This window comes from Cupressus sempervirens, chromosome 2 (genome assembly GCF_028749045.1).
Source record: "Cupressus sempervirens isolate cs-2001-9-10 chromosome 2, ASM2874904v1, whole genome shotgun sequence".
Lineage (NCBI taxonomy): Eukaryota > Viridiplantae > Streptophyta > Pinopsida > Cupressales > Cupressaceae > Cupressus > Cupressus sempervirens.
The window spans coordinates 47205168-47277256 of record NC_143119.1 but is presented as its reverse complement, the minus strand read 5'-3'; the positions used below and the strand labels follow the sequence as shown (position 1 = coordinate 47277256).

Here is a 72089-nt window from a genome sequence, read left to right as displayed (position 1 = left end):
AGGGAGATTGTTGAAAACAGATTGTTATAATTATAATAATGTATTTCAATTATTGTTTTGTCATTGATGTCAAACTTACTATTTATTGGTAAGATAATTGCTTAGATGATTTGAGTACTATCATTTGTTTGATTGATGAAGAGGATTTGATCAAATGATGTAACAATAGCTCCTAGAGGCAAGGTTGGGTTATGATATGGAAAAGGAGTACAAGGATCAGTTAAGATAGTGATATTACAATGCATTGATAATCTACTTAAGGTTGCAAAGGATGGATACACTGATTAAGTTCAGAAGAACAAGTTAAATGAAGTATGTCTACCAAGCTTAACAATCTACACAGTAGGTGCCGAGAAAATTTAGTATAAGTCGAGTAAAAAAATCAATTGAAGTAGAACAAAGTCAATTTTAGTGTAAGTTGAGTGATACAGTGTATGCCGAGTAAAGTTTAGTTTATAGCGAGTACCAGTAAACTTTAGTTCGTGCCAAGTGTTTTGATAGTGGATGTCAAGTAATGTTGTATGTATCAAGCATCAGAAGCAAGTTGATGCCAAGTGTCTGCATTATGAGAGAGATCGTGAATTCGATGAATCTGAGTCGACAAGTTTGATTTCTTGGATTGTATGAACCGTGTGAAAGATAAACTTGATGAGCTGGTGGCACAAAATTCAAGATGAATCATTTTGAGGCAAATTCAAAGAGGATTGAAGGAGAAGTTACTAAAGGGAATGAAATGAAACGATGGATAGATTTATTGAATCCTACCTAGTCCAACCTAACCCTAAAATGGACGATGGAGGATGAATGGCAAAAGATCTTAATTTTCTATTGATAGAGATGGCTGGTCAGAAGCAAAGGTTGTCATGTGCGAGAACCTAAGAAAGACAAGGAGTCTTAGGTATTCCTTCATTCAGTGACCTAAGAGAAGAGATTGCATTGGCAAGCAAGGCAAGAAGGCTTAAGGGTATGGATGTTTGAAGGGTGAACAAGTTGTCAAAGCTTAAGTGTGTGAAAGCCTTATTGTTACTTTCTAATCATTGTACCAGTCTAGGGTAAATCCTTTGAATTAAGGTTGACCTAATAGTCATTTGTAAATCATTTAACTGGATGACATTCAAAGTGAATGATCTAAAGTCCTCTAACAAGGCTCACTCCTAACAAAGTGATTGAAATCCTTTAACCAAGTCACATTTAAAAGTGTGCATTGTAACCTTTAACAAGGTTGGCCTTTCACAAAGCATCACTTCAAAAGAGTGAGAATGAGTAACATGTTACTGGTGGTTTTTCCCAAATTGGGTTACCACGTTAAATCACTGTGTCAAATGTGTTATTGAATCTATTATGTTTCATGCTTACATTTCTGCAAAATTAATTTAATAGTAACCTACAAGTTTAAGTGATTGTATGATCTAATCGATGTGTGCATGATGAAAATGTTTTATGGATATGGGTTCACTAAGTTGTGAAAAGTTTTTATTGTACATATAGACCTTGGATAACTGATTCACTCCCCCCCCCCCCACAATTACTCTAAAAAATTCCAACAGGTAACTCATATGAGAAAATTACATTGTGTTAGTGTAGTTTTTTATTTTTCCTATTTTGATAGGTTTTTCCTACACTTTTAATAATCTCACTTAGGTTAATAAAGCATGTCTTATTAGGTGAATGGTTGTGAGGTGTCACCTTCCTACATGTGAGCATCCATTAGCTATCTTGGGAAGATACTTTGCTATCTTTGGTCCAATAGATGGTTGCTCCTCATTGGTTGGTGTTGCCACCTCCTCCCTCTTCCTAGCCTATATAAGCATGCTACCTGGCTTGTATTTGCATCTCTTGTTTTTGCATCCTCTTAATGCTATTTTGCTTCCAGCATTTGCATTACTCTCTTGGAGACTAACTCTATGATGCTATTTTGATTTTTTATCATTTGCATTCATAGTTTAGATATTTACTCTTTGCACTAGTTTTTTGGGTTATTAATCTTTTCAGATTCTAACACATTGTGCCCAAGTGCCTTCTTATGCATGGATAGATGAAATGCATTGTGAACTTTACTCCTAGTTTATAATTTATGCTCTAGGCAACCTAATGCAGAGCAAAGTGGATAAGCATTCACATGTCATATTCATTGGTTTGCAACTTATTGAATCAACTCCTAGGGTGATTCTACTATCAACAATCACTCAAGAGTTCTCTCCTAGACCTCTTACGGGTCAAAACCTTCCTACACTCCCTCAACCACCATACTCCTCATCTTGACAACATTCATCATTTGGTCACACCTAAGGTGTTGATCACATTCTCTTTGACCACAAACTCTTTAGTCTCCAAGTGACCCCAAGGCTCAAGCCTCCTTGCACTAGGCGTCCACACTCTATAACTATCGCAAACTTCTCACCAACACAAATAACATTTCCTCTTATCCATATCAAACTTTATCTCCTTGACTAGTCACAACCTTACTTGTTGATCACACCACCTTTATTTATTATCTTCAAAGACTACATCTACTTGCATACACCTACCCTTAATTTATGAAAACATACACCTTGATTCAATGTAGTGTCATTCTCCATCCTACTGACCTTATCCATCTTCTTCAACTCTAATTCTTCCAATTTTAGGTCATTCTCCATACCTTTTCCTAATGCCTATCAACATGTCCAATCTATGATAACAATGTTTAATGCCTTTTCATGACACTTAAATATTTCTCTAAAAAATCATCTAACTACCCTCTCTTGAGCACACAACCATGTCTCGCCATGTGAGAATCTTCTAAACCTTTTACACTCCTTAGCATATAACTTACAATACCCTTAACATGTATGGACAAAGACTAGATTAATTTGCCTTATTACTATCATGTCATCAAAGAGACAACTTATTGCCACCTTTCCTTGGTTAAACCACGTACCAAATCGTTGCATGCATTTATGCCCACTTTGAAATAGTTAATATGCATGGTGCCACTCTTCTACCAAATTTGCGGTCATATAAACGCGAAATATGGAAGAAACTACACTTTTATGGTTCTTGAGATACCCCTATTAGAGGGTTTCAAAAGTTGGATTTTAAGAAACAATATCTTTGTAGATATTCAACCAAGAAATGTGCTAAAAGAACTAAAACACAACCAATTCAATGCTCTTAACATGCTCAAACAAAAGATCTTCAAAGAGCTGACATTTGGACTAGGAACAAACTCTCTACGTTTATTGTGAAAGTGTCAAAACCGATCAAACGTAGAAATATGCAGAAAACGTGTGCCTTATTGTTATTAAAAACTCATAACATCAAACCATGCCATCCATTCTCAGTCTTTTACACATATATAAACTCTTGTCAGTTCTTGAAACTAACAACCCACTCCTAACTACCCCAAGAACCGACCAAACGTCCCTTCATAACCGACTGTTACAACATCAGACGGACTGTTTCACTAAAGACATGGATTCGCAATGTTGTCAACTCGACAACTATATACTAATACTCCCCCGTTACACTTTTAAGATGGTCTTTTAATGACCTTCTAACACATTTCTACCTATTAACATAGCAAACCCCTTGAGTCCATTACATTAGCCTTTGTAGGCCTTATTGTCCAATGTTGAGTCAATTGACCCAATGACATTGAATTGGCTCTAATGGCCCAAATACATCTTTATATTGTGCTTAGATAAACATTTAATGATTATCAACTCATGAAACTCACATAGTGACCCATCTAGGCCTAATGACACATCTTCACAATTTGAAACCCATAGACACATTTGAAATGGTACTACTGGCCACAATTACATCCTAAAATAACCTTATAGGTCTTATTACAAAAGAAAATGACCACACATGGCCTTATTGGTCTTAAAATGATCAAGGTCTTCTATGTGACCCCTTCGATTTCCCTTAAGTCTTGGTGCTCCTGCACCAAACCTCTCCAACACTTTGAATAACTTTGTAAGGTCTATAGAATCTAGGTTTGAAACCCTCCTCATCCTTTAAGGTGGACTTTTCTTTACAATTGTAATCACAAATATTTCATCTTGTCTTCCCCACTTAAAACTAAATTCAACTTTGTGTTGATCAACATACAATTTTGTTATGCTCCTTTGCGATGCCTCGTGTTGCTGGCTTTGCCCCTACTCACACATTAGGGCGTGCATCGCCAGATTTTCAAAAACTTGATGTCCCTAATGTGCGCGCTCCTCAGCTACTTCACCCTCTTCTATCCCTGATCAAGTTTGCTATTGTGTCGACCTCGGGGAATGGTAGGGTTTTCCCGCCTCCTGCCGGCACTCCTTCAGCGACTCTTCTAGGTGTTGTTGGGTCTTCTAGGTTGGCTTCTCTTGCACCTTCAAGGGGTAGGGCTGCCTCTTATGCCTACATGGCCACCTTTGAAGCAGGTCTTCATGGTGCAACTCGTGTTGGTTCTGGGCCTCCTCATCCCCACGAAACTATCCCTGTAAGTGTCTCCAAACTGGTAAAGGTCCTTTTAGACAATGAAACGGTTGATGATATTCTCAATACGGCAGAGGAGTTCTCTTCCCTCACTGTCATCTTTCGTTTTCAAGGTTTTTGGCCCTCTCTAGTTGATCTCCATGCTTGGATCTCCAAGCTATGGGAACCAATTTTAGACCATGGTGTCCAAATATTTCCAAATGCTAGAGGATTTTTCATTGTAAAGTTTGAAAGTGCTAAGGACAAGGAGACCATTTTGTGTCATAACATTTTTTCATGGCAAGACAAATACCCACTTATGGCCAAACTGTGGCATATGGATTTCGATCCACTCACTGAATCCTTTAATAAGGTTCCTATCTGGGTTCAGCTCCCGAACCTCCCGATGCATCTATGGATAGACTCTATTTTGGAAACTATCAGGGACTCTCTCAGAGATTTTTTATATGTGGACTCAGCCACTTCTGATGCTCTCCATTCGACGTATGCTCGAATTCTTGTTGAGATGGATGTCTCAAAGGGCCTCCCAAAAGAGATTCGTTTGGACTCTTTGCAGGGCTCCTAGATCCAAATGTTGGATTACGAAGGTATTCCCTTCCACTGCAAAAAATCTCATAAGACAGGTCACATTGTTGCTCATTGTTCTATTGTGAAGACTAAACCAAGGCTTACACCTTCCTAGTGGTTTGGGGTATCCCCTAAGCACTACATGGTGTTTAAGTCCTTGGATGTGTTCTTGGATGGTACCTCGGAGACTACGAATGTTTCTAGCTCACCCCATGTTGTTGACATCCCAGAGCCTGTGGTTGTTGAGGACGTCAGGTCCTCTCCCCCTGTTGACGGTTCAGTGCCAGTGGTTGCTGAGGAAGGTTGATCTTCAGGTCTAGCCCCTAGTCCCTCTCTTGCCCCTGTCCCTGTCTTGGCTGATCTTCATGCTCCTATGGGAGGCCATCCCTCCATGGATTCTCCTGGGGAGTCTGTTGCTACTCCTGCTCCTCCTGGCTTCCACTCTTCAGTTTCTTCTAGGGATTGGATTAGTGAGGCAGCTAAAGTGGAGGATGGTTGGATTGTGATGAAGAGAAGAAAACTAAGCCCTCTGCTCCTCCTTTAGAAATGAATCTTTGGTCGAGCAAGGGAGACTCTAAATCAAAAGGCGTATCATGAGTTCCCTTGTTGTGCCTAGTTTTTTGGAGGCAAATCCTTTCGTTCAGATCTTTGCTTCCTGGTTGGTTATTTTGTTTTGGCTAGTGATAGGCTTTTTTGTCACCATTGTTACCCCTTTATGGGGGGTGACTAGCTCCTTTTTGGTCTGTTGTAATTTTGTCTTTGTGCTTATTGAATATCTAAAGTTATGTACAAGGTTTCAAGCACCCTTCAAAACCTATTTTCATTGATCAAAAACATACAATTTTGTTAATTTTGTGCTTATTGCAAGTTTTGTCTCAAGGATTTTATTATGTCCCAACTTTATTATAGTAAATCCTTTGCCTTAGATAGTTTGTTAACTCCCAAAAGCAAATTTATGAAATAACAAACCACATAACCATATAAGGCCATAAATGGTAACATCCTAATAGGTATGTGATAGGTGGTATTATCATCGTACTCACCAAGGTACAACCATCTAATCCTAGCTCTCTTCCACCCACCTATTTACCATCTCTGTCTATTTGTTTGTTTGTGGGTGGGTGTTAGTGCTAGGGATGAGCTCAATCTCTCTCATCCTACCAAAAGATGCTCAAGGATATGTATCTCTGTAACTAATGACATTCTTGGACAACCTATGCAACTTGAAGATCATCTAAAAAAAAATCAACTACCCATGTTCCCATATAAGTAGCACAAATGACAAAGTAATTGTGCAAATTCAATCTATCCTATATGCTGCCACATAAATGCAATCCTTGCCTTGTACCTTGCATACTCTATAATGAAGTCCATGGAGATCAATTCTCATTTATGATTCAAAATGGTAAGGAATGAAGTAGACGAGCTAAACAAATGTGATCATCTTTATTCTTTAGGTATGTAGCACACACTCTAATATACATAACGACTTCATTTTTTAACCTTTTCCACATAAACCTCTCCTACATCAACCTGTATGCCTTGAAGTCCTAGTGAGCAACCACAATTGCATCATGGAAAGTCTTTAATATCTACACCTTTATGATTGAATTAAGCCCCAAGTAAAGTTTGTCCTTGTAGATAAGCAACCCATTACTCGTAATGTAATTGGCATCATGTGCATTGCCCTCCATAATTCATATTGCCCATGGAACTTTAAAATATTCTACTAAAATCAACTATGTTCAATCACCATATATCTCCGCCAAAGAACATAAACTTGGTGAAAGCCCTCAATATCTTTAAGTTATGAAGAAGGCACCAAATAAAATTTATCCTTAGAGATAACCAATTCATTGACCATAGTGTGCCTCTCTTTATGTGTATTGCCCTAAGATTCATGTTTCTTGTGGATCCATAACATATTCTACTAAAATCAACTCCCTTCAATCATCAGATATCTCTACTAAAGAACATTAAATGTGGCCTTGAGAGTGATTAGTGACTACATTCTTATTTCCCTTGACATGGCCCATGTCAAAATCATATACATGTAGCTTACCAACAAACTTTTCTTGCCCATCAATAAGTTTCTTTTGGTTCATGAAATATTTTATCCTTATTATGACTCACGTTGATGACACATTTGCCCCTACTAAATATACTCTAAATCTAGCCAATATATGCACAATGGCCAACATCTTTGTATCATAAATGGAGTATAGCACTTTCCAACTCTCTATCTGAGTCTCAATAGTTATGGAATGTTTCTCTTGCATCAACCCTACACATTCCCCCTCCTAATTTTCTCTTGTTTGGAGAAGTACGAAATACCTAAAATTGGCAAGAAGACATCACCTTCAAAGTGTAAAAAACACTATTGTGTTTCTTCAGACCACACTTCTCTGCCATTGAAAAGTTACTTTCTTCATCAATTGGAGCAAGTACAGATGTAATTTTTTGATAAATCTATTGTGAAAACTATATAGCCCTAAGGTCATGCAACAATATCCTAGATATTTTTGAACTCTTGAAACACCAAATCTTTGAACTTGTGTAGATTCAAGCATCAATTCCTAATAACAGTGCACGAGCGCGTGCGCACACACACATGAATTTGCAATTTTTCCTTGTTTGCGGCATTTACAATATCTTACAAGTTAGACCAACAAAACATCAACCAATAAGAAAACATCATCAGACTTCACTCTCATGTCTAGCTTGCATTTGCTTGTACATTAATACTAAAATATAAAATTCTAGTAGATAATATCTACATAGCAATTAAACTATTGTAATTTTGCCTACACGGGGAGTTAGTCGTAGCATTTATAGTCATTAGATCATCATATCAACCCATTAATTCAAATCAGGTGCAAATTACAGCTTAAAATGACATTAGATTTGATTGGTCCAACATAGAATGACGAGTAAATAAACAAAATTTTATCGAACTCCACTTGTGTTGACCCTGTATTTCTATCACAAGTTAATATTAGACTATAGAATCATAATAATCAATTGTCTATGTTGTTTTCTTAGAATCGTTGCAAATGTTATAACATTGCCATAATGTTTAGTATGTACTTTCCAATAGCAATCATCTCTCTAATATAGGATTGTTAGAGTAAATGGTTCCTTCTCATTTCACTCTTTTATTGAGTTTACTTAGGTGAACTCATAAATTAAGAAGAATTATATATTTTGAATATTATTATTAAGAGGATATTGTTGAGTCATCCCTTTGACTTCAACTACTCTTAAAATACCACGTGATTAATTCCAATTTGGGCATCACCATTCTAGATTGGAGGTGGATGGTAGGTGCTTGAGTCATAAAGACTCTACTTCCTCCAAGTTGAGACACTTGTCTCAATCTTGTCCAAGTTTCCTCTTAACTCATGCCTATATAAACATGCTAGCTCTTTGTATTTCATCTCTCAAATATATATCAAATATATCATACAAAATATTAAAAAATATTGATGTTATTATCCCTCTGAGTATTTACATTAAAAATTGGTCTCATATTGTTATTATGTCAATGTCATTTCATGTTGTTTAATCTAACCCTTTCAATAGATTTTGGATTTATATTTGTTTTCACAATTTCTAACAAGAATGGATAGACATACTTTCACAAGACATGCCTATTCATTAGAATTTAATTAATATAATGAGAAATAAATATCTCATATATTTAATACATTAATATATATATTATATCTCACACTTTTATATATAATATATATATTTGCACTATAGTTTATCCAACTAAAGCTACCAATCATTAACACTCCCTCTTAGCTAGGGAGGATAAACAAGGTTCATACAAAATGTGAATAACATATTACCTCAACATAAAAAATGGTTTTTGAAATGTCAACTCATTTGACTTTCGAGTTTATTGAATGCCAACTCATTTGACTTTCTAATTTCTTGAATATCAACCCATTTGATATTTGAATGTAACTCCTTTGACATTTGAATGTCAACTCATTCAACATTTGAATGAAGTTATTATAAGATCGTCACCTTACAAAAACTTTTACAAATACAACTGATAATCATTTGGAAGTCGTCACTTCCTCATGATGTATACAGGGGATAGGCCCATTTAGTTGTGAACAATATTCATAAATCACAATCCTCTTTAACTGTTTACAATTTATTGATCATTAGAGAATCCTTCTCAAGTTTGATCATTAGCGAATCTAGTCCATTTGAGTCAATACGTCTAAAATCACTAAAGTTTGATGAAACCATATCCTCTCTATCTACTCCCTCTCCTTCAAGGTTGCCTCTTAATGAAATGGCAATCTCCCTCTGAACCTCAATCTCCCTTTTCCTTAATGTTTATCATAGTATCTTGCTGATGCAACATTAATTAAAATTTTGATGAAGGTACTTGTACATACAATGCCCAACCCATCAACATCCACTCATTGGTTCAATATTTCAAACTAAATGGCTCACGCATCCAAACGATAGTAACTAACTCCACAAAGATTGGTCGCACTAAGTATAGACTAATATATTGACCCAAAGAAAGATACTAGGTGGCATTAAGATGATGAATCATTATTCTCTACACAACACGTCTTTACTTGCTAGTCTTCAACATCAACATGTTCCATTTGTCTCGGTGGGAATCGACGATAACTTCCAAGAGTCTGACAACAATTTCTTGAGCTAAATTAGAAGCAACTAATCTCTTGTTCCTCTGGCTGAGACACTTCTTGTGTGGTGTACACTAGTCTCCTTCTTCACTCCTTTTCTTATGTATTTATTGTTGATGTATCTTTTGATTTCTCCACAATATATAAAGCATAAGCGGGCAGATCATTCTTGCATCAGTAACAGTCTCTAAATTAACATGCAATACTCCCTCGTAAAAATCTAACGTCTAATAAAGATTTAGACTGGGCAACAAATATATCACACAAAAGAATCAATATGCATGACTATTTGTAAGTGCTCAATATTTTGAGTTTTAAAGCCAATGAGAACAATACAGAACAAATGTCATTTAAAAGATGCATTAGATCACGATAACTAAAATGAAGAAGTTAAAGAGTTAATTCTATTTACAGATCAGAGAGCTGATTGTTTTCTCATGGTGTGTTAAAGGAGAAGGAATTCTTATAAGAGAATATATACAAACACAATGAACGTGCTTTCTTGACAAGCCGCATAGCCCATGGGTTCTACCATATTCAATCAGATTATCTTAAGACAAAGGAGTGGATATCAATTGTCTTGATATAGGCATTTCTATGATGACTCCTTCAAAAGGATGATCTAACTTAGGCTTTAAAATTCAGTCTTTACTTGAAGTACATGTACAGTCAACTAGGCTCTGATACCATGTTGTTTTCTTAAGATCGCTGCAAATGTAATAGCATTGCCATAATGTTCGGTATGTGCTTTCCAAATGACAGTCATTTCTCTAATATAGGATAAACTATGGATAGACATATCCCTTCATTAAAATTTAATTAATATAATGACAAATAAATATCTCATACACTATAGTTTATCCAACTAAAGCTATCAATCATTAACAATCTACGTAGAAATTAACCTTTGTAATTTGCAGCCATGCCCGGTCAGTTGTAGCATTTACAATATTGCTGAGAGATAATTCTATTTGTTCTTTTACTAGCCATATTCCATGTGATAGCTTACTTTAAGAGGTAACCCTGTGGGAAGCCCAATGCTCAGTGAACATTCGGTTAAAACATCCAGAGCCAAACGTTATATGTAGATATTGTTAATAATTATAACTCCACTAGTTAACACAGCTGTACTTAGCCTCTTGTTGAGTCTATGAAACAAAACTTTTTTAAGCTATTAAAGCCACTTTTCTGCAAATGTTTGTTACAGATGATAAAAGTGAATGATAGCACAGCAACTATGCATACAAGAGAACAGTGTCAGCAGACCTACACATATTCACTCTCCACCACTAGCTCCAAGTTCATTTCAGGCCACATTTCTCATATTGTTCATTTTACCATATTACCATTGAAGGGCCAATAACATCTTTACGGGCAGACCCTACAATACTTGCTCATCCAGGAATATGTAACCTCCTCCAATGAAAAAATGGATGGGCAAACAAAAAAGAATTAAACTGAACAGTTTAACATAAAGCTTCTTTTTGAGATGTGGGTATTACCCTTCAAAAGAGGGAACTAATAAATATCGCTCTAGAAATGGCTAAAGGTAATCGGGTTCCAGTAAGGGAAATTTCTCATTAGATCATCACATCGGCCCATCAATTCAAATCAGGTCTGGATTACAAGATTAGAATGGCATTAGATTTTGTTGGTCCAACTTAGAACAGTAAATAAACAAAATTCTATCAGACTCCACTTGTGTTGAACCTGCATTTCTATCACGTTAACATAAAACTATAGAATCATAATCAATTGCCTACATAAAACTATTGTAAATTGCAGGCACGCCCGGTCAGTTGTAGCATTTATAATATTGCTGAGAGATAATTGTGTTTGTTCTTTTGCTGGCCATTTTCCAGATGATAGCTTACTAGTAACTTTCTGCACTAAGAACTTTGATTGTGTGTACATATTGCCTCATTGATAATTATTATCAACTTTAAAAGGTAACCCTGTGGAGAACCCAAAGCTCGGTGAACATTCAGTTAAAACTTCCAGAGCCAACCAATCTGAAGATATCATTAATCATTAAAACTTCCACTAGTTAACACAGCTGTACTTAAGACTGTTGTTGAGTCTATGAAACAAAACTTGTTTGAGCTATTAAGCCAATTTTATGCAAATGTTGTTACAGATGATAATAAAAGTGAATGATAGCACAACAGCTGCGCATACAAGAGAGAAGTGTCACAACACCTACACATGACCACTCCCCACCACTAGCTCCAAGTTCTTTCCGGACCACCTTTCTCATATTGTCCATATTATCGCTGAAGGGCCAATAACATCATATGACCAACAGATCCTCCACTACTTGCTCATCCAGGAATATGTAACCTCCTATAATAAAGAAATGAATGGGCAAATAAAAAAAGGAGTTACACTAAAAAGTTAATATAGGGCTTCTTTCTGATATGGAGGACATTACCCTTCAAAAAAGAGAACTAATATATATCCCTCTAGAACTGGCTAAGATAATCGGGCACCAGTAAGGGAAATTTCCACCAATACGATTACAAAATTAAATCCTAGAACTCTGATAATTAATCTTGAAAAATGGAACTGGGGGCATTTGCCAACAGCCATTAGAATTTTATTAATAGTACATTGATAATAAAACAGAATAGCAGACAAGCAAATTTGCAAAAGCAATAATTCCTTGCCTGTAAAAAATTAAAAATTTATGAAAGAATGTGTAAATTTAAAAATAATTGTTGCCGCTCTGATTCCTGCAAAAATGAAAGCAAACATGAATCAGTTGAAAACCTTTCTCAAATGCCTTTTCATTGTATCAGAGGAAGGAAAAGTCTACTCAACAATTTATTCTGGTAGCAAAAATAAAACTTATAAAGGCAATGGACAAAGACTTTGGATGTAATTGAATCAAATACCGGATAGACATTATCACAAACATAATAACTTTATTAGCATATGCAACATATGCACAAGGCAAAGCATTGGTCTAACCAGCACTGAATTTTCACAAAATATATTAACAATATGGCACTGTTCAATTTTAGGTCAAACTGTCATACTAGTTAATGGAATTTCAGCCTTACCTTTCCTAAAATTAGATTTATAAGGGAATCTATATATATATATATATATATATTGAAATTCAATTCAGATATGTATATTATAGAAATTGCAAAATTTTATTAAAAAGTTAATATTTTATTTAAAAGTTTTCAACTAGCATAGATATTTTGAATATATATATCTAAAAAAGAGCACGACATATCAATCTTGAGCCATTTTTAAATATTTAATTAATTGACAGTTCTTATATTTAACTTCAAAATTATTTATTTTTCTTTACATTGTTTACTTTAATTTTTATTTCAAGAGTTTTTTTTTTCACAAAATAGATATTTTATAAAAAAAAAATTTCCTTTTTTGTTGGCTGTATTTAGTTTTTATGTACATGGTCACAATATGACACTCCATGTCATGCAGCCACTGTAAAACATTTCTTGGCATAATTAAAATACGAGAACTTATATAGACATAGCCTATACCTTTAATATTGCTTTGGTATCCCATTGATACCGACCTATGTAATTATGTGAAGCCATATATCATTTAATATGTTGAGAATTTGAAATATATTAACATCTTGTGGGTTTTTCTGTACATTGTTTACTTTTATTTCAAGAGTTATTTTTTTCACTAAATAGATATTTTATAATTTTTATTTGTTCCTTTTTGTTGGGTGTATTTAGTTTTTACGTACATGGTCACGATATGACACTCCATGCCATGCAACCACTGTAAAACATTTCTTGGCATAATTATAAATACGAGAACTTATATAGACATAGCCTATACCTTTATTATTGCTTTGGTATCCCATTGATACCGAGCTATGTAATTATGTGAAGCCATATATCATTTAATATGTTGAGAATTTGAAATATATTAATATCTTGTGGGTTTTGATATTTACTAGAGCCCCACTTAAACAGTGTCAATTTCCATTCATGTAAGAAAACCTCTCCCCATCAATTAATTCATCCTGCCACATCATTTATTTGTTTTTGTCTCATGCCTACTTTTAAACAATATTTCCAATAAGTTAAAATCAGTTGAGGGAAAAGATGGATGACAAAATAAGTGGAGCTTGCCATGTTCCAATCTCTTTCAAAACGAACACCCTACATCCCTTAAGTGTCATAGACTCTGGCATCCTAATCAGATAGTTTTATTTCTATGTTACCAGATCCTCTTGCAAACCAACCAGATCGACTTCCAATTCTAACCAGGTCTGTAATTCAGTCCTGTCTGCCTATGGATTTGAACAGGATCCTTGGGTATGATGTTGGATTCATTTGAAGCGAATGCAGGCAAACCCAAGATGAATCCAGGGGAAACTAAATGAAAACATGGCAAACTCATCTGTCCATGAGACCTTTTTCGATTTCACTTTGATCTAGGTGCCCTAAAACAGATTTTAAATCCTAAAAAGTCATTCTAAAACATATCAAACATAAAAACAAGTTCACGTTGATTCAATTCAATTGCAAAAAGCAAATATCATTCCAACAGGCTGAATATTCATCTGCTTGTTGAATCAAGAAAGAGAGTTGATGATTGATCGTTGTAAGACTATACCATGTTGCATTGCAATTCCTTGTACTTACAAGTGTCCATTGGCTGCAAAAAAGATCATTGAAGGATATTTTAGCAAAGGTGTACATTTTTTAACTCCATTTTTTTGAAATCAAAAATGAAGCAAATTCTGTTTTGTTTTGTCAAGTTTCCTTCATTCTTCTCTGAATGCATCAAAAGAGCTAGGTTTTATATATCTAATTTTTGTTTTGAATGTGTTCTTTATAAAACTTCTTGCCACAAGAATCACAATGGCAGAATGTTCTAGCTCCACAACTTGACATAAATTCAAAATTTTCAATCCAATTTCTCCTCTACAGAAGTATGTTGATAAGATACAACCGTATCCAGCTGCTGAGAGTTGTATATGAATTTTCCATGGATTTGATGTTGGATATTCAAGTTCATATGGTCAGGTGAAATTTTATTCGTGTGTTACCCGGTTTTTGAGCTTTCTGGTTAACGATTCGTGTATACATGTTAGTGTTCCCAAGCTATAATTTGCCCTCAGTCACACCCTCATTTTGATCAAACTTGACAAAGAAAGTCGATCACTTACATTGGCTCAATAATGCCCTAAAACAGATTTTAAATCCTAAAAAGTGATTCTAAAACATATCAAACACAAACAAGTTCACGTTGATTCAATTCAATTGCAAAAAGCAAATATCATTCCAACAAGCTGAATATTCATCTGCTTGTTGAATCAAGAAAGAGAGTTGATGATTGATCGTTGTAAGACTATACCATGTTGCATTGCAATTCCTTGTACTTACAAGTGTCCACTGGCTGCAAAAAAGACCATTGAAGGATATTTTAGCAAAGGTGTACATTTTTTAACTACATTTTTTTTAAAACAAAAATGAAGCAAATTCTGTTTTGTTTTGTCAGGTTTCCTTCATTCTTCTCTGAATGCATCAAAAGAGCTAGGTTTTATATATCTAATTTTTGTTTTGAATGTGTTCTTCATAAAACTTCTTGCCACAAGAATCACAATGGCAGAATGTTCTAGCTCCACAACTTGACATAAATTCAAAATTTTCAATCCAATTTCTCCTCTACAGAAGTATGTTGATAAGATACAACCGGATCCAGCTGTTGAGAGTTGTATATGAACTTGCCATGGATTTGATGTTGGATATTCAAGTTCATATGGTCAGGTGAAATTATATTCGTGTGTTACCCGGTTTTTGAGCTTTCTAGTTCACGATTCGTTTATACATGTTAGTGTTCCCAAGCTATAATTGCCCTCAGTCACACCCTCATTTTGATCAAACTTGACAAAGAAAGTCGATCACTTACATTGGCTCAATAATCAGTCTGCGAATTCAACGTGAATTCAAACTTACCTTACACCTTGTGAAGTTCACAGAGACATTGACTTACCTAACTATGCCAAATAAGTGCCATGTCTTTCCCCATGTCCCTTATTGCTAGCATGAAGGAGGCTTTCTCAAACTGTCTTACTTCACTGTTTTGAAAAGGAACTTTGCAAAGTCCCCGACCTTAACGACCACATCTAATTGAACTAAGGTTTGTCTTTGAAGACTTTGTAGTCGATGAGTCAGGTTAGGTTAGGAACTACCGAACTGGTTCGAAACTTCAAGATGGTCACCGAACTCCCAACTAGGAGTGGTTCACAACTTTCAATGAACCATATTTTCATAAAACTGGCACACATGGGCCATCAAATATTTCCTTGCACTGCAGAGGACACCTATCAAACTGGTGTGAATTCAAATGTGCTACTGCCGCCAAATTGAACCAGAATATAATGTCTCCTTTAATAAGGTGGTGTTGTTGGAGTTAGAGAACAAAGCTCACAGCATCCGAGAATTGGTGAAAGAAAAGGGCACATGCAAGAAATCCAGGTTAGATTATAAAACTTTTCCTTCTTTTGTGGCAGGTTGAAGTGTAATTCTGGTTTTTCCCAGCATATAATCTGAAGTGAAAGAACAAAATTTACCCTCCATGAGTTTTCCTATAAGCTTATGTTCATTCTCTGCATTCTTCCACCTGGACGACTTGAATATTAGAAATCGACATAGTTTGTTCTTTGTACCTGTTGTCCAGAACCCTCACACACATTATTCCTGCAATAGTAGATGATGGTTTAGGTAGAATTTTTAATACAAATATGAACCAGGAATAAGTCGAAGAAATCCTCAACAAGTTAAGGGGAAACTTTGACTTACCCATTGTACAAAAAATTGTTGATCGCAATCTTAGTTCGCTATCTGGAATTGGTCTGCGCCTGCATGAGTCATTGCCAACCTATGTCCGACAAAATTCGAGCTTTTGATGGCACGGCTGTTGTCAAAATTGATTTTGAAGTTGTAGCTTGTGCCCTAAGATTACCAAAACGGGAAGTGTTTGTGAATACATCAGTCGATGAAGCCTGGGAATATTTCCAGGACAAAGAAGATTAACCTTTAAATAGAATTGCTAAAACTTTGTTCAACAAGAAATGCAAAGGCCAATCTCAACTCCCCTAAATTGTTCAAAATGAGCTTTTTGCAATTGAAATTGAAGACGCAATTGTTTTACTACATCATCTTGTTGGTAACCAGCCAGCTGAGGAATTTATGGGTCGGATGTATCAATTCCTCACAATTATGTGTAGAGATGGCCAATATATTGATTGGGGAGAAATGATCAGTCAACAATTGCATGAGCAATTAACTCATTTCAAGTGGGCTAGTTCCTTCCACATGTGCTCTTTACTAACTTATGTGATGGAAAGAACACAAGCTACTTGGCTAGGTCTCAGGACCCTAGATTCTCAGACTCAAAACCTGTTTATGTTTGAAGCTTTCCCTCAAATTGCAGAAATGGGTCGGGATGGGTGAATTTTATGATGCCAATGATTCTTTCTTGTGGATAGTGATTAAGAAGATAGCAGGGTCACTGGAAAAGAGGATATCTTCCGCACTTATTGACCTTATCTTGTGTTATGGTAGCTTTTTCATCCAATTTGATAGTTTTTCCTATCTCAAGATTGGAGGATCCAACCAAAAGTTAAAACCCTACAAGTTATGCGGGTATGTCTTTGATTATTTCATACTCCTAGAGATCTGTAGACAGATTAAAAGAGTCAATGCTAAATATGTTACTAAGGTGAAAAAGAATGGATATTCTTTCCCGGTATCCCTGTTTCTTTTTACTTGTAAGAGTTTTGATGTTGCTGCCACCACAGAAAAACTTCTAAGTATAAATCTCAATCTATACCCCCAAGGGTTTCCCTTTTATGGTAAAGTTATGTGCATGATAATTTTCATAGGAGTAAATCTTACCTGCATCAACCTCATATTGAGAATTATTGAGCAGACTCTTCGAATATAAGAGAAGTGCAGAAAAGAGATCTTATAAGGATGACCTTGCAACAGGTCAAAAAATTTGAGTTATCTCTCCCTATACCTGATGAATTAGTTGATGATGGTTCGGATTTGATTGATGAAACATATCAGAATGTTTTATATTTGCCACACAGTTGCTGACCTGGCATAGTACAGATTATATGGAGGTGGAGAAGAGAACTGCCAATTTGATTGAAAAAACCAAAATATGGATTGAAAAGGAAGTCAAAGAATGCACTGAGTCTTCAGCTCCCAAGTGTTCTAAAAGTTCTAAAGAAAATGTATCACAAGAATCCTACCAGCATTCCTATCACCCCAGTGTCCACACTTTCAAGAGGAACTTCCCAGTCAAGCAGTGACGATGAAGAACCATAAAAGCAGGCAAAGTTGAAATCGAAGTGTTCAGTAAGCACCTAATCCTCCTTGAAGAGAGCTATTTATGAAAAGATTTCTATTGTATCCTCCCCTTCTATTACTAAATTGCCTTGTACTAACAGAGATACTCAAGAAAATGATACCCTCGTCTTCCACTAAATTGGTAGAGATTGACATTTCCAATTCTATTTTCCATAATGTTGAATTTGATGTCCTCAGTGGCCCTCATATCACTCAATTTAATACACCCCCCACCTCGCCCCCCCCCTCCCCCACCCCCACCAGGCAATGTCATCATGAATGCTCTGGATTCCACTGTGTCTAGCTCTTCCCACTTGGTCAAGGAGACTACTGAAAAGAAAAAGAGGTATATATCCATGTTGCCAAATTATTGCAGGGAACTCATAAACCAAAAAAAGCCAAAAGGATGTCCAGAGTGGTAATAGATCCTGTTACCGATTAAAGGTTCTTGGCGATCACCAATCCCATTAGCAAAAAGAATGAACATGAGTTCACAATGAGAGATTTTACCTTAACCAGAATTGTTATGGGTCTGTCCACTTCAGAAGGAGACATCTATTATGTCATTTGTCAATGCCCTAGTCTCTTTTATTCAAACCATTCACATGCCAATCCATGTTACTTTAGCAACGGATAAAACAAGCTCAGAGTGTTACTTTAGCAACGGATAAATGGGTGAAAAAACTAGCAATTATTGCGATATCTTTTATCCAAGAAGGCATGAAGACATACTCTCTAATAACTGAGAAAATGGAGAAGTCGAGAAACTATTTGTAGGCTCTAATGAGAGAAAATGATAATTTGCTAGTGGTTTTACTTCAGCTCTAGGAAATTGCAAGTATGTCTCATGCAACTGCAATAAGGTAAGGGATAATAAGAAAACCAGTTGATTCTGAGTTTATAACTTGTGGATGTGCTAAAGATCCCATGCTTTGGATATGCTGTAACTTGTAATAACACTTGTAGATTTTTATGTGTGTTTCAAGTTACCTTCTCAAAGCATATGTATATGGCTTTAAGAGGCATGTCTTCATAAAGACATGTCTCTTTAACTTGCATTAGTTATCAATAACATTTGCTTATCGTCATGTTTAAGTGTACGATAATAACATACGTGTGTGTGTGTGTATCTCAAGTATCCAATATGTGTATACATTAAATGAATTAAGTATATATCTCATATATATACACAAAGTATTTAAGATACTCTTGCAGAAACATCTTCTCGTCCATCATTACCAAAAACAAGTTCTTCATGAAGAACGCACTGCTTTATTTGAGGTTTCAAGGAGATTCTTTGAATGAGTCTAGATCTTTTAACTCGCCTTGTCAAAGAGCACTTGAGGCAGCTAATCATCAACAACCGATAATTTGATGAGCATCACTACTTCACGATTGCACTCTTCATACTTGTCCTAATCTTTTCTTGTCATCCTGGGTCAAGACATGGCACCTTGAACAATTTGATCAAGGCACCGATCCTCAAATATTGTAAGGATTTGATGTTTCCATTTCTTATAATTACAGCCATTGAACTTTCAGTTGCTCTCCAACATGACATTCATCAAATACACCATCCCTCCAACTTTAAGATGCACAAAAAAGAGGTAAAACATGTTTACCGTACTGGGTAAAGAAATCAATGCATATAGACAATGGATCAGAATAGCAGAACTTCTTATATTATTCGCATACACCAAAGATATTACATTATGCTTATGATGATTACAATGATTACCCGGAAGGGGTATACATACATCCCGAAGAACCTTCCCGAAGGTGTTCGTTGGCCACATACAACATGTCGGCTACATAATAAGAACCTTCTCCATACCAACGAGAACCTTCCTGGTACAACCTTCCCAATACCGACGAGAACCTTCCCGATACCAATGAGAACCTTCCTAATACCGACAACAAAACTCAAAACAACTAAATTACATTTATTCATAAAAATAGCATAGACATAGACATCATGAACTAGAAGGCTGTGTCTCAGACTGTGAAGACCGGCTACGTCAAAGCTGATACACTTGTTCTGTCCAGACCTTCAAATCAGCTCTGATCTGAGAGTTCTCCTCCACAACTTCTTTCAGCATCAATGCTACCTCCTGGCACTCGGCTTCTTTCTGATCATGAGCCCTCTTTGCGGAGTCCTTCTCCTGTAGTGCTACTGCCAATCGTTGTTCGGCTACTGCAAATTGTTGTTCTGCCTGTTGCTTCCCTCGTGCACTTTCCTGCTAACAGGGCTGTCCGCTCTGCTTCTCAAGCAATCTGCTTGGTGGCAAGTTGGTCGGCCATCTCCTCCCGAGCCTTCTCAGCGTTCTCCTGAGTTTCCTGCCCAGCCTCTGCCCGTCTTCTCTCTGAGCACCAACTCCGCCAAGGACTTGCTTCGCTCTATGATGTCAGCAAGGCATGAACGAACGTCCTTATCCTTCTCCTTGGCTAGTGGTAGAGGTCCTGTCACCTGCACCCCTCCATCTACTTCCTCTGTTGCTGCTGCACTTTGATCCTCTACCCCCGGTGATGCTGGTACCTCGACTACCTCGTTGTTTGACCAAATAGCCTCCAACTGGAGGTCCTCTCTCATGGGAGACAAGATGGAGGGACCTCTGGCAACTGGGGCAAGTAGTCATCGCCTCAGGTACTCACTCCCCCGACTTGCTAAGCTCATCCGTTCCACTATTGGCACCTAAGGTTCTGCTTCTGGTATGCCCAAATTCATTGTTTGCAGTGTGGCTTCATTGTAATTGATGGGCTCCCCCTCAATGAATGCACGGGCAAGTGTCACATCCAGTGGCCCGTCTCCTTCCTTTATCTCAGTGAATTCTTTTGGGAATTCATCTGCGCTACGCCCTTCCTCAATTGTCAATACGTTGCAACTTTGAAACAGTTCATAGTCCTCTATCTGCCAGTGGTAAAGACCGTTCACTGAATCCAAATCGTCGTCTCCTTCCAACCAAAGGACTCCCTCCTAATCTGGTTCCATACACTACCTCCCTTCATCCTCTTCTTCTTTGGAATTTGATGACAAGGCTTCTTCCTCGACCATTTGGGTGTGTAAAGCAATGATGTATTTCCGCCCTTTGCTTTCAAGCGATAGAGTGTTCTTCCAGTCGTGTTTAACTTTGGCTTGTATCAGCCACCCCCAGCCCAAAACAGCATCGTACCCTTTCCTCTTCAACGAGATCACGACGAAATCAAGCAGGAATGGCTATGTTCCAATCGTTACTGGTTGTGCTATCAGGACTCCCAATGGTTTGATTCCGTGTTGGTCGGCCATTAGCAGCTGGAATGTAGGTGGCCACAATGTTGGCTGTCCCAATCTTTTCCAAGTATCCTCTGGTAACAAATTGACACCGGATCCTTCGTCCACAACCGTGTCTGTCAACGCAGTCCCGAGAATTCCCATTTCAACAACTGTCGAATGCCGTCCAGATGATAGGGCTAACAGCATCGGATCTTCTGCACTTGCGCCACCTTCTTTCTCCCTTGTTTTGCTAGCAGCTTAGCAGTTGGAGCAATGTTCATGAGTGTCGTACGGAGTTGAGGCATAGTGAGCAACAGATCATTTATTTTGATGGGTACCTCGGTTTGTAATATTTTTCATACAATGTTCTGTTCTGCGCAATTTCATGCAGAGGTATCAATAGTGTCCTTCAGGTGTGCTTTCTCTGCCTGCGTTGCCTTCTGAATATCTACCCGCGCTTCCTCCAGTCTCTTCTTTTCTTCCATCAAGTCGGGGTACACTTTCGCTTGCTTCCGTGTGATGGCCAAAACCTCCTCTTCGTCCGTCTTGATGGTGATCAAATTAACTCTCGACTTTGGGCACTTAGCATGCATCTTCATGATTGTTAGGTCCGCACCACCTACATAATAATTTCGGTGTGTTTGCCATTGTACAATCACAGGCAAAGTGGCCCCACAAATTACATGTGCGGCATTGAACTATGGGCCGGTCGTTTGCATCGTTCTGGATTCGACTCCTGCTGCCATTATTGTTGTTGCTGTCATCGTTGTTTTGACCTCACCGATTATTTTTGTATCCTCCCAACGTGGCACCTTCCGTACTGGTGTTCTCGCTCCCTCCTAACGCGGAAGCCTCCTGTGTCAGGAACACTCACTGAGGACCTCGTGTTTTCAGATTGAACGAGCATTCCTTTGTGGAATGTCCCATGATTTGGCAAATCTCGCAAAATTGGTCCTTCAAACAGGATCCCTTTGTATGGCCTTCTTTCTTGCATTCGATACACCATAGCTCATTTCCCTTGGTCTCCTTCTGCATGTTCTTGAATTCTTTCATCATCCAAATCATATCCTTTTAGAGGATGCGGACCTTCTTGCTGTCCTTTTCGTCATCACTGCTCTCCTCTTCTGAAGATGCGTCGTCATCTGAATCAGACGAACTACTCTTCTTCTTTGTCTTCTGCTCACTTTCCAAGTTCATTGCCCAGTTGTGCGCTTTAGTGTATGACAATGGCGGCACGATCTTCATCTTCTTTTGCAACTTCGAGTGTAAGCCTTCAATGAACCATCTTTTCTACAACCCATCAGCCAACTTATTCTCCATTTTATTGATCAAGTCCTTCAACTTCTTGGCATAGACTCGAACTGTTTCATTCTTTCCCTGTTTTGTGTTGTATATCTCCACTACGATTTCGTTGTTGTCGCGAAGCAGTTGAAATTCGGTAGTAAACTCCTTAAGGTTGTCTCAAGTGGTTAATTTCTGGGGATCTGCATCGGCGAACCAATCAATCACAACACCCCGTAGGGTGGCCGAAAACTGCCAGACCCATTTGTTTGTATTCGTTATGTCATTTGCCCTCCAAATCATTTCGCATGTTTTACAATGTCGGATCAGATCGGCTACTCCATCACACCATCAAATTTAGGCAACTTCTCCTTTGGTCCTGCCATTATTACTGGATGTTGTGTAGGGGTGTTGTTTGGTACTGCAACACCGGCGTTCTGTATTCCGGCACCAACGCTTTGTATCCCGACGCCAACACTTTGTACTCTAGCACCAACACTTTGTATCCCAACACCAACGCTTTCTATCCCGATACCAATGCTTTGTATCCCGTCACCAACGCTTTGTACTCTAGCAGCTGTGCTTTTTGGTGAAGAAGGGTCTTTGTTAAGCGAATCTGTCCGTTCTGGAAGTGTATCGCGGACGAAGAGTTCACTCCATGCTCCTGCTCCCTTAACACTCTGAGTCGTGCGAGTTGATTCTCTTCCGTCTAGATTCTCCTCCCTCGGCAAATACAAATTCAAAAACTCCTCCCTTGCTTCTTCCACCAACTCCACCTGCTGGCGAGTCTCCTCCAACAATTCCTTTGCGCTTCTATGTCCATCGACAATCTTCTGGAACCTCCTCCGTTCAACTTGCTGTGCCAAAATTAGATTTCCTTGTGCTGTGCATATTTCGTCCTTTTCCTTCAGCGTGTTCTTACTCTTGTCAGCTAATTCAGCATTAGTCGTCATTCTCCTACCTTTCCAAGTCCATCGGGCAACAGCACCAAATGTTTACCGTATTGGGTAAAGAAATCAATGCATACAAACAATTGATCAAAATAGCAGAACTTCTTATATTATTCGCATACACCAAAGATATTACATTATGCTTATGATGATTACAATGATTAACCGGAGGGGGTATACATACATCTGGAAGAACCTTCCCAAAGGTGTCCATCGGCCACGTACAACATGTCGGCTACATAATAAGAACCTTCCCGATACCGACAAGAACCTTCCCGATACAACCTTCCCAATACCGACGAGAACCTTCCTGATACCAATGAGAACCTTCCCGATACCGACGAGAACCTTCCCAATACCCGATACCAACGACATACATCCTAACAAAACCTTCCTGATACCGATGACATACATCCTGACACAAACCTTCCTGATACCGACGACATACATCCTGACACACACCCTGTCGGCTATACAATGTTTACCGATGACAAAATAGCTGCACGGAACTCTAGGCATATATTTGAAAAAATTGCTAGCATGAATCCCAAGACCCATTCAGATATAACCCATTCACCACCATCGAACAAAAAAATCTTGCATATAATTTGCGATCTGCAAACACTCAGGTAAGGAAACCCTTTGCATGTAGTGAAAATGGGAAGACAATCCTTTGGAAGGTGGACAAAGAAAAATTTGAGATGAGAGAAGTGACTTCTGCAAATATGGCACTCAAATGCAAACATGAGCTTTGCAAAAGATGAAAAACATGAGCTCGCAATTTTGCTAGTAAACCCTTGATTCTTGCAAAGTGAATTAACCTATGATTTTTTATTTCAAACAAAACAACTTAAAGATTTGAAAAAATCATTTAGGATTAACATGAACTTTTGTGAAACATTTGCAAAAAAAATTAAAAAATCCAGCTCTAATACCATGAAAGGGTAATTACTTGACGTATTAACAATGGAGATGAAAGCTCCACTCAAGTTATCACAAGAATGAAGTTTCTAAATGTAATGATCATGAACTTAAGCTACAAATAGAAACTAACTAAAACACAAAGTGACCATTGAATAAGAAATGTGCTAATATCACTCTTCATATTCATGCTTTGATTCATCCATTCTTCAAATATTATGAAAGAAAAAAGATTTACAGTCAAGAAAGGAGTTTGCTAGAATTAGATAAGGTGGTGCCACTGTTAACTATTAATAGGCTGCAGCTAAGTTGAGCAGATCTCTATGGCAACAGAGCTTGCATGAGTAGTGTGAAAAGAAACAATAAGAAGCAGCGTTTGTCACCCATTTTCAAGCTTCCAAATGATATTTTATGAAGGCTTTAAACAAGGCAGCCATGCAGTACTCTCAGAAAATACATTTTACAAAACAAAATTGAACATGTTTTATCTCATGGAAATTATGAGGATAATTACATTATATTTTAAATCAATAGTGAAAACTAAATATTGGTAATATATTCCTAAAGTAACTAATAATCATGATAATTATTGGTGAAGTAATTTTAATTTCTCTGATAATATATAATATTTAGGTGAATCATTAGTTAGATTATCACAAGTTCAAGTGAGACAAGCCCACAGGCATCTGATGGCACCCTGGCCAAATCCCCTGACATACTAGATCTCATGGAAATTATGAGGATAATTATATTATATTTTAAATCAATAGTGAAAACTAAATATTGGTAATATATTCCTAAAGTAAATAATAAACATGATAATTATTGGTGAAGTAATTTTAATTTCTCTGATAATATATAATATTTAGGTGAATCATTAGTTAGAAACTTAGATTATCACAAGTTCAAGTGAGACAAGCCCACAGGCATCTGACGGCACCCTGGCCAAATCCCCTGACATACTAGACCTGGATCCAGGCATGCCCCCTGAACAATCAGCAATAGTAATGTATTATCTTATATTACTACCTGCCTCACTAGTTCTGATGCATAAAGTTGTGGAAAAGGGAAAATCAGAAATAATTGAAGTTGTTTGAAAACTGCAGTTGTCTGTTTACAAAATTTCAGCTGCAATTTCTCGTCAAATTTCTTAATGTTGCTAGTTTATAAAAATAATTAGTGAACTTTCATTTTAAAGGCATAGCTACAACTGGCAAGCAGCCAGACAATTATTTAGAGATATTTTAGGCTACAAATGATGCAATATTTATAATATTAATCAGTGTCAATAAACCATAAAACTATTAATCGGCAAATAAACCCATAAGAGTAATTGAAAGAAATAACAACAGAGGCAACATAAAATGTATGAGAAATATCAATACCAATGCCAAGGAAATTGTTAAAAATTCATGAGGATCTTTTCCATTGGGACACCCTCAGCTACCAGAAGAGATGTAACATCCTGCAGTGAGGAAACATCAATAACTGTGTCAGAAATACTGCAGATTCTAATCACTTAATGCACCCAATTTTTAAGTACTTCAGTTCCCAGTTTGATGAATTGAGCTATCATATTTTGTATCACTGATGGCATCATCAAGTGGGGCCATAACTGTTGTGGAAGCATCCACATTTTAAAATAGTTAATATTTCGCAAGCATCACTTCTTGAACATATTTACTAATGTTGAGAAACATTGGTAGTGAATGGAAGGCTCAACTATTAAAGAACTTCACTGATCTGAAAGCCATCAGTGAGCAAAGTTATTACCAAGTATTTTTTTTCTTGCATGGATCTAACCAAGATGACAACTACAATTAAACAATTACAAGTTATTGATGACTACATACAATGCTGACCACTAGCCATGATGACTTGTAGGAAATTTATAAAATATCAGACATCTTGCCCTCCTCCAAATGAGTACATGCCTTGAGGAGGCAATATCAACTTCCCTCCCATATCAATGTCAGATTATGGTCATTGGGCAAATCACTTGTGATTGTGCATAGTTGATTGGTTCAAACCTAAGGAAGTTATGTGGAAAACACTCTAATACCTGGAACTAGCGTGTGTTATAAACCAAAGAAAAACAGAAGAACAGCTGCAGTCCATGGAAAGAGAACAAAACATCCTCATTCTGTAAGCAAGAACATAGAGTTGATAATATAAATGTAATGCTATATATTAATGCAAAATCTAAGCAGAGTATTTATCACAACTTGTGAATGGAGCTATGAGCTGTATGCTGCTGTAGTGAAATGTCAAGACATATGCAATGCAAAATTATACAGGTGCCAAAGATGCTCATTCTGTATCAACCTCTCCACATCAATGTCTGCCTCAATTTCTATAATAATGCCATCCCCATGTTACATTGTTATTGGAAATTCAATCAAATAAAATCATGAAGATACTGACTTCTTACTGACTTCTTCCTTTTGAGAACTTGCTGCTATAAATTTTATCCCAAAAACCAATAGGTCATTTGGCTTATATACAAGATTCCTGTTAGATAGATTATAATGCTTAGTAAAGCATAGATATGCTCAGGATATTGTCTAGTAAAATTGTCATAATAATGTTAAGCAATGTTAATTTCAAAGCCTGTACATTATTACTGTGACATTTGCAACTAGAGCTTTTAGCCAACAATTAATTCCACACCCTGCTAGGAAATGTTTTAAAGAAGAAATATCAATCCAAAGTACTAACAGATTTGTCCAGGTTCCTGGACAGAGAACAAAACTCATGATCTCAGTTTGATAAAGATGTCATAAACTCTCATGTTCTCTTGGACCCACAATGATCGTTGATTGATTTTAATTTTAGTTTTATGTTTCGAGTTTTTAAGCAATTTTGGTTACATTTTTCAATCAGTCTTTGAATCCTAGTTAGCGGTAGTTCTTTTGTTTTAGTTTTTAATTTTCTTTAAGTTATAGATTGCTTTTCAATTTTTTGCTTTCCTTAATATCCACATTCTTTATATAGGTTGTCTTAATATATTGTTCTAATGCAAACACTAGTTCAACAATAATATAGCATTGAATAATATATTAATTTTTTTGGTTTCTTTTGGTTAAGTGGTTTGCTTTCTAGTCATTATTTTTCTTTTTGTATGTAGTAACTTATTTTCTTCTCATTGTGTTAGTTTTGTCTGTCTTCTTTCCTTCTTAGTAGTAGAAGTATCAGTTTATTTTTTGGATTTCCGTTGTTTCTTTATATTTTTCGTTGAATTGCTTTATTTCTTACTCAGTTTTGTTTCATTTCCTGTGCTTTGGCATTCTCTTTGCTTTCTCCTTGTGCTTGTATTTATTTAATTAATTTCCAACCTTTTGCATGTATTAAATTATTTTTTTGTCCTTTATTTCTCTTTAGGAAGTCCTCTTAAAGTGTTGCAAACGGTTCACTATTTAGTTTTAGCATATGAAGCCTAACCTATTTCATGCTTGTTAGTAATTCTTTTTACTTCCTTGATCATTCTTCCCTCTTCCTTCATTTTCTTCTTCTTCAATTTCTATGTAGTTTGATCTTGATCCTTGTGACAACCCTCCCTCCTCCTTTAAACTCTTTAAAGTCTCCATAAATCTGCAACTGTCCAACTTTCATTTCCATGAGCTTTCTGCCATCCTGATGATGGATCACAAAGTGTGTGATCCGAACGTTGATGCAGAAAATATTATACATAATCAAAACCAGACGCAGCAAAATTAACAAAAATAGTGACAATATTTTTTGATGAAATAAGGGTGCGAAAAGGGTCACACACCCAACAGGTTAAAAAACAACAAAATACTTGAGCAGATAAACGATATCAAAATACTATACACAAACAAAACTAACAGGAACAGCAGCAGCACCTAGGTCATCTTTAAGTCGTGCAGGCCCGCTACAGTGTTTCAACTAGTTTGATTTCTCGTTCCATACATTCAATTTGTTCTCTTCACTGTCCTTATCCACATAGGTTTTCTTCAACTTCCTTTTTGTTTTGTCTTTTTTCTTCAACTTTCTTATTCTGCTTTTAGTTTCTTCTTTGATGTGGTCCTCATGGACTCTTCTCTAGAAGGGCTTCCGATACTCCTTGATGGCCTTGCCTCTTTCTGCAATCTTCGACAGTTGACAATGACCCTGAGCAAGACCAAGGTGATGGTCTTTAATTGCCTTAAGAGCTCTCACCTCTACATCCTATTCCAAGGCAAGGTGATTGAGATTGCTTCCTCATACACTTATTTGGGGGTTAGGTTCTCAAATCCTTGCTTCAGCTTGAGACGCGGTTCAGCCTTGCATCAACAACGGCTATGGTTCTATGGTCGTCTGTAATGATCCCATCTTTTGGCCTTCACGTTCTCCAAAGTCTAAGTGGAGGTTAAGAAGAAATTAAATTAAGTTCTTATAAAGTCATTCAATTAAAAATTAAAGGTGACTTTGTATTTAATTAATTTAATTATTAATTACAAGGGAGTAGCTTCTAGGGTATGTATTAATTATTGGAAGGACGGAAGCCTCTCGTGATTTAATTAATTATTGCCAGGGAGGAATTTCTAGAGTACGCATTAATTATTGGAAGGAGGAAGCTTCTAGCTCTTGCAATTAATTAATGTTTTAGTTCCTTCCAGAAGGATGAAGGAAAGGATAAATAGGGCTGAAAGTCTCATTGTTGATCATCAGATGATTATGACTTGCATTTGATAAGAGCTTGGATGTGTGAATCACACTCCGTTCTTTTGGCAATAGAGGACGTTCACTCTCTGTTATAACATTCTAGACGTCATTCCCTTTGGGTTTGGCCTTTGGAATACATCTCTTTGTAATTGATTGCAACATTCTCAGCATTAATATAATTTCAGCCTTGGTTCAGCTTTGGGCATTCCTGGGTGTCCATTACAGTGGTATCAGAGCTATTAATCCTACCATCTTGTGGGGTTCTTATAGGGAATTTGGAATAGCGAGATAAAGGGAAAAGAGTTTGACAAAATGTATACCAATCCAGATCAAGAAAGTGTAATGTTCAGGGTACTAAATACATTACAAGAGCATAACAGGCGAATGGACAGACAAATGGATATGATGTTGCAGCTTATGGCTAGACAGATGGGCATCAATATTGACAATCTATATGTTGCTCCAGTGCAGAAAGAAGTTGTTTCCTCAAGTGGGATCGAGAGTCGAGACACATATAGAGCCACCTAGCTATGATGCTGGTGATATGGAGTCCATCGATGTGGGATTAGAAGAATGCAAGGATACTATCATATCAGCAGCCACTTCTATGTCAGTTGAACCATCCAACGAGGAGTTTGGCAGTATGCATGCGGTTGTAGATGTGTGCTCTGATGATAGTACACTTGTTATTGCTAATGAGGTGAGCAATATAGTGACAGAGTCATATTATACTATCGATCAACAAAGTGTTAATGGTCACTCTTGGGATAGTACTATGTTCAACATGGATGCAACATTGTCTTATGACAATCTGATGTTTGAGGCTGATGTTGATCATTCACCTGAGTGGAGTTGGGCTCAGTTTTCACCATCTACAAAGATTCAGTTTTGTGTTGCAGCAGTTGGGAGGAAGAGGTTTCATAGATCTTCTATGGAGCTGTCTTCTGGTGACATCCAAACTTATACTTCATCAGCACAAGTTTTGGGAGCTAACTTGCAGGACATGTGCTTGGTCTTAATGATGTTCATTTGCAGTTTGTTTAATGTCCATATGGATATCACATATTACTTCAATTGGGATCCAAGTGGAGGTTGGAGTTCATTATGTTACTTAATTGCTTGGGGACAAGCAATTTCAAGGAGGGCGGATTTGTAATGATCCCATCTTTTGGCCTTCACGTTCTCCAAAGTCTAAGTGGAGGATAAGAAGAAATTAAATTAATTTCTTATAAAGTCATTCAATTAAAAATTAAAGGTGACTTTGTATTTAATTAATTTAATTATTAATTACAAGGGAGTAGCTTCTAGGGTATGTATTAATTATTGGAAGGACGGAAGCCTCTCGTGATTTAATTAATTATTGCCAAGGAGGAATTTCTAGGGTACGCATTAGTTATTGGAAGGAGAAAGCTTCTAGCTCTTGCAATTAATTGATTGTTTAGTTCCTTCCAGAAGGATGAAGAAAAGGATAAATAGGGCTGAAAGTCTCATTGTTGATCATCGTATGATTATGGCTTGCATTTGATAAGAGCTTGGATGTGTGAATCACACTCCCTTCTTTTGGCAATAGAGGATGTTCATTCTCTGTTGTAACATTCTAGACGTCATTCCCTTAGGGTTTGGCCTTTGGAATACATCTCTTTGTAATTGATTGCAGCATTCTCAGCATTAATATAATTTCAGCCTTGGTTCAGCTTTGGGCATTCCTGGGTGTCCATTACATCGTCGTTGAGAGACAATGTTTCAAACATCATTTCCAAGACATGTGCTCTAGTATGAATCTTTTGGACACACTGATTAGGCTAAATGCTTTGTGGTTCAATGGTTCGGTGGTCGTCCTTACTTGAGTCAGACAAGGCCTCTGAGGAGCGGGTCTAGACTCTCCTCCTCAAGTGGATAATCCAGTGTAGTCAGCCTACCCCTCATAGTATTGTTATGGCTGAGTTTGACGCTCATCCTTTTGGACTTGGTACTATTTTTGACCTAGTTCAGTACTTACTTTGCTTGCGGGGCTTCGCAAACTCCCTTGAGGGACGCCACAAATATTCCTACTTGTAACTTGGCCTATTGTTCTTCAAAGGCTATTGCGCACTCATACCCCACTGCTTGAGCTCATTGTCAGTACAAACAAGCCTCATCTTTTTTGGGTTCTATTGGAATTAATATTTGTTAAATCTTGATAACTTAATCATATTAATGTTCTGATTTTTCAGATCAGACAGATCTAAATGCATGTCATTTCCTTTATATATGGTCTGATGATAATTACATCTCCCTTAGAACAGATCGGCAATTTGTGAGGCATATTTATATGCCTTTTGTTGACTACTGTAGATAACTAAGTATTAACTATTAGTTAATGAGCACGGGCGTCGATTTTTGGAGTAGTTTGTTTCATGGAGGGCCGACCTAGAAGGGGCTGTGTCTATTTGAAAAGGCAAGACTCTGGGGTAATATATAAGTGGGAGCAAAATTGTGGATAGAATACATGCACTACAATCTTAAGTCTACTTTTCTAGCAATCTACTCCTTGGCTATTTAGTGCAGAAATAAAATATAATCTCCAGAATTTATTGCAGACTTCCAAAACTATAAAATTCAGAATTTGCATAAAACTTACATGGTATCAAAGCTCTGGTAGTCGAACCTTGGCTCTGCAAATTGATAATCAGATTTAAAACATATCTAAGCAACATGCTTCTACCTGTAATGGCCAGTGCAATCAAACCCAAAGACAAGTTTGATGGAAAAGACCACTTCATTGCATGAAAATTCAAAATTATGATGGCTCTTGATGTTACATCCCAATTTTTGACCTAGCTTGAAATATAGCCGTTGAGGTTCACATGAAGTTAGTTGGCAGTATAATTTGATATAATCTAGCGAGATGGTAAGATAGTTGGTCGTTATGATTTCAAGTGCAGATGACATGTTAGTTGATCGTTAATCGTGAATTCATGAAATTAGGATGAGAGGTTAACTGTTATGATTATATAATTTATAATTTAATTATGGAGAAAATTCTTGCAAGGAGCATGCCGAAGGGGTGGAAGCATTGTCAGAAAAAAATTGGGCAGGGTGTCACCATCACTGGGCAGACAGATAGAGGACCTAGCGACTTGGAACAGAATACATCTGTGGAATTATAAAACTAATTGGATCAAAGGAAACAGGAAAGCCATGAAAATCGTATTAGATGGAGTTAAAAATGAAATAGCACCTATGCTAATGAAACATCAGACGGCATTCAATGTGATGGGTGCATTAATAAATGCATATGAGGTTAATAATGCAACTAGAACCCTTTTACTAAAAAGGCAACTAAATCATATAAAAATAAGGGAGAATCTATAAATTCATACTTCCTAAGGGTGGCTAGTCTAAGAGATGAACTTACATGCATTGGGTACATAATTGATGATGAAGAACTAACATTAATGGCAATAGATGGATTACCAGATTCATGGAAAATATTCTCACAAGGAGTAAGTGCTAGAGACAAAATAGACTTAAAGGAGATTACCTTCAAGAAGAATCTAGGCAACTCAAGAAAGGAGGAAAATTGAAAACTGAAGATGAAGAACTTCATGTTCTCAACACAAATTCTTACAAAGGTAAGAAAAAGCACTTCAAGAAGAAGGCTCATCAAAGAAATGACAAACCTAAGAGAGATTTATCCAAAGTAAAACACTTTAAATGTGAGAAATTTGAACACCATAAAGAAAATTGCCCAGAGAATACAAAGCAGCAAATAAATTGTACAAACATTACTAAGAAAGAGGAAAATTATGATCCTAAGAAATGTGTATTGTATTGAGCATTATCAAATGAAGTATCAAGCAAAGCATGGGTAATTGATAGTGGATCATCTCGACACATTACAGGATACAAAGAAGTACTAAACTTAATATCAAAAGAAGTTAATGACGAAGTTACCATAGGTGATAATTCCACTCATTCTGTCAAAGGAATTGGGAATTGCACCTTGAAACTAAAGTCAAGAATTTCTCTTCATCTCAAAAGAGTACTCTATGTACCAAAATCAAAAGGAATCTAATCTTTGTTACAGCACTTGAAGATGATGGACATAAGGTTTCATTCATGGACAGTAAAGTAATGACCCAATCTAAGAACTCTTCATTTAAAAAATCAGAGTTAATTAGCCAAAGAAAGGGATACTTGTATGAATTATATATAGAACCTATTCAAGCCTTAATCCATGAAGTTGTTGATGTAAACGAAGTGTGGTGTAGAAGGTTAGGGCACCTAAACTTCAAAGCCTTATCGACTATGGAGAAGAAGGTTATTGGTTTACCTAAATTAAATTAAGATCATTCTAGCATATGCAAAGGATGTTCACTAGGTAAAAACACCAAAAGTCCATTTCAAATGAGCACTAGAAAATCTAGCAGTGTTTTAGAACTAGTCCACTCAGATTTATATGGACCTATATCTATTCCTTCTCTTAGAGGATTTTTGTTCTATATACTTTTTGTAGATGATTTCTCTAGGAAAGCATGGATTTACTTCTTAAAATGTGAAGAACCGGAAGAAATCCTTAAGAGATTTAAAGAATTATAAACTTTAACTGAAAACCTATCAAGACATAAAATTAAAACTCTTAGGTCTGATAATGGAGGGAAATATACTTCAGACTTGTTTAAAGATTTCCCTAAAGAAGCAGGAATTAAGAGAGAGCATATTGTTTCTTATAATCCTCAGCAAAATGGGTTGGGGGTAGCAGAAAGAAAGAATAGGACAGTTATAGAAGCAGCAAGAGCTATGATACTTGATCAAAACTTGGAATTATATCTTTGGGGAGAAGCCTCATGTACTATTTTCTATATTCAAAACTGAAGTCCTCACCCCCACCTTAGAGATAAAACTCCTGAAGAAGTCTTTTCTAAGGTTAAACCAAATATAAGTCATCTTAGCATATTTGGGTGCCCTGTATACATACATGTTCCAAAAGAAAAAAGAACTAAGTTAGAACCTTCTGGAAGGAAAGGCATTTTTGTTGAGTATAGTGAAACCTCAAAAGCATATAGAATTTACATACCTGGTCAGAAAAACATTGAACTTAGTAGAAATGTTATCTTTGAAAAAGAGTGTGCATTCAATAGAGCCCTAAGTTCTAAAGACCCCTCTCATATACTTAGTTATGAAGAAAATCATGATCCAAAGTTTCAAAAGGAGAACATTGAAGAAATTGATTCAAAACCTTAATCTTGAGGAAACTCAAAATCCTAAGAAAAGACCACTTTGGGCTATTAAGACTGTGGAGGAAGCACAAGACTTCATTGCACCATCTGGAACCTTTAGAGAGCAAAAGACCCAAAAGATTTTCTAGCTATGCAGCAAACATGAGTGACTTATCTAAATCAAAACCAACAAATGTTTCAAATGTTATCAAATATACAACTTGGAAGGATGCCATGACAGAAGAATACCAATCCATTATTAAGAATGATGTTTGGGAAATTGTTCCAAGGCCTGAGGGAAAATCTATTGTCTCTTCTAAGTGGATATTTAAGATCAAGCATGCTGCTAATGGTAGCATTGAAAAATATAAAGCCAGATTCGTAGCCCAAGGATTCTCTCAGAAGGAGGGAATTGTTTATGAAGAAACCAGTTGCCAGATACACCTTTGTAAGAGCAATCCTATCTATTGCGACATCGAAGGGATGGAAACATTGGAAAGTACATCAAATAGATGTGAAAACAACATTTTCGAATGGAAAGATTACATAAGAGGTATATTTGGTTAACCTGAAGGATTTGAAACTCGTAATCCTAAAATCTTTGTTTGCAGACTCAAGAAAGCTCTCTATGGGCTTAAACAGGCTCCCAGGGCATGGTATGAAAGAATCAATACATATCTCACCAATTTAGGATTCTCTAAGAATGAAGCTGATCCAAATATCTATTATAAAAAGAATAAAGATGATATGATAATTTTGATACTATATGTTGATGACTTAGATGATCATCTTATAGATCAATGCAAGAAAGATCTAATTAGAGAATTTGATATGAAATATTTAAGAATCCTTCATTACTTCCTAGGACTGGAAGTAAGTCAGAACTCTAAAAACATCATACTTAATCAAGGAAAGTATACATTAGACATTTGGAACTGCAAATCTATGTCTTCTCCAATGAAGACTAATCTACACAAACATAAGAAAGCAGCAACAGAATCACCCTCCATAGATTTGACTCTTTACAAATAGATGATTGGGTCTCTTATGTACTTGATGAATACAAAACCTGATATTTGCTATGTTGTTAATGCCTTAAGTTAGTTTATGTGTGAGCCAAAGGAGACTCACTTGGTTAAAGTCAAACACATTATGAGATACTTACAAGGCACTCTTAACCTTGGGCTTAAGTATAAGAAAGTTGACTTAAACTTACATGGATTCACAGACTCGGATTGGGGTGGAAGTGTTACTGATAGGAAAAGCAATTGAGGATGTTGTTTCAATTTAGGCTCAACAATGATATCATGGATATGCAAAAAAGAAGTCATCAGTAGCACAAAGTTCTATTGAAGTTGAATACATTGTAGCTGCAATGGCTTCTCAGGAAGCAGTTTGGCTTAGAAAGTTACTTGTGGCATTATTTGATCAACCCATGAATCCCACTATCATTCACTGTGATAGTCAGAGTTCTATCAAGCTATCTGTGAATCCAATTTTTCATGACATATCCAAGCATATTGAAATTCCTTACCATTATGTAAGAAATATGGTAGACAAGAAAACTGTCAAGTTAGAATACATTTGCATTGCAAATCAGACAGGAGATATTCTTACCAAACCTCTCCCTCGAGTGAGGATAGATCACTTCAGAAAAAGACTTGGTATGGCTGAATTATAATACATTTGTATTCTTTAATTATTAATGAAATAATTGTGTAAAAATTATTATTGTCAAGCTATTGATTGTTACGGGCTTCGCCATTTGTATTCATTATCTAAAAGGTGATGATCTCTACGATAATGAACACTTGTATAAAAGACATTATGAGACATGACGATCTTTGAGATAATGTACTAAACGGTAGAGAACTACTGTCAAATCTGAATGAGTTCAAGATCACATTGTGATGTATACTTTCTATGCCTATGAGTCACAACTTGGATAAAGGAAGAATTTAATCATTCTCCGAATTTTATCCTGTGTACTGGCAAATCTTAACTCAAGATCATATTGTGATGTAAGCTTGTCAGTACCTATGAGTCACAACTTGGATAAAGGAAGAATTTAATCACTCTCTGAATTTTATCCTATGTATGCAATATTATTATCACAAGACTAGGTGATAATTCATATTACAAGTTTAGTAATATGACAAAGTATCATGTGTACAATGATACTGCATGCTTGAAAGATACAAGTAGATATAGAGTATCAATCTATGCTCAGTCATCATAATTGATGGTGCTAAATATGTGTCTCTCATTTATATTATCGAGTTAAGAGTGTTAAATCTGGATAACTTGATCATATTCATGTTCTGATTTTTCAGATCAGACACATCCAAATGCATGTCATTTCCTTTATATATGGTCTCATGATAATTACATCTTCCTTAGAACAGATCAGCGATTTGCTAGGCATATTTATATGCCTTCTATTGACTATTGTAGCTAACTGAGAATTAACTATTAGTTAATGAGCAAGGGCGCTGATTTTTGGAGGAGTAGTTTGTTTCATGGAGGGCTGACCTAGAAGGGTTGTGTCTATTTAAAAAGGCAAGACTCTTGGGTAATATATAAGTAGGAGCAAGATTGTGGATAGAAGACATACAATACAATCTTAAGTCTACTTTTCTAGCAATCTAATCCTTGGCTATTTAGTGCAGAAATAAAATATAATCTCTAGAATTTATTGCAGACTTCCAGAACTATAACATTCAGCCCAGATTTATAGTAGATCAATTTGTAGCAAGGTAATAATACTACATCAGTGTTATTTCTAGTACTCTCAGGATGCCCATCTCATTTTTTGCCTTCCTGGCCAGAGCTGAACATGCATGTTAGGACAAACATCTACAAATACTATACTCATACCACTTCGACTTGTCCCTCTGTAGGACTTCATCCTAGGATGGCATTCTATGAAGAGCATTCCTTGAGCTACAGGATGGGGTCATTGAGCGCCCCTTGTGCCTTTCTTATTATTGGTCTCATGCTCTTTGTATCTCTCTTGGATCTTTCAGAGTGGATGTCCATCAACTTCTCTTCCAAATCGACCACCATTTGGCTAGAGAGGATAGGCTCTGCCAGCTTTGCAATTTGCAGGAAGGTGAGACGAAAACTCACTTCATTTTTCGCTGCCCCATATACTACAAGATCAGAGGGAGATTCTACTGCTTACTTAGAGAGACTCAATCTCTTTTGGCCTTCTTCATGTATAAAGATCAAAGGTGTCTTTCGCTCTATCATCGAGAGACATGGAGGCTTCGAGATCACACCCTTCAGCAAATTCTCCCCTTGAGATCCCACTCCGACTAGCTCATCGCCTCCTTTATAGTGGTTCCCCCATGCGTGGTACCAAGCAAATGATGGATCCTCCTTTGGGGTCTCTCAGGGTTGTGAAGCCATGTAGATCCTCCACTCGGCAATGACTTTCTTCTTCTTCTAAAACTTCCAAGGATTCTCAAAGACGTCTTGCGACCATCATTATATATTTACCAATTTCATTTTTGCATTTACTAAATTCTCTAGCTTCATAGCATTTTTATTGCTGCTCTCTTGTGTGGAAGGTAGTTTTGGTTGCATGTAATCCTTGAGCAGTTATTGAATTCATCAACAATGCTTGCCTTGTATGAATGCCTTGAAATCTACAATTCCCTTCAAACTTTTGAAGAGTTTTGACTAATAGCTTTGAAATAATGCATACTAGTGCAATAAGGACCTAACAATTGAGTTGAAAGGCCCAAAAACCTATAAATCCATATAAGGTGCAATAGGGTGAAATTATTAAAAACTAAATGAATGGATAAATGGAATAATATTGCATTAACAATGAACAACGAACTCTTACATAGAGTTTACAGATTTTAATTATAGCATGAACAAAAAAGCAAGGTTGTCTAAACAAAGACTTCTAAATACATAACTGAATAAGGAAACTAAATTAGAAAGCCTAAATGACCATTAGCTAGAACTAGCAAAATATAGTGAGAGACTAAAAATATTAAAAATAATCTAATACCCTCCCTTAATGGCCCTTTTGTCAACTACCCAGAAGACAATGCATGTCTTATAGTCACAAATACTTCATTACATATTGTTGTTGTTGAGACCCCTCCTTATATCTACAAAATGTTAACAACCAAGACTAGCCAAAAGATAGAGAAGGTGGTCCTGTTTCTTTGAATGATTTTCTAGTGTGAGAGTAGACCCTGCCACAAACTCTTCCACAGACCCTACTAGAATTGGCAAAACAACTGACCAGAAATCATCACAAAAACACCCAACCTAATGTTGGATAACTAAACTATCCTTTCCTAGAAATAGAGATACACACTAAGAACAGTTGTGGAACCCTCCAAACTATTGCAAATGAGCAAAATGTCCCAAAACATACTACAAAATACTAGGATTTGAAGTGTACAAAGCATCGTACGAAAGAAGAGAAGGTGGTCCCCTTCTTCTTGATAATTTATTAGTGTGAGAGTAGAGCCTACCTCAAACTCTTCCAACAACTCTCCTGAAATTGACAAAAACACTAACTAGATCACAAGAACACCCAACCTAATGTTGGGTAACTAAATTGTCCTCCCCTGGAAATTGAGATACATTGTGGAACCCTCCAAACTATTGCAGATGAGCAAAATGACCCAAAACATATTGCAAAATACTATGATTTGAAGTGTACCAAACATCATTTTTCTCTTAAAAACCCAAAAATAACATCCCAAGCAAATTTCCCATATTACAGAAACTAGAAACGATTTTTGAGGAGATAAATTGCCCAAACCAAACATGATTTTTGAGGTGAAAAATCAATCAAAGCCAAACGGAAGCAAAGGTATAGATCAAAGAATACAAATTAGAAAATACACAACTTCATTTTTTTAGGAAATAGAGTAAAACCTAACTGAGTTTTTTTAAGTTTAAAATTAGGAAAATCCACCTAAATTTTTTAAAGAAAAATTTATGAAAACCCATTAGAAAAAGTTTAAGGAAACATTATTAAAACCCTCCCAGAATTTATAAGGGGAAATATTAAAAAACCCACTAGATAAAAATTATAGAAAACCAAATGAAATTGGAAAACCCTAATCAAGGTAAGCAGGATAGTGCAGGAGCACCAAGACTTATAGGGACATCAAAGGGGTCACTTGGAAGACCCTGAGCATTTGAAGACCAATAAGGCCATTTGTGGTCATTTGTTTTTTGCAATAAGACTTATAAGGTCCTTTGATGATGTAATTGTTGCCAATAGTGTCACCATGGTATAGTTCGAGTCAAATTGTGTTCATGGGTTTCAAATTGTCCAAGTTTGTCATGAAGCCTAACTGGGTCATTTTGTGGGTTCATGGGGTTTATAATCTGTAAATGTTTATGTAAGGTCCTATAATGATGTATTTGGCCCATTAGAGCCACTTCAAATGTTATTGAGTCATATAGAATCCATAAGGCCTTCAAAAGCTAAATGCATGGTTAAGGACACAAATGATGTTAAGACTATTTAAAGGTCATTTAGAACATGCAAAAAGAGCAATGGATACATGGTCATTGAGTTGACAACTTAGTTGTCAACTTGACAACTTTACATGTCTTAAACTATTAGTCTAAAGGTTGGTTAAAGGGTCTGTCAACAATTAGTTATAGGAAGTAACAGTCGGTTCTAGGATGTTTAGGTTGGTTGTTGGTCCTAAGAAGTGACAGAGGTCTATATCATGAGTAAAAGCCCAAGAATGGAGGGCATGGTGGTATCTAATAAGTTTTGAATAGAAATGAAGCACAAGTTTTCTGCATACTCCTGGTTTGAAAAGTTTGACAATTCTCACAGTAAACTTTCAGATGTGGTTTCTTTTCCAAATGCCATCTCTTTCAAGGTCCTTCGGTTGAGCGTGTTTGAACATTCATTTAATAGTGTCTAGTTCTTTTGACATATTCTTTGGTCGAATATAGACAAAGATCTTGTTGTCTAATCCTACTGTTAAAACCCTCAATTAGGGTATCCCGAGAGCCATGAAAATGTAGCTTCTTCCAACATTACAAGACTTGGCAAGTCTAACAACGACTTGGCGAGTCTCGAGGCAAGCCGAGAAAAACGAGGCAAACTGCCTCTAGACTTGACTCGGCCGAGTATTGGCTGACTCGCCGAGGCAGCTGACTAGGCTAACTCGCTGAATCCTGCTGGTGGCCATCACGCAACAAAAAATAATAGATTTTTCAACTTAGGGGCAGGAGGATTTAAACAAATAAAACATTTAAGTATGAGCCTTTATGCAACTTATACTTTAAGTTATATTTGTATAAATACTCTCAGGATGTTTGAGATAGGTTTCAGCTTCATAGGAGTCAAAATGCAGATTCTAAGACGGGACAGTAGAAAGGCAAATTGATTTGGTCTTTGTCCATACATTTTGAGTAGGGATATTATAGAGTTACATTAAAGAGTGTGGAAGGTTTAGAAGATTCTCACATGGTGAGACATGGCTATGTGCCGAAGTTAGGGTAGTAGGATGTCTGTTCAGGGAAATAGATAACTCTCAGAAAAGGGTATTAAACATTTTCTAAGAGATTGAACCTGTTATTAGGTATTAGGAAAAGTTGTGGATAAAGACCTGAAATTGGAAGAATTGGAGTTGATGAAGATGGATAATGTCAGTAGGATGAAGAGTACATTGAATCAAGGTATGATGTCATAGATTGACGGTAGGGGCATGTGGGCAGATGAAGTCTCTGAAGATAATGAACAAAGAAGGTGTGATCAGCAAGTAAGGTTGTAATAAGAGCTTGATGTTGAAGAATGGAGTTAAAGATATGGAAGACATGCCAATGTTTGGCCTTGACAACTAAGAGGTCTTGGTAGCATGGAGAGTGGAGGATTGAGGGGTCCTTGTGTCGATCCTGATAGGGAATAGAAAGCAGTAAATGAAGAACATTAAACTAGATTGGAAGGTAATCAGCAATTGGTCTGACCAGAGTTCTGTAAGGAAAAAGTAGGAAAATGGAGAGTGTGTTTTGAGAGACCTAGGACTAAGACATTTGACCTTTGAAGGTCATTTGAGAAGATAAATGCCAATGTTTGGCCTTCACAACTGTGAGGTCTTGGTAGTATGGAGTGTGGAGAGTTGAGGGGTCCTTGTGTTGATCCTGATAGGGAATTGCAAGCAGTGAAAATAAAAAATGAAACTAGATTGGAAGGTGCTCAGCACTTGATCTGAGATTCTGACCAGAGTTTTATAAAGGGAATGAGTAGGAGATTGTAGACTGTGTTGAAGGTTGAGAGATCTACGGCTAAGCGGTCTGACTTTGAAATTTGAGAAGATATAAGGAGAGTGAATTGATGTACAAGAGGAGTTAGGATAGAGTAAAGAGTTATATCAGATGATAAATAACTTGAGGAGGTAATTCCTTCAAATTGAATAGGACATGAATGAGTCCACTATGCTCTGCATCATAAGAGCAAATCTATAAATAGAAATCCAAGAAAAAAATCAAATTAGGGTTTAAACAAAAAATAAATTTCTGAAAAGAAATCTCAGAAAACCAGTGTTACCCCAGTACCGGGGTACTTTGGGACGCCAGGACGAGTTTCCAGGACGTGAGGAAAATGAGCCTCATTTTCGGGACAGCTGGGGGACAGCAGCAAGGGGAGGAAGGGGCAAGGAATGGTGTTGTATAGTATACACATAGTACTTGAAATGCTAGTTATGAAATGATGTTTCAGTAGAACATAGCAAATTAATGAAATTGAATAATAAATATAGCAAAATTGCAACATGAGCTAGAACTATTTAACATTCAACAAAGGAAGATATTACATACCAAATAGTAACATTCAAAAATCAAAATTCAAATAGAAATTCAAGTATCCATCCCAGCGGCAGCATGGTAGCGGAATGGTGGAGGTGAGGGTACTTGGGTACTCAAGCACCCGGTACGGAGACGTCTCGAGGATGGGTACTTCAAGGTTTGGGAGGGGCATGCGAGTCCCCGTGTTGCACTGCAGAAAACTCTTCCTTGAGCACCCAGATTTTGCAGACAAAAAGCTGACATGGGCGAAAATAACAAAGCGGGGCCCAAGAGGCAAGAGCCTACAACACAATGGTAAATTGTGAGCCTCTTATCTAAGAGGTCTTGGGTTCAAGTCTACTTGAGCTTAACTAATAATAATGATAATTAATCACAACAAATAATGATAACTAACCATGGCTTCGGCCTATTACCGATCAAAAAAGAAAAGTGGAGCCCAAGAAAATAGAGGTTTGCTGGACTGCAGGCCTTCCTGATGACGTGGGAGGGGAAAAAAAGAAAAATAATATCTCAACTTTGCGCGCCACTAGAAGAGAAAATTCAGACCGCATGTAACAGCCAGAAAAAAGACCCAGTAGCTGCCAAAAACAACTGGACTCCCAAACACGGTATCTGGCAAACTGCTGGTATGGACAAAAAAGTATCGCACGCTGGAACAATCTTTGTCCTTTTGTGCTGATCTAGACGGGGAATCACAGAAGGGGCCCAAAAAATCAAGAACGGCAAAACCAAACCAGTGCCGCTAACTTAGACAGATGTTGAGTCAGCAAATAAAACAGATAACACTGGATCTGCAGGAAAGATCGCAGGGACTTATAAACTTTGAAAATCACATTATTTTGACTCCAAACAATCACAGATTGAATAAACCACACCACAGATATTTGCACACTCCTCTTAAATTAGTGCTGCTAGCAGACAAAAAATCCAGAAGCTGCAGGAGGTAAAAGAATAGTTGGGTGTCTTCCTTGACTTGGAAAGATCACATGTGCTCAAAAATTTCTGAAAGCGTGAAATTTTGATTGCAGTGGAAGATTTCAATAAACTTTGAAACTTCTGAACAAATTTCACAAAATATTCTAAATTTCAAAAATTAAAAACTTCTGAAATCCTAAGCCCTCCCCTAAGGGAGTCCGACTTGGCCCCGCTCAGATACCATGAGATTGTTAAAAACTAAATGAACAGAACAATATCGCATTAACAATGAACTCTTAATAGAGTTTACAGCCGCTAATAATAGTGGGAACAAAAAAGCAACATTGTCTAAATAAATACTTCTAAATAAGGAATTGAATAAGCAAACTAAATTAAAAAGCCAAAATAACCCTTTACAAGAACTAGATAAATATAGCAAGAGACTAAAAGTATTAAAATAATTCTAATATAGTGCTTGGTGCTAGAAGATTTCAAAAGATTCATAAAAGTGGTGTAGCGTCATTCTACAACTAATTTACCATTATTGTGTAGAAATATGTCAATGTCACCTCTATGGCATCTGTATACTCAATAGAAACTCTATTCAGCACAAATGTACAATTTCACTATTTTTTATATTTTTTATTAAAAAAATTGTTTTCTACACAAGAAGACATCAGACTTGATGTTAAACAATCAAATTATCAATTAAAGGTCGGCAACCCCAACCATAACAGCAACCAAGGACTAAGTGCTCCTATTTGGAGAAAACCCATTGATTTTTTTCAAACCAAGGTTTGTAGCTTGGGGATGGTGCACACAAATCACAACTCACAATCTTTGCCACCACCCATCTGCACAAAGAAACAAAGGGCTGTCCCCCAATCACACCCAACCCCAAAGGAGCTATGTACACAAGTTGTGTCAATAACAGTCGTCATTGCCATCCACTAGCTTTTTTCCTCATGACATACAGGGGGGTTTCGTCCTAATGCCATGACTTGTGCATACATTATCAATTCTTCACAGCTAATGGGTGTTGGAAAGTTGATTCTAAGCATTACACAGCCATCCACTTGGTTTTTCTTAATTTTGACACATGTACCTATTACTTCAAATTGTGGTCAGTTTTTCTATTTAGACTTGCACTTTGAATATCTTGCAAAATATGTGGTCATCTTTAATGCTGTGAGTGTTTTAGTTTCATAAGGTTTCTATATATGAGGAAGAGTATCATTGTAAAATTATGAAATTTTCAGTTCATCCTTACGTGATCACCCTAAAAGAAGGGAATGACGAGTTTTGGGAGAGGCATCCTGAAACATCTCAAGTGGCTTATCTTCCCACATCCCTATGGACTTGTTATTGAACAAGTACATTTGATCTAAGGCATGGAGCATCAAGAAGGATTGTGTCCTTGGATCGATTAATACCACTGTTCATTCTGACACCGGCTTCTAACTTATATATTGACTGCCCATGCACTCTTTGGACTTAAGTTTGGGAGATACTTTAAGACCCACATCACTCTCCATACCCAATGATCTTATTATGGCCAGTATTCCACACCTTGCTGACTATGACAATCTACAATATGACAATGATACAGAAGAGCTATTAGAAGAATATCTTTCATATCTTTATTATTTACTATTTAATGGTCAATGTTGTAACTTCTGAAAACATTAAATAGTTTATAATTTACAATTGTTTCTTTATAGAAACATCACCTTTGTAAATCCTATAAATGATCCTTTGCTCAATCATTTAATTCATTCATTTATTTACCAAAACTGGGTGTCTAGGGTTTTTTCCATTGGCTATTGTTTGCATGCTCGTGCATCTTGCATTGGTTTCAACCTGCAACTATAACCTGTGTCCATTTTTTTGTCAAATATCATGTCTTAAGCTAAGCCGGCATTTTGAGCCCTCATATTTTCTCAGAGCTCATGCGACCAAGAAAACTTCTGGTTCAAAGTCATTCGTTTTTGGTGTTTTTTTTCAAATGCTACAGTTCTGTAAGCAACACAATCTACTCGTATTTTCTTCTTGGTATGGTATTTTCTGCACACTCAACGAGACTAAAAAAGAGCTTTACTTTTATGCATATTTTACTGGTGTTTGAATGTAAATCTCCACTCATACTCTGCTCGGAATTTCCTATTCTCCTATAGACGCAATCTGAGGGTTTCTATTTGAATTTTTTTCTGTGTTTTCACAGAATATAACCTCTATTTGTCAGCTTTTACATTGTTTTTCCTCTTTTCTCTTATTCTGTAAAGCTGCCATCTAGGGCTTTTTTGCAACAAAAAAATTCTCTGGTTTTCAGATTCAGCTCTATCCTAGGGCATGCTTTCCTCAGCTAGGAAAGATTTTTGAAAAACCCTCTAAATTTTTGGTTGGATTCAAATTTCATCTACAATTTCTTTGTGCGTCATTCATGAAGCTTTTTGGGTCTTTGTCAAAAAGAATCGGGTCTGTGACAGTAAAGTGGGATTGGTGCCAGCCATACTTCTTGAATCTGCCTTTGTTCTTGCATTTGTAATTTAGTATCTGTGCCTCGAATTCTGGAATCAATTTTTTGCCTATAAAGAATTTCTTGTTTTCCGTGTCTCAAAAGGCGTGCAAGATGGCGTCTTTGACTGACATAATGTTGTAAGGCAATCAGCAATTCAACGGCAAAAATTACAACATATGGAAGTAGTGGATGATGACTATATCACCATCTTGATAAGCTCGTTTTGGTAAACTACTAAACAGTCTTGTCTTACTAGTGTTGGACAAGATCAAGACAAGTTTAACGAGTACAACTGAGACACAGTATACTTATCAAGCTTTCAATGACTGATGATAAGTTGCCACAAGTGCCATCCGGAAAGATAACTATAGAGATCTAGACCATTTTGATTTGAAGGATCTCTATGAGACATCAAATAAGAGCCATGTGTTCTTCCTGAAGAACTAGCTATTGTCTATCACGGTGGATGAGTGTATGTCTTTATAGGAGCATCTAACGAAGACTAAGGACATTCATTCGAGATCAGCTAGAGGCCATTGGTTGAAAGATGGAGGAAGAGACTATAGTAGTCATGGCCCTAAAGAGTCCACCTAAATCCTAAGAAATTCATCAAAACACTCAACATTACTACCACAAATGTTGACTTAAAGTTTCCCACCTTGTACACCAAACATTTGTAGCTAGACAGTCGGAAACAACAGTTTGGTAGCAATGCACCTTCATCCTCCTCAGAGCAAGCCTTCGCAACAAATCTAGTCAGCTCTGCAGAAAGGCTCCAGTCAACCTCAAGATAGCTCAAAGAAGAAGAAAGTTCAGCGTAACTACTGCCACAAATTTGGTCACCTAATAAATGACCATCGGAATTGGATTGCTTCTGAACAATGGAAGCAGGGATTGTCTCAACCTAAGGTTATGTCGCAGAGCACTTAGAACAGAAAAAAAATTGTGTTTTATGCTCATGGCGAAACGCCCTGCAAATCATGTCAAATCTTCTACTTAGTACACAGATTCCGGTGCTTCTCGCAACTTCACTCATCGACATAACTGGTTCACAGACTTCTCCTACAAGGATCTTCATTGATAGTTTGGCTTCTATAACTCCTAATCCAAATTCAAAGGGTTAATCTTAAGCTTTGTGTGCCGTTGCCTAAATATTTCTTAAATATAATTTTGATTTCTGTAAAGTCAAATCAATGACTATCACGCTCCCACAGACTCCAGATCTGTCAAATCCACACTGTCACACAATTACACCACTATGTCATGGTTGATCCAGATCTAGTAGAGTAGGCAAGCCAATATGCTTGTATGAATTAGCTATGTCATCATTGGATAGCAAGGGCGCCTTGTCAAAATTGTCAGGAATGAGAAGGATGCCAACTAATGCGCTCTGCCAACATGTGGAGGTGAACCCAATGCTTGTAAGCTTTAGCAAAGTCAAAGAAGTTGGTCTGGTTTCACTGTGTGATACTATAGCATGTTGACATCTGACATCCAAACATAAAGTGTCATCCAATGGCAAAATTCGATTGGACTGAGTTGGATGAAAGTGTGTGTCAGCTTCTTTCCAAATCTGATCCATTGAATATCTACTGTAGATCTTGTCATGATCCACTGAAGTCAATTGCCAGCACTCAAGATTGTAAACAGCAAGTTGGCTGAAGTGTTGCACAGTAATTCGTTATTTGATCAATCCTGGTCAGATTTTTGCCCATTTTCTTGCAATAAATATATGAATTGGACTGTCTGGATGAGAACTTTCCATTGCAATCAGAATTTTCAAGTAATTTCAGCTCTTTAATGAAAATTGAAGTAGTGTTTCTGATGTGAGTTGTTTGTAAGGTAAGTATTAAGACATTCCTTGAACAATCTGCTCCAAATTTGCTTCAATTGGCATGCAATTGTTAGTAAAACATTGATTGAGATCATATTTGAAGCAAGTTCGTGGTGGCTTGCGTATATTGAGAAACCCTAACCCACGAGTGAAACCCTAAGCTGTGATAATGGCTTAAATGTCCACAGCAAAGAGGGAATTCAAAGAAGACTTATTTATTCACAGCCCTAAGTCTATGAAGAAGCATGTGAACCATTCTGGCCAAAAAGAGGGTGATAACAAACTTGTTGATGAGCTTGGAGGAATCAGGGATGCAAATATATCGCTATCACGATAGTCTCTATTATGAACTGTAATAGGAAACAACTATCACACGTTCCTCTGAGAAATCAATGGGTCCTTTACATGGGCAAGGTGGTAATGCCCAATGTTTTTGTAGATGTAGACTTTGTCATGGTAGTGGCAAGAAGATATGATACTCAACCCACGAGTGTACTAGCAGGGAATGGATCCCCCATAATCTGCTTCACAAAGTCATACATTTCTGATGTGTTTGACCTTAGTAGATTTACAAACAAGGCTATTAAATTTGATGCCTTCAAAACGAAGTAATAAACTCATCAGACTGTCTACAGGTATATGCAAATTAAGGGCTGGGATGTGAAACAGTGCGCATTATGTGTTTTGAGGAGTCTTACAGCATTGAAACATTTGAAGACTATTTCATCAAGACATAGCATTCACTCTGCAAGATTATGTGTAAAGATGCAAAGCAAAAGATACCAATTCACATAATGTTCATGGTTACAGATATTCAAGATAATATGGTGAATGTAGAGATTGACTTTGCCTCTTTCTTGACAGACAAAACGTGCAGGAAGATGGTGGCCATTAAGGCTAATGACAAAAAATTGGGTTTACATGATACTCTCTATGTGTCATATGTTTCTATAAGCTGGCAGGGGTCTATGGGATCAAACTTTGCAGATAAGACAGTACATTGATAAGAAGATTCTTCTGGTCCAATGCTGGACTTATCTGTAGGATAGAGATTGTGAGAACTCCATATTTTGATCTTCTTGAAAAATTATTGTCAAAAAAATTAGGATATTTTGGAGAGCATGCAGAAAGGATTCCACTAGAGCTAACGGATTTTCTGAGAGCATTTGATAGGACTCGCTAGGTATCAAACACGAGAAGGGTGACTGGCACCTTCACTATTATTCTACTTCATTCAAGATATATAGGTGCCCTTTTCAAGCCTCATATGTTGCCAATTTGTGTGCCAAGAATAGAGATCCTTTGGCAACTGAATAAATCAGACAAAACTCATTTGAGGAGCCAAAAGAAAGGATCTTTCTTTCCCACCTCTTGAAAGGATGTAAATTGGAGGTGGCTAACAAAGATGATCTGGACCAAATATGCTCTTTGTTGTGGAGGTACAGAATGTCCCATGCTGGTCCAAGAAAAAGCTTTGATCCCGAGAGATCCATTCAGGCAGTAAGGCTAAATGTAGAAGCCTCTTTTTCCTCATGAAATGGAATTTGACAAAGATGTGACGAGGAACGCCCCCTCCATGAAAAGGTGACTGGTAGAAGAAGAAAATGGAACAGACTTGTCAAAGCAGTGGAGGACAACATGCAAAAAGATCCATCTTCAAAAATTGACCTTCAAAACTGAGCAATGGATGTAAGATTTAATTGCTATATATAGTGTTTCTCTTGAGAAATCATTAGTGCCTCATTATTACGTTGCAATAATGCTCTTGAAAGACAAGTGGCATTTCATGCACATACAGACACATAAAATAATGACCTTGGCAGTTAGTTACCTCTGCCATTTGCTTGTGCCCACATAAGACTGCACCAGTGCCCAAAGGATTTTGTATTTGTTTGGCCTTTGAAAATGCCTCCTGCAAATGTCAAAACCACCCACTATATTTTTTAAAATGAACATTATAGTTTCAATTAAAATACATACCTCTTCACAAAATAAAATTTGTCTAAATGGTGTTTGGTCATCCACTCACTTCAAAGAAAATACAAGCAAAAGAACAAACCACACGCCCTGAACAGAAATACCTGTACATAGCCCCGCTTTCCAGACCAGCCATCATCAGGCCTAGATAATACAGGAACTATTTTCACCCCAGAAGATTCCCATTCCTTGAACCTTTCCTGTAAAAGAACAAAGTTATATACTGGGCTATACCATAGTGCGTTTATTTTAGATACTATTCATAAAAGCCACAAAAAAGTCAGCTCAAAGGTTCCCATCCCCAATTTGACAAAAAAATTACCTTGTAAGCCATTCTTTGAAGATTGCGAACACCATAGTAAAGCCTCACATCAGATCTATTCTTTGCATCAAATCCAGATTCTAGAAGTGAACGGATTGGACTACAAAACAAGTAGTTCACGGTAAGAAGTCAATAGACAAACCAACTTTTAACTGTGTGTCAGTTGATGGCAAATTAATTGCATCAAGTCTCAAAGAAAAACTTAACCACGAACTCAGGTTCTAAACCAGTCTATAAAAACATTTCTTTAAAGCTAATGTAAAATAGGTGCATTCAATCACACTGAAACGTTTCCATCTATAAAGTTTGGCAGTGTCTACTTCATGAAATTACTTCGTTTGCTCAAATATGGATCATATCACTAGATAACAACTGATTTTTAAGGAGTTTCTAAATTTAAATAAATAAAAACCATAGATGAGCTATGGTAAAAAAACTTGAAGAGTTCTAAAAAACACCACAAGTTTTTTCCCACCACGAGTAAACTTGCCAAGATTCATCAACGGGCATAGGTTTCAAACCAGTCTATTAATAAGATTCTATAATAGCTAACGTAAAATAGGTTCATTGAATCAAACTGAAATGTTTCCACCTATGAATTATGGATTTATCTACTTCGTGAAATTACTTCATTTACTCAAATATGGATCCTCTCACTAGAAAAACAACAGATTTTTGACAAACCTTTAAATTTAAATAAATAAATTCCATAGATGTACTATCATAAAATACTCAAGAGTTTTAAAATAATGCAATTTTTTTCCTGTTGGAGATATAGCTTCAGGAGATATCTTTCTCCCAATTTGAAATATATAATAATCTATTTTTTATTAAAGAAATCAAAGGGGGACAAGACATTGAAGAGTCAAGAATCAAGACAATGAAGGGACAAGAACCTTCACTTTGCAACGGCAAGACAATGAAGGGTCAAGGCAATGTTTAATATTCTTCAAGAAGGAATTCACCAACATATATATTGATATTCTTTCCTGGGTGATGATATATAAAAAATGGTATTTTCAATTATTGTCTGCAGATTATTGGGATGATGAGCATGGCTTTAGTGTTGGCCTAGTTTTGGGCATATTGTAAATCTGTCTACTGCTCTTTCATTAATTAAACGTTCTTGTGTGGCTGGGTTTTTTCCCCCTCATGTTGGGGGTTTACCCATGATAAATAGTTGTATCTTGAGTTCAATATTTTTTGCTTGCTGTTTATCTTATTTCTGATCATAAAAAAACCAACATGGTATCAGAGCTGATTCTTCTGCCAGCCTGTGACAAAGGTCCAGCTTGATGGCCTGGACACGCTTATTTTATTCTTTGAATACAAATTCTGCAGAAATAAAGGTATTTTATATCTGACACATGATCTTTGGCGTGAACTATTAGTATTTTGTATCCAACTATTAGTATTTTCTATACTAAGTGATGATATATAAAACAGGGTATTTTCGTATATTGTCTACAGATCATAGGGATGATGATTATTGCTTTAGTCTTGGCCTAGTTTTGGGCATCTTGAAAATCTGTCTACTGCCCTTTCATTAATAAAATGATTCTTGCATGGCTAGCTTTCTTCCCCTCAAGGTGGAGGGTTTTCCCAGGACAAACTGTTGTCTCTTGAGTTTGTTATTTTTTATTTGTTGTTTATCTTATTTCTGATCATAAAAACCTGACATTTCCGAACACGTGTAAACTTTACAAAAATTCACTGAATTTTGGCCAAAACCTCTACTAGTCCAAGCCACAAACCTGCTTGCAACAGCAAAAAATGACCGATACAGGAAAAGGGGCATTTTGTTTCATTTGTTTGCTCTTTTTTACTCCTCGAAAGGAAAAGCACCCTCCCAACCTTCTCCATGGTCATTTGCAGTAATTTGACAAAATTTGACATGGATTTGGAGAGGATATCCATGCAAATTTTCAATTTCCAAGTAAGTTTTTTCTGATTTTTTTCTTTGTTTCTTTAAAACCATTTATTTATTTTTTGTTGCATCTAGGTTAATAGAGAATCAACAATGGTCTTTCCTAAGTACTCTAAATTGCTTTGGAGTCCCAAAAAAATATTATTAACATCATTTTTTGACATTTTTTACTGATTTTTAATTGTTTTCAAAAATCATAACTTTTAGGAAAAAAAGAAAATCCAAACATTTTTTTAATTTCAAATTTTAACTATGTCTAAATTTATTTAAACCAGTTTACTTTGTTATGACCATTGGTACATGTACGCACTCGTCCTAAAGGTGCTAGAGACAAGGTTTGGATGTATGGCTTTGAAGGACCGGAACATGGGCTAGTAATTTGCATTTGCCGTCAAATAAGAAGAACTATTTAATGGAGGCATAAACTAACTCAAATACTACCTTGCTAGTATTACTAAGCATCATACTAGGTGTTGTCCTTAGGCCATTTATGAAATGAAAAGAGAAATGAATGTCTTACATGGAGTTGAGGAAGAGAAAAACTTGCAAAGACAGAGAAAAACTAGCCATGAGAGCATCCATAGCTTAATATCAAGGTGCTCGAATCAACCTAGAAGCAAAAGAAGAAGCACTTCATAGTGGGCTCTCTTGAGCCACATATCTACAAATCCATCACCACAACTTTTCAGGAAAAAATGGAAAAAAAAACCAAACATTTTTTTTAATTTCAAGTTTCAACTATGTCTAAATTTATTTAAACTAGTTTAGTTTGTTATGCACATTAGTACATGTAGGCACTCATCCTAAAGGTGCCAGAGACAAGGTTTGGATGTATGACTTTGAAGGACTGGAACATGAGCTAGTAATTTGCATTTGTCGTTAAATAAGAAAAACAATTTAATGGAGGCATAAACTACCTCAAATACCACCTTGCTAGTATTACTAAGCATCATACTAGGTGTTGTCCTAGGCCATTAATGAAATGAAAAGAGAAATCAATGTCTTACATGGAGTTGAGGAAGAGAAAAAATTGCATAGGGAGAGAAAAACTAGCCATGAGAGCATCCATAGCTAAGTCTCAAGGTGCTCAAATCAATCTAGGAGCAAAAGAAGAAGCACTTCATAGTGAGCTCTTGAGCCACGTATCTATAAATCCATCAACTACTTATAGTAGAGCACCACAATTAGTGTGGTCGTATATACGTGATTATTTTGTATTATTTTGTTCAAAGAAACACATCTAGAGGAAGACCATTGTTAGAGGGAACTCAGTGGAATAGGGAGGTGCGTGAGAGCATCCATAGCTGGGTCTCAAGGTGCTCAAATCAACCTAGAAGCAAAAAAAGAAGCACTTCATAGAGAGCTCTCTTGAGACACGTATCTACAAATCCACCACCATTTCAACTACTTCTAGTAGAGCACCACAATTAGAGTAGTCGTCTATACGTGATTATTTTGTATTATTTTGTTCAAAGAAACACACCTAGAGGAAGACCATTGTTGGAGGCAACTCAGTGGAATAGGGAGCTGCATGAGCATACAAACATTGCATGTGTTGATTTTTAGTAAGTAAACAACATCCTTTTTAATATGGTAGACAGTCCTTGGCATAATTTGGTTACACCATTAACAATTCGATAGAAGTACTACAAGGCACCCTCTCACAGAAACTTGAGTGAGAGGTTGGTCTAGTTATTTTAAATGTTTACTTTTGATAACTTATGTTAAATTTTAAAATCTAGACTAAATTTATGTTTTGTTAATTTTATTTATAGTACTTACTATTTTCTTTATCAAAATTGTGCAATTAATTCCACTTCCTACTTAGAAGAGAAAATAAGGGAATTTAAAAAATATAGGGTACTATTCTTTTTGATTGGCGAATGGATGGCAAAAACTACACAGTACACCATAATTAATTTTTTAGTTGCTTGCACAAATAATGTGGTTTTCTTGAAATTAATAGATGCCTCTAGCAAAGTGAAAATGTTGAAACATTGGCTCTAATGTTGGAGCAAGTTGTCATGTAGGTGGGAATTGAAAATGTGGTGCAAATAATAATTGATAATGCAACAACATATGTGGTGGTTGGTAGAATCCTCCAAAAGGAAAACATGACACTTTTTTGGACACCTTGTGCAGCAAATGTCCTTGACCTCCTTTTGGAGGGCATAGGCAAACTTGATGGTGTGATAGTGATTGTAGAGGATGCAAGGAGGATCACAAAATACATCTGCAATCACCCTTGAGTTCTTCACATGATGAGAAAACACACCCAAGAGAAAGAGTTGGTAAGATCAGGTGCCACATGATTTGCATTAAAATTGTGAAGCATTCTTGGTTCACTGAGACTCTGAAACAAATGTTTGTTAATCAAGCATAACTAGACTCAACTTATGCGATGAACCTTGAAGGGGAGGGTGATGCATGAATAGTCTTCAACAACCTATCTGAATATAGCTACAGAATTTGTGAAGGCAACTTTAAAACTTGGATTTTGTTTATTTCACTCAAGTCTTCCATCATTAATTTTTAACTTTAATCCTTTTGTATGTTTCAACTGCATGTGTTGAAGCCCTTGGTTAGAATTCTCCACTCAGTAGATGAGGAACAAATACCACTGGGGTATTTTTTGAAGGCCACAGAATGGGCTAAGTTTATCAAAAATTACTAAAAAGGCGAACTGCCTCAAATTTCATCCAATATTGGAAATTCTTAAAAGGTGGTGGAAAAATCAGCTACACCAACCCATTCATGCAGCAGGGTACTTTCTCAACCCTTTGTTTTTCTTCTCAAATTCCTATTCAGATTGCAAAGGAGAGCTCATGGAGAGCCTCCATGCATGCACTCAAATGATGACAACCAAGATCAGTTTCAAATTGAAATCACAATTTTGAAAAACAAATCATCAAACCCTCCACTCCCTCAAGAAAGCAACCATGACTTTTTTTTCAAAAAATTATCAATTTCTTTTGCAACTGAACATTGTTTGCCTCAGTAACTCTAGGTGCAACACAAAACAGTTGCAAGAAACCACAATTTTTGTGGAAAATTTTGTCAAAGCGTTGATGTGATCATTGCTAAGATCACCCACAACTTTGCAGAGAAATTGGCAAACCCTTCATTTAGTGAAAAAATGGAAAAACGAACAACAACGATTTTTAGGACCAAATCATGCCAAAAACTCCTTGATTTCTATGGGAAAAAATCATACAAAACTCTACCATGAATTTTTGTGGAAATAAAAATCACAATCCAAAAAAAGAACATTAGTATAGATTTTTTGAGGGGAAAAAACAGATAACCCTCCAGCAGAGAAAACCCCCAACATTCTTTTTGTGAAAAAATTGTGCAAGAACAAAAACCTATGACCAAGATTTCTATTTAAAAAATCGGCATAAAACCTCAGATTTTTCCTTAATTAGTTCACAATCTAAGGACTCTCTCACAAATCTAATATGTGAATTCCAAGTTGTGGGCAAGGAATTTTCATCCCATCAAAGTAGAACCACCAAACTTAAATCCAACAGGCAATTTCACTTTCCAAGCTATTTTTACTTAGAAACTTGTTTATGCCTCCAATAAAGACACATTTTACACCGTGATCAATGGCTCTTCAATTCTCAAGAAGAATCCTTTATTTACTATTTCATATCTTTTTAGATTTTGCAATGCAAAACTAAAAATTGAAATATAAAAATAGACTCAAGTAGAGAACTTGTTCAAGGCATACATCCTTCACATAAAGATTGCAATTCATTCATACTCCCCCATTCAAAATAAAATCCAGACAAAGATCAAATAATATATCATAAAAGATAATTATAGTAAAATGGTCATAGCCTTTCAATTAATGATATCAGATTTTCATGATAAATGCTGTAGATCTTGAAATTTCTGGAGTAAATGATGCGCAATTCTTTTTGTATCAACATCTAGGATCACACTATGATCCATCATTAGGGGCAATATTATGATTGTGAAGTATCAAGGTGATTCTGATGTATTTTAACAGGGGAATAATTCATATCTTTATCCTAGGAGGTGCCTGAATTGTTCACAGAAGATGACCATACAAAAAAAGGTTAAAAACTTACAACAGATCCCCAGTTTGCATATGCTTAGGGAAGAAACCTTATGAATCTTTTCTGTCTCAATGAATTTGGTTTGGAGCAATATTGCCAATCCTTTCCTTCTGCTGCTGGAGGATAGCCAGTTCTTTGTACAATTTCAGTATATGAATGAACAAGATTATGTATGGAATAATGCTGCCCAGTTCATTGGAAAAACTAATGTTCGTCATTGTCCTTAGATTCGTCTAAGAGATTTCCTGCTTGTTCAGATAAATATGGATCTGATCAAGAAGCTGCTTGAAAAACTGGTTACGAACTTACAGTTATCAGACTGTTATGAGGATTTGCTTGTTTCACACAACAGATGTGTGAGAATGACAGTGGACTTATCTAAGCCTATCTTGCACACCATTAAAATATTTTCCTCTAAACTTCAAACTTCACTTTATTAATTCCGGGGGGCTTCCTTTTAAATGCTTTCGGATGCAACCAAATGGAGCACAAATTTTTGGAGTTAATTTCAAAGCTTCCCTGGGCTCTGACACTTTTCACATCCAGAAATGCTTTCTGAACAATGGGATGCCCAAATGCAGATTTTGTGAAAAGAATTTTTTGGAGAAAGAAATGTAACAATGGGGGCAAGGATCATAGTAGGCTCAGCCCCTAGTCTTTTGGTTCAGAATGAGAACCCATCTCCCATGGTAAATGATGCTAATCCTTTGAAATTGGCCAAGTCAGGCAATGAAAGCAAAGTCTGAAGATTTTGGAAACCAAATTTAGGCTGCTTCGTAGAAGGATGATAAAGATTTCTTGGCTTGCACTGAAATCCTCTACATCTTGCCAATGGAATCCAAGAAAGCAAAGGCAAATTGTGGTTCCAGTAGCAGACATAGATAACACAAAACAGAAGCTGAAAGGTTGCATCTCAAAGCTTTGAAAATTGTTGGTGAGTAATCTAAGTGGACTATTGAGGAGGCTCCTCTTGCAAACAAGGAGAGAATCCTTTCAGCATGTTTCTTAACTTAATTTTGGGGACATTGAAGGCTCTATTCACGCGAAGGAAGGAGTTTTTTTTCATTACATGCTAAACTCTACTTATTTTCTTTAAAAAGATTGCGAGTAAGAAATGGGGCCTCTTAAGGCATTTATCAAAATGACTTTAAGGGTTTCTTTGCTAGTTGTTTAGATTGACTAATTTCTTCAGATTCTGTGGAAAGTTGAGTTATTATCTTCCCATTTGGATATACCTTAGCTTTGTTGAATTTCAAAGAGAGTCTTGTTAAATTCCTTTATAGATTTTATTTAACAGGAAGACAATGAAGAAGAGAAAAAGTTTTTCCCTGCTTGGAACCATAACATGAGGTAAATAAATTTCTATATGATATAATCTGTCCTTACTCATTTATTGGCTTACCCTAATTTGATCGGTGTACCAATCAGGTTGGCATCTCCTAATGACAATGGTTTCTCCTCTAAAATACTTGCTTATAAACTAATATGAACTGTGAAACTCTTAACGATTTATGTAGATGTATGGCTTACCTAGTGAAAGTGCTTGCCCCAAGCAAGCAAACAACTCGCTTCTTGAATTGATTTTGTTGTTCAAAGGCATAAAAATTGAAAACAAAATTGACAAGGAAGAGCCTATAGCAAAGAGAAAACCCATAGAATATTGATACAAGGGTGAAATCTGTGAGATTAAAGTCATTCCCCTACGCTTGACTCGACTCCATTGCAACTCCCTTACACAAATTGCAAATAAGCACAGTATTAAATCATTCTAGGTCTTTCACTAAAAATTCTAGATGTCCTTCACTAAAAATGGTGGGGGTGAAACCACGGTGTTGGAGTAATTAAATATTCACTAATTAAATTTTATTTAAGCTTACTTAGAATAATGCATTGCATAATAGTTTACATATGAGACACGTAGGAGTTTGCACCTATATCCACACATTGTATAGGAGAAATCTCACTTTAAGTGGTGGTAGTTGTTATCGCATTCCACAAATGTGTAAGACTTGTTAAGCATGAATGCTGATGGCATTCCTATGGGAGAATATGCTAGCATTGGTGGTGACATGATTAAATCATTCTAGGTCTTTCACTAAAAATTCTTGACATCCTTCATTAAAAATGCTGGGGGGTGAAACCATGGTGTTGGAGTAATTAAATATTCACTAATTACACTTTATTTAAGCCTACTTAGATAATGCATTGCATAATAGTTTACATATGAGACACGTAGGAGTTTGCACCTATATCCACACATTGTATAGGAGAAGTCCCACTTTAAGTGGTGGTAGTTGTTTTTGCATTCCACAAATGTGTGAGATTTGTTAAGCATGAATGTTGATGGCATTCCTATGGGAGAATATCCTAGCATTGGTGGTGACATGATTAAATCATTCCAGGTCTTTCACTAAAAATTCTAGATGTCCTTCATTAAAAACGGTGGGAGGTGAAACCATGGTGATGGAGTAATTAAATACTCACTAATTACACTTTATTTAAGCTTACTTAGAATAATGCATTGCATAATAGTTTACATATGAGACACGTAGGAGTTTGCACCTATATCCACACATTGCATAGGAGAAATTCCACTTTAAGTGGTGGTAGTTGTTATCACATTCCATAAATGTGTGAGATTTGTTAAGAATGAATGTTCATAGCATTCCTATGGGAGAATATCTTAGCATTGGTGGTGACATGATTCAAAGGTTGTGTGTTGCATTCAAGTGAGAGTTTGTCATTGATATCAACATAGTAGTTAATCTATGAAGACTGGCAGAGCAGCGAACTGAATTTGGCTTCGTGCAATTCGAGGAATGCAAAGCTTATACACAGTTGGGATTATGTTCTAGAGAGCATCTAGATACTATAGTTAAGAGAGCGTACGGAAATTTGAAGACTAGAAAGAATTATGATGGAGGCAACGATCAAACATAGTTTTTGGGTAGTAGTTATTGTTGTTTGGATTGTTTCTCCATAAAAAGATAGAACCCAGTTAAGCGAACTTGGACAGAGGTAGAAGACTTGATGAAGATGTTGTTGGCAATCACGCACATCCAGATGAGCAGCACACGAAGAGTTATGAATAATGTGAGCCGACAATTTGTGTGTAATCGTAAAATGATATAATATTGTAATGTAACGTATAAATGTAGTATCTTAAGTTGGTCTTATATTATTATTGTAAATTGGGAAAGCCTTAAGGCTGACTCAATAATTTGTTTTAGGACTTGGTATAAAGGAAAGATGATTTCCTTGGTTGAAATCATCCAATGCAGATATTGTGTAATCAGTGAGAAATTGTATTATGTGAACTTACATGTGAATATATTTTGGATCAAAGAAGTAGTTGGTGCAGTTGAGGCACGGCGAACTAACAAGGAACTATATCTGGCAAAGAAGTTGTTGATGTACCATTGCATAATACAGTGAGGGTAATACTGAAGTTGTTTGGAAAGTGGGTCCATCTGTCTTCCTAATCAACTCCTAATTGGGTTGGCACAACTCCTTACAAGGATTCAAGGTCTCCTAACAGGAACTCATATAACTAACTGTATTTCATTAAATCTATCAAAGTCCATCCTTTCACAAGGAACTTTTATATTAGTACATCATTTTGTGGGTACCATCCCCACTGGGGTTTTGCCTCAAATCAAGGGTTTCCCTAGTTAACAGATCTGGTGTTATTGTGTATGGTTATCTTTTTGTGGTTGTAACATCTATTATTTACATGATGTGGAATACATAAAGATATTGAGAGTCGTTTTAATTGCATAATTGATTCCCCCCCCCAGTTATCTTGGTGGACTCACTTTCTAACAATTGGTATCATAGCATCAGATCCTTGAAAGAAAAGCTTAACAGCTTAAGGAGATCTATGGTGAGTCATTTCAAAAAAGAAACACTGAAGTTTGATGGAGTTAACTATGACAGTTGGAAGGAACAGATGAAGACACATTCACTATGCATGGGTCTAGATTATTGGTTAATCACTAAAAGTAGAAAGTATGTGATTAAAGAAGATAAGCTTGAAGTTTGTGTGAAACTCAGAAAAATGTATTCATGTTCAATATGCTTGCAAGAGAAGCACTATTATCAGCTCTTCCTGATATTGAATTCACTAGGTAAAATCTATAAGACTTCCTCATGAAATTTGGAACGCTTTGCAAGTTACATTTGAAGGTGATAATCCTACTCAGAAGGTTAGACTACAAAATTGGATGTGCCTATATCAAGATGCTAAAATGATAAAAGATGAATCTGTAAAAAGTTATTTTGGTAGAACAGCAAAAATTGTTGCAGGAATTAAGAGTTGTGGAGGAAACAAATCTGAAGATCAAGTTATATGGAAGATATCGAAGACTTTGACAGACTTTGACACCTATATACAGACAACCATCACAAATGAGTGAACAAGTTATTCCCTTATCACCAAAATTTACAATAGAGACTCTTCTTGGAAGATTACAGTCAGCAGAGATGTGGATGAGACAGCAGAGAATTGTCTAATGTTGAAACTTATTTCAGCGCATTCAGTGTTCAGCCAATGTTGACAAGGAGTGCAAGTACAAGTGGAGATTATGCTAGCAGCAGCCAAACAAGAGTTGAAGAAGAAAAGAAGAATGAGGAAGGCCTTGCCCTGCTTATGAAGAGAGAAACTCAAGGTGACAAAATCTTTAAATGTTGGACTTGTAATGAATATGGTCATTATTCTTCTAAATGTCCTAAGTGAGTAAGTAAGACTAAAAATCACTACAAAGCAAGAAAGACTAAGGAATGCCTTTTTGCTGATGAGGATAAATTAAATGCTAAGGTCGAAGAAATCTTGAGTGAAAGTGATGATGAAATAGGATTTGTTGCTATTAAGGAAGAAAGCCCTGAAAAAGAAGAAGTTAGAGAAGAAAAGGCATTAGTATCACAAGTTGGAAAAAAAGAAATCTGATTGGATTAATGACAGTGGTTGTTCCCATCACATGACTCGAGATATGAATAAGTTTGTTGAATTCAATAGCTATAATGGAGGAATTGTTAGAGTTGGGAATAATACAGCCTGTCATATAAAAGGAAAATGTTCTATTACACTTGATGAAAAGACTAATACTGATCATGTTTACTTTGTCGATGGTTTGAAACATAATTTTTTGAGTGTTGAACAGCTAGTGTACAAGGTATACCAGTTGTAGTTTACGGAAAAGACCTGTATTATCAAAGACAAAGATGGCACATTGATTGATATTGGTACGTGGACAAGAGGTAATATATTTCAGTTAAATCCTATAGAGATGACATGTTTAGTTGCTAAAGTGGATGATGGTTGTGACATGAGAAATTTTGTCATATAAACTTCGATGAAATTGTGAAGGTCGGCACTACATTTGCAGTTAGAGATTTGCCTAAAATTGTGAAACCTACTAACATGGTATGTAAGGAATGTGTGATGGCAAAATAGAAGAAAAGTTCATTTCCAAGCAAGAAATTTACTACATCTATGAAGTTGGAGATTGTGCACATGGATTTGAGTGGTCCTACTAAGATAAAAGCATTCTAAGGTGAAAGGTATTTTATGATTCTTGTTGATGATTTCACTAGAATGATGTGGGTAGCATTTCTTAGAGAGAAATGTTGAAGCTTTTGAAAAATTCAAAATATTTAAGAGTAGAGTTGAAAATGAATCTGGTTTGAAGATTAAATGTTTGAGATCTGATAGAGGTGTAGAGTTTACTTCAAATGAGTCTAACAATTTTTGTGAAGAAAATGGTATTAAAAGACAGCTTTCAACTCCTAAGACACCTGAACAAAATGGGATAGCAGAAAGGAGAAACAGAACAGTAACAGAGGCAAGAAAAGCAATGATGCTTGAGAACGATGTATCTATGATCTTTTGGAGAGAAGTAGTGTACACTATGAACGGATTACAAATCACATAAAACACAGGTAAGACACCTTATGAACTTTGGTTTGGACATACACCTTATATTAAGTATTTCAGAATCTTTGGAAGTAAATGTTGTATTAAGAAAGATGATGATATTGGAAAATTTGATTCAAAGAGTGATGAAGGTATGTTTCTTGGATATTCATTGAAAAGTAAGGCATATGGATGTTTTAATCAAAGAACTAAAACTATTGTTAAGAATGCAAGTGTGAGAGTTGATGAGAAGTCTAAAATTCAAGAAAGGATACTTGATTAAAATTCTGATGAAGAGACTAATCCAAGGCCTAAAAGAGAAAACATTGATAAAGAACTATTTTACGAGACTGGCACTAATTTGCAAAATGAAATTCGGAGGGAAACATACCAAAAAGAAAAAAAATCTTAACCTAGAGCTGAAGTAGGAATTGAAGCAATGACCACTAATAGAAATTTGATAAAGAATCAACCTACTAATCAGATTATTGGTAGCAAGGACAGAAGAGTTATGACAAGACACAAAGTATAAGAACTGTGTTTGATTTCTCAAATTGAACCTAAAAGTGCTAATGAAGCTAGTAAAGATGTTTTTGGATTAAAGCTATGAAAGAACTAGAGAAGAGGGTGAAAAGGACAATACATGGGACTTGGTTCCTAGACCTAAGGATAAGAATGTCATTGGAACTAAATGGGTATTTATAAACAAGATGAATAAACATGGTAAGGTGGTGAAAAACAAAGCAAGACTAGTATGTGAAGGCTATTCACAGCAAGAAGGAATTGATTTTGAGGAAATATTTGCACCTGTTGCTAGAATAGAGGCAGTAAGAATTTTTTGGGCATATGCTGCTAGCAAGAATTTTGAAGTGTATCAAATGGATGTCAAAACAGCTTTTCTGAATAGTGAACTAGAAGAAGAGGTATACATTGAGTAGCCTAGTGGTTTTCCTTTAACAGAAAAAGGTATATGGTTTACAAACTGAAGAAAGCATTCTACAGATTGAAACAAGCACCTAGAGCCTAGTACGCGAGATTGGATAAGTATTTGATAACTTTAGGATTTGCAAAACGTAATGCTAATAGCAATCTGTATTTGAAAAAAATTGACAATTGCTTACTAAATGTTGAGGTATTTGTGGATGACATAATCTTTGGAGGAGATAATGAAGCAAGTGAAGCATTTGATGAAGAGATGAAGAAAGATTTTGAGATGAGTATGATTAGTGAGATGAAGTATTTGTTGGAAACTGCAGATTGTTCATAACAAAGACAAACTAAGTATCTTAAAGTCTTGTTGACAAGATTTGGTTTGGAATGCTATAAACCTGTTGAAACACCTACGGTAACTGGTCACAAATTATCTACCAAAGATAAAACCCCTACTGTTGAGCAAAGAAAGTACAAATCTATGATTGGTGGATTGCAATATTTAACACACCCTAGACCTGATATATCTAATGCAGTTGGAATTGTGGCAAGATTTCAAGCTGATCCTAAAGAGTCACATTATGTAGCAATAAAGAGAATTTTCGGATATTTGAAGGGTACAACTAACTTTGGATTATGGTATGACAGATCAAATGATTCTAATTTATGTGCATACACTAATGCAGATTGAGCAAGAAGTGTAGATGACAGAAAGTGCACTAATGGTGGAGCATTTTTCTTAAGAGGAAGATTGATTTCTTGGCTAAAACAAGAAACAAGATTGTGTCTCATACAGTACGACAGAAGCAGAGTATGTAGCAGCTCCAAACAATTGTATTTAGATTACATGGATGAAACAAATGTTGAAGACATTGGTATTGAGTTTACACAGCCTATTATCATACATTGTGATAACACAAGTACAATGAGTATGTCAAAAAATCCACCTTTACATTCAAAAATACAGCCTATATGTGTTATCACTTTTTGAGAGAGAGAGTTGCAAAGAAAGAGATCAGACTGAAGTATATTTGCACAATGGAGCAGAAAGCAAACCTATTTACAAAACCTTTGTTGAAGGACACATTTGAGTACTTGAGAGATATGCTTAAGGTTATGCCCCAACCTGCTTTTAAGTAGTTCATGTAGAGATTGTATCAGTCCAGTGGTAACAGAGCACTATTTATTTAATCTACTGGATGCTTGATGCTTCCTCTATGGGGGAGTATCTGTGTTTGAGTTGAGTTGTTAAGGACTCTTGGTATTGGTATTTAACAATGTCTTTGGACACTTGAGCTTATTACAAATCTTACGTAGAGATTTGATATAATGATACCTTGGTCATTGATGTCAATGGGGGAGAGTAATACATGAAAAACATCCTTGTATATTGATTGATATCAATAAGGGAGAATAACACATGCTTGTATATTATTGATTGATGTCAATGAGGGAAGAAGATTGCCAAGGGCTTGTATGCCTACCATCACCTCTAGATAGTCGCTTATGTCCACCATCACATGGTACAAGGACTCCCCGAACATGTTAGTCTCTACTACAAGAGCTTGCGCAAATAAAATTCATGTTTCCAAGCTGCAACGGCCACAAATCCTACCCTCATATTCTCCTGTTGAAAGCTCTCCTTAGCAATGGTCCACTAATCCTGCAAGCGAGCATGGGACCAACAACTATGGCATTAGCTGCATAGATTGGTGGGGGTTCCCACAAGGAACGAGGCAATTATAAGGACAGTGGAACGGTGGTGGCCACGCATTTAAATCAAAGTAACGAGAATCAGAATTGGCAAGGCCGAACCAAATCATGAATCGTCCATGAATTGGAATTGAATCGGCCACAAATCGAAATCAAATTGACCACGAATCAGCAAATTTAAAACACCCTTGAAATTTAAAGATTTTAACAATTTAAAACTTATTTCATGCACCCTTTATTGAATATAACTTAAATACACTACAACATCATCAAATAGAAGCTAACATACATAAACATGGAACATAAATGATAAATCCATCACATACGTAACTACGTTACACGTAAAATGTAAATTGTAGCTGAAGTAAATAGAAATCATAGGATCCTAATGAGTCAAATCATAGAATGTATGTAAGATGAAGATCCATGAGACATGAAATCATAAATGTATGTAACATAAAGAATCAAGATCCATGAAACGTATGTCTATCAGTATCTGTAAATGTATCCTTCTTTGTTGCTCTTCCTTCTTGCTGGTTGCAAACCTATGATTTTTCTTTTCTCTTCTTTCTCTCACTTTTCCTCTCTTCCACTCATGCTAAACAATTAGAAGGCCCTTTAGGGTTAAAACAAAGAGGAAAGGCAAAAGAAAATAGATGAGTTTTTCTTAAAATTTGACTTGACTTTTTCCCTACATGCGCTGCCAATTTTTCACGATTCACAGAGGTGATTCATGCGATTCCGACAATTTTAGGCCGATTTTCTTTACTATGATTGAAATAGTTGGACAATTGTTTTAATTTTGTGTATGTTTTTGTTTGTAGTTTTGGACTAAATATAGGATTGACCCTTGCTGCTAACATGGCTCTGGCAGAGCTGGAAGATTCTTTTCGTTCATTTTAAGCGATATTTTTCTCTACGTAGCAAATGAATGTGCTCTATCTATTCCTCTAATAATAGTGGAAGTGCTTGATCATTCGTGTTTCATGTGTAGTTCAACTCGTGGACTTATTTTAAATAAATAAATTTGTAGTGTTTTAAATAACAGGGATATGTTTCAGCACATTATTACATCTAATTTGAACTATTTATTAGTTATTTTAAGAGATTGGTTTTTTAATTTCTTTTCAATTTTTCATTATTTTGGTTTATATTTGTGACTTTGCATGCAGATTTGGTCAAGGTCTTCATATAGTCATGAATATAGATTTTCAAACCCCGGTTCAAGTTGATTTTCTGGCATGCACTGAACTTCTCTCCATCTTTCCAATGAAATCCAGGAAGGCAAAGGCAAATTGTGGTTGCACTAGCAAATATAGACAACGCAAAACAGAAGCTGAAAGGTTGCATTTCAAAGCTTTGACATTATTGGTGAGGGTTTCAAGTGGACTATTGAGGAGGCTCTTCTTTGAAACAAGGGGATGAGAATTCTTTCAGCATACTTCTGAACTTAATTTTGCTGAAACTGAAGCCTTAAACTTCCGCTCAAAGGAAAGAGTTTATTTTCAACACCCGCTGAACTTTTTTTTTTTTTTTAACTTTTCTGAGAAGTAAAACAAGGTGCCTCTTCAGACACTTGTGAAAATGTATTTAAGGGTATCTTTGCTAGTTTTTTACCTTTAGAATCTTAGATTGACTACTTTCTTAAGTTGTTATTTTATCTTCATTTGGATTTACTTTAGCCTTAGCTTTGTTGGATTTCAAAGAGGCCCTCTTTAAATTCCTCCACGGATTTTATTTAAAAAGACTACGACGAAGAAGAAGACACAATTTTCCCTGCTTGGACCTGTAATATGTTAACTAAATTTCTATATAATATAGTTATTCCTTATTCATTTATTGGCTTGCCCTAATTTGATTGGTGTGCCAGACAGGCCGGCATCCCTTGATGACTATGGTTTTATCTTTTTCAATAACATACTTGCTTATAAACTAATATGAACTCTGAAATTCTAATGATTTTACGTAAATGTATGGTTTACCTACTGAAAATGCTTCGCCCAGGCAAAAAAACCACCTGTTTCCTGAAACAATTTTGTTGTCCAAAGGCATATAACTATTAAACCAAATTGAAAACCTTGATACCTGATGCCAGAGCCCGTAGCGAAGAGAAAAACCGTAGAATACCGATCCGAGGGCGAAATCTGCGAGATATCAAAGCCATTTCCCAACACCTGACTCAACTCCACCGTATCTCCCTTACGCAGATCGCAAATAAGCGCCGCCGTGGATCCTTCCACGTCCTTCACCAAAAATTCGAGGCGTCCTTCACTAGAAAGGGCGGGGGGTGAAGCAATGGCGAGGAAAGTGGGCCTGCTATCCCTCACCCGCACCTGCACGAATTGCCCAGGGCTTGTATGCCCCGCCATCAGCTCCGAATTGTCGCTTATGTCCACCGCCACATGGTACAGGGACTCGCCCGCCATGTCGGCCTCTACTACAGGAGTTTCCGCCCATAGGACCTCCTGCTTCCATGCTGCAACGGCTACAGATCTCGCCCTCGTTATTATTCTCCCGTTGAAAGTTCTCCTCAGCAATGGCCCGCTGAACCTGCGAGCGAGCATGGGACCAGCGGCCATAGCGTTAGAAGCATAGCTTAATGGGGGTTTCCACGACGAACAAGGCAGTTGTAAGGCCATGCGTTGAAATCGTTAGATAATCGTTTTAAATTTTATGTCTGCCGCCGCCTGTTGTCTTCGACTAAAAATAGTAGTCGCCCGCTGCTGACGTGGCAGAGGCAGAGCTGGAGGAGCCTTTTCGTTCATTGGCTGCCATGGATGTTTTCGTCTACGCGGCAAATCAATCTGCTTTATCCATTGCTCCCATAACAGTGGATGCGTTTGATTACTCGTCATTCAGTATAATTATGCCAGGATCTTATGTTTTTAGTTGAAATGATTCATTTCATTAGAAGTATTTTAGAAATATGATAATCCTAAGAGGAATGATCCATTTCATTAGAAGTATTTTTGCTTTTTCCTAATCGAAAGTAGCTTCCTTTTGGGCTTTTAGATGGCTGATTTTAACATGTTCTTTCACTTTACTTTAATGGTATTGTCAAATGTCTTTTATTTATTTTACAATTTTATTTTTGTGCATTATTTAATTTTAATTGATCTTTTATTTTTATTATTTAATTTTAATTGATTTTTTATTTTTATTATTTAATTTTAAATCTGTCTTTAAATTTATAACTATGAATCTTAATATTGTACTTATATAGAAACTAATTTTATACTAGAAGTGAACTAAAGAAGATTAAAAGACAGCTTAGAATTTTATATTAAATGTCCATTAAGATTTTAACTTGAAGTCTTTTGAATAAGAATTCAATACTTTAACCAATTAAGGTCAAGCCTTTTGTCACGTGTTATTATTCTATCTAAGATATTCATTGTATATTTTGAAATCATTTGAAAATGTTAGAATGTAAAAGAATAACAGGTGGTACAGCATAGAAGGGCCCTTTCATTCATTGCATGTTATAGGTGCTTTTGTCTACGTGGAAAATCAATTTGCTTATCTATTCCCCACATATACTTATGTCATGATTTCATTTTAATTATCATTAATTTTGTAAGGTTTTTTTTGATAGGTAACATTTTACATTTTATTAAGTAGAAATAAAGATTTACAATTTTTTGGCAATTCAAGCTTGTCAAAATATTGAGCATCTTGACACTAAGCCACTACAACTATTCCCCCAAGCCCCATAAACATTTGACAAAATGGGCACAAGCACCCAAAACAAAAGCTAGCACCCTTACATTAAATATTATCACCTTTAGTAAAAGAAAAGATGACACGACATAGCCAAAAATAGGAAACAACAAGCTCTGACCCAATTCATTTGAACTACTCAATTGCATCTTCTTTGGTGAAATTTGGGATGCCCTTATCAGCTCCCAACACCTGCACCTTGCCCTTTCTTCCAGGTCCTTGAGGGCATGTTGTGGTAGCACTATCCTCTGGCTCAACCGTTGAGTTGAACCACACACCGACATGGTTCCTTCCTGTGTGGTTACTTATGCAATCAAGTATTTTAAAGCTTCCCCTGGCATCCTCACGCTCTTTCATGGAGTTTTCTTCATAAAGTCCCTTCAAACTCCCTCCTTGAACCACATTGTTACCTCTAGGAACAAAATCACCTTCCTCCACCCATACGCAGCTTTTGAAATATGCACCTCCTAAGGTGAAGTCAAAGACCAAATGATTAGGGGTTAGACTTGATTGTCACCCCTATTTCCCAATCAAACGTTAGGGGCCTTGACCCCATGTCGAAGCCAACTCCCAAAACATCTTTGTCAATAAGGTCATCAATCCCAACAGTCATTACAAGTCCATGCAAGCAGCCACAACCCATCAAACTTCCTCCTTGGATTCTCCCACCATTAAGGCTAAAGCCAAAAAAAGAGATGTTGCATCCAGATTTGACCTATACCTCAAAAATATATCGAGGTACTCTGGACCTAAAATCTCAAAGACACTAGTCATGAATTCCTTGTCCTCAAATAAGAAGATATTCTTCAACCTTCTCACTGAAATCTTCCCTTCATATGACTATGTTTGGTTGTTCAATTCCAAAACAAAATTGGTCTCCATCTTCACAATGCAAACAAAGCCCTCTTTTGTCTTACACAAATTCAGTTCCCCCTTAATCTCTTTTTTGAAATCTCTAGAAGCACAAACTATGAAGGGTACTGATTTATGATTCTAAAGCCTTTGTTATGCGCAAAGGGGAAAATCTTAATTATTGCTCATTCCACTTAAGCCCAATCACTCTTCATTGAAAAAGGTGGTCTCTCATGGGTAGGAAATAACAATACAACTTACAAATTCCCAACTGTTAACTTAGAAAAGAGGCCTAGGTCTTCAAAATTTTCATATTGTCTCTCCAAGGAACCATCCACCCCCAAATTTGCCAACTTATCTACCAAGTTGTTGGCCTCTCGATAGGTATGAGAGATTCTAAAATATTCAAACTCCTATAGTAGCCCCTTGATCTGGCTTATGTGCTTGTCAAGATACCATGACTCCATTCTCCCTTGCTTGATTCTGTTGACTATGATCTCAGAGTCTCCTTCCAAGTGCACTCTTCTAATACCAAGCTTAGTTCCTAAGGCAAGAGCCTCTTTGGTTGCTTCACATTCTGCCACATTATTGGTGTCATCCCTTAGTCATTTTGCCATTAAGGATAAGATGTTCCCCTTGTGGTCCCATGCTATGCACCCAAAATCCAATGGCCTAGGGTTTCATCTTGTTGCCCCATCAAAATTTATCTTTATCCACCCCTCCTCTAGCAATTTCCAAAAGCACTTTTCTCTTTTACAGGAAGGATCAACCCTTGAAAACCCATTAATGGGTTCAAACTTGATAGTTGGAAAACTCCTTTGCAAACTAGAGCCTTGCCTTGTGTAATGTGTGTCGTGATGGTTTATTATTGAGGCCGCAGATGAAATAGCTTCTGCAATGGCCCTTTCCAATCACTTCCCAAATTTTAAACTATCTTCATCCTTGTCCTAGAAGATTCTCTTGTTGTGTTCCTTCCTAACCTCCCAGAGCGTTATTGTTGATATGATGTTCTACGAAACACCAAAGGTAGTACACTTTTTAGGCATTGGTCATGATTCCAACCACCCTTTAAGAATTTATGACAATGGGCATGACCATTCCAACTTTGACCTCACAAAAGCCCATGCTTTCTGGGCAATATTGCAATGTAAAAGGAGACGATCCACCATCTCTTCATCTCCCTACATAAAGGACACCTAAATGGTCCCTTGAACCCCATCCTAATTAACCTTTCTCTAGTTAAAATTTTCCTATTGCCTACTAACCAAGTGAAGGCACCTAGTTTTGGTAAAATAGCTTGATTCCAACAAAGATGTTGTTATGCACTCCTTCCAAGAGTTGATAGCCAATTTTAACTGAATATTGGCCACTTTTGGATCCACTCCATACTAGTTGATCCATCATATTCCAATAGAGTAAAGTCTTATCTTCTAATATTTGTCTCATCTGCTCTATATCCTCATTATTTAAAGTGAGTGAAGATGCCTCTTTCCACCGCCTAGGCAAACCATTATTTAAAGCCTATGAAATCACTAACTTTAGAACCCCATTGTTGTTTTGTTGCTTCAATCAAGCTTTGAGACACTCCATTATTTTCTAATTTATGTCCTCCATCCCATGAATCCTTCCAAAATTTAGCCTTTTTTTTTGTCACCAATATTCCATGTCAAATGATTAGTGATAAACTCCCTACAACTCAGCATAAAATTCTAAATTATTGATCCACGAGGGGGGTTAATAATTGTCAGTGTTCTCTCATCCTCCATGTTATCTAAGTACTTTGCCCTTATGATTTTGACCCACCATTGATTTCTTATTCTGTACATCTACCAAACTAATTTGGCACCAAGGACTGTTAGAAATAGATAATACTGGGAGAGGGGTGAATCAATATTCTACAAACTTTTTCCCATGACTTAATATTGTTAATTACTGTATAACTTGCATATGAAAGTAAACCAATAATGTTGAATAGTAAATATAACCATGCACATGGTGAACTCATAATACCATTATTTGTTAACTAGGGAAACCCTGGCCAAGAGAAAACCCCGGTGGGGATGATACCCACTAGATGATTCACTAAACAATAGGATCATGTTGAGGATATTGACCCTATTAGGAGTATATGAAGTGCATATAGTGTCTTGAGTCCCTTTTAGGAGACTAGGCCTTGTTAGAAGCCTCAACCATGTTAGGAGTTGCTTCAACCCTATTAGAAGTTGGTAGAACAAATACAATGTATGCAAGAAGAGCTCACTGCCCTAACATGCAATTATACAATTCAGTTTTTCACAAGAATAAATATACATACAATACTTGTTATTTTTTGTACTTTGCACTTGTTTAGATTATACATAAGAATCTGCGTCACATAAGGCTCATGGTTCTTTCAAGCTCTTTGTACAATAGTTTGCATCACATAACACTTGCTCGTCTATCATAGATAGCACACTTATCTTTGCAATATAAGATCTTTACTTATACCTCACATATTCACAAAACTATGCTCATTCAACCTTCATGTGTTCACACGCTTGACATAATAATGTCCACATAGTCGGCTCATCATAACTTAGTAATTATTTCATAACCAAAATAATTCCTAAGGTCGTACAAACCAATTCTCTACAATGCTTTATTCTGCATTGTTTAATACTCACACCGGTATTTTAACCACATCTTGTGTTGTGTTGTCTTTAAACACTTGTGCATTGATACGCATCATCATGAAATTGTCATGAAGCTTACCTCAACTATGCATGAGCTAATTCTCAACAAGTCATCCATACACTTAACATCTTTACACTATCTTGCTATGAACTGTATAACACTTAGACAATTTTCTAACTCTAAATGCATAAATGAAATGTTGAATGTGTGTTGCCATAAATGATAACCATTAAGACATAAATCTGACCATATTGCCAACAATTTCCCCCTTTGGCATTGATGGCAACATTTAGGAAAATTGGCTAACTCCCAAAATGATGTCATGCATAACAAAATGAAATAAAAGTAACTAGAAAATTACCTTCAAAACATTATAATTTTATTCATGTTTTGATGGATCATTACATCCCTTATCACTCCTTTACATTGATACATATGTGCACTTCCCCTTACAATAGCTTACATATACAATATTACTCCCTCTTTGTGTACACTTCTTCATACTTACATAAACAAACATGCAATTTTCCTTACATATTACTTTCCCCTTTGACATCAATGGCAAAGG

General features: G+C 36.4%; 1 protein-coding gene across 5 annotated transcripts; it reads right to left on the bottom strand.

Moving 5' to 3' along the window:
• Positions 1 to 11707: 11707 nt before the first annotated feature.
• On the bottom strand, positions 11708 to 66955 carry LOC149571000 (FAD/NAD(P)-binding oxidoreductase). 5 transcript variants are annotated; one of them, XR_016359743.1, is made up of 7 exons: positions 66362 to 66955; positions 49711 to 49810; positions 49493 to 49588; positions 49243 to 49323; positions 25858 to 25937; positions 15066 to 15107; positions 11708 to 12439 (listed from the first exon to the last, which is right to left on the bottom strand). XR_016359743.1 is itself a non-coding variant. In XM_089812558.1 (6 exons), the coding sequence occupies exons 1-5, from the start codon at positions 66913 to 66915 to the stop codon at positions 25875 to 25877; spliced, it is 894 nt and encodes a 297-aa protein (XP_089668684.1). In that variant the 5' UTR covers positions 66916 to 66955; the 3' UTR covers positions 11708 to 12439; positions 25858 to 25874. The 5 variants fall into 5 exon arrangements, 2 of the variants coding, with proteins under 2 accessions (XP_089668684.1, XP_089668685.1); XR_016359742.1 differs by lacking the exon at positions 15066 to 15107 and having other exon boundaries at positions 11708 to 12050; positions 12374 to 12439; XR_016359744.1 differs by lacking the exon at positions 11708 to 12439 and adding an exon at positions 16514 to 16666 and having other exon boundaries at positions 15066 to 16411.
• Between the last annotated feature and the right edge of the window lie 5134 nt (positions 66956 to 72089).

Bases quoted from the DNA above. Each gene is read 5' to 3' on its own strand.
- LOC149571000 (XM_089812558.1), bottom strand. From the start codon at position 66,915: ATGGCCTTACAACTGCCTTGTTCGTCGTGGAAACCCCCATTAAGCTAT. The intron at 49,811-66,361 runs GTATCAAGGTTT...CTTGTTTTGTAG, and splicing joins GCTACGGGCTCTGGCATCAG to TCCAATCCGTTCACTTCTAG. The intron at 49,324-49,492 runs GTATTTCTGTTC...TGACATTTGCAG, and splicing joins GAAAGCGGGGCTATGTACAG to GAGGCATTTTCAAAGGCCAA.